Genomic DNA, 52,738 nt, shown 5'->3' with positions numbered 1-52,738 from the left:
TGGAAGGATGGCTGACCACCGGTACCGGTGGTGTAGTCCAAGTCGCTCTAGGTGGTTTGTAAATATTATGCAAACACAGTCCATCTACTTCCACGGAAATTCGGTTCACCCCATTGCTGTCCGTTACGCTCTCAATGACCCTTAGCTTCGATGGCTCTTTAGCGTAAACGCTAACCCCTCCTTTGAGCCTCGAAGTGTCCTCGCGTTGGACCATCGTATAGCCTGGGATCTGGAATCGGGAAGATTGCGCGCCTGAATAAAGGTGGGTCTCCTGTAACAGGAGGATATCTACGCAGTGGGCGGCCAATAGCTTTGATAAAAGCTCATTTTTTGCCATACTCTGGCTCTCGACGTTCAGGGACAGTATGTGCGTCAGTTCGCCATCCCTGTCGTCGCATTTTCCGATTGGCAGGCCGCGAATCAATTGATGCATGGGACGTTTGCTTTTTTCTCGGACGTGCCGACGACCCTGGCGACACGAACGCGGTATTATTTGGCTAGGCGGCAGACCGCTTCGCCATTGACGGGACTGATTGGGACTCGACATGTGAACAATAGTGTGGCGCCCGGGATAGGGCTGCTATTCGGGCACCGGGTTGGATCAAATTTAGTCACACACCGGGGCGAGCAGCTCATGTGGCTCGTTGGCTCGATACCCGGGATGGTCTCGTGACGGTCGACGGGGATTTACACCTTTGCCCTCCCGTGTGCCTCAAGCCCCCTCACCACTGCAAGGTAAAGATCCACGAGGGGGGGTCGCGTGACGAATGACTGCTGGCTACATTCTATAGTGTGTGTGTGTGTGTGTGTGTGTGTGTGTGTGTGCGTGTGTGTGTGTGACTGTGTAGCGCATGTAGTGTAATTGTTGTCGTTATTGTTGTTATCGTGATTGCATGTTAATCATTATTTAGCAATGACTATCCCGCACAAATCTTTGGGCCTCTTTTTCGCTCACGAAGTGCCCGAATTCGCGTCAAAATATGGGACGAAGCCGTTTCGTATATGCTATTTTTAAAAATTAATTACGACGCTGTTTATCGATGAATATGACTGAAAGTTGGCACACAGTTAGAAAAAAGGTCATTTTAGATTATGTCAAGCGACAAAACTCGTGCGATCACCAGAAGACCGTTAAAAATAGATTTTTACTCTTTGGAGTAAAATATTTCTAAAACTACCGGACGTGGGGGTTTTGTCGCTGACAAGGTAATACATGAACATTTCTTCTTTTTGGTTGTAAAATTTCATATGAATATGACGAGTACTTTTCCCGTATTTTACAAAACACCATCCTAATTTGCTCTTCAAGTTTCAATCTTTTAATCCACTTATTACGCAAGATACAACCAAAGGTCGAACAAAAATGCCGAAAAAGCGTCCCATATTTTCGCGTTTTTTTTCCTCTTTGCGGGTCATCCAAATAAATGACACCTTTGAAACTGCATAACTTGTTTATTTATGAATGGATTTTCAAAATTCAAAAACATTTTTACTCAGTGGAGATAGGGTTTTGATTTTAGACAAAAAAAAATTCTCAAAAAGAGAAAAAATACATTTTTTATAGTCATTGCTACATTATTTGATAAAAATTGACTTTTGCCCTTTTTGGGAACCGGGACGTGGCTTGATCGAATACCCCTAGACTGATAGAGGCCACGTTTACATAGTACCTTCAACCACCACTACTCCTGCTGTTCTCTCGAATTTTCCGCTTCCAAAACTTTATAACATCTTATTTCTTCAATCGATGTTGCGCCATCCCTCGCAAACATATATCGACAAATTTTATACTACTACATAATATAGTTAATGTGTGCGACTGTTGTATGGGTCTTTTAATACGGTATGAGTGTTTATGGTTTGGATATTGTAAAGCCCTTTTACATTTCGGCATAAAGCGCTAAAGAGGGATACTTTATTTTATAGGGGAGAAGTGGGTGACATGGGAAAATAATCCATTTGTAAATTTGTAAACCTCGCAAAACTTTATTTCAAAAGCAAATATTTTCATTTTTTTCACATTAAGTGCATTGAATCCCAAATTTATAAAAGCTAAGTAATTTAAAACTACTTTGATGTTTTGATCAATAAAATTGTTTTTATTCGGAGCCTAAAATGGGAGACTTGGGACACCCTGAGGAGACGTGGTTCAGTCAAATTAAAATAAAGCGAGTGATTATTAAAAGTCTTAAGCTGGGCGACAACATAAAGAGAAAACGCAATACTCATATTTATTTTTTTAGTTTCAAATATATATATTTTAGTTCAAAGTTTTTGAAAGGTAAAAAAAAAAGTGTTAGGTTATTAGACCAATGATATCAAGAGTCTAATTCTACTGTAAGTTGAACTTTTCAAAGTTCTTTTTAGGCATTCTAATATCATTTATTTTTTATTTTTTTTTTGGGGGGGGGGGGGGGGGGAGCCTGTTATACTTGGAGTTATTGAGGATTAATCAAATACCTATTATAGGAAAACTGGTTTTCTAATCTGGGATTTTTTAAATGGGTATTTTAATATTATAGACACTATCCCAAGTCTGTCAAAGCATGTTTCTCAATTTGAAATGTGACAATTGTTTTTGATTGTGAATATTACAATAAATAGTTTCATTTTTTTTTCTTCTGCTTTTTTAATTTTTATTTATTTATTAAGAGAGGCCTTACGAAAGCTCCTCGTGCTAAGGGAAGTAACCCAAATATTCCCTGAACTAATCCTAAGTAAAAATACAACCTAGTACCTTTAACTAACCTACTAGGAAAAACAAACACCCTATCATCTTTACTAAGACTTATAACTAACCCTAATAGAAAAAAATCCTCCGACCTCGAGCTAACCCTAATAAAAACAAAACCTAGGACTGCTTCGCACTGCCTTTCAATACTTCACAAATCAAAATGGCGTTCGAGAATCAAAACAATGGTCAAATTAGGAATTTTTATACTTTCACAAATCTATCAAGGCTTGTTCCAGAGGGTTTTTTTAATGAGTTTATTAAATAAAAATGCTTCTAATGATGACAATGTCGTGAACAGATTTCCCAATCTCGTTCACGATGTAAAAAATAAGGAAAAAGTTTAGAAAAAGTCTCCACCGAAGTGGGCGTTCTCCATATATGTAAAGGACATATATGGGCGGTTAAAAACTGCTCTAGAGCACTTCGGGAATCGTCCCGGTCTAGCCTGATTTTTATAACATACCAAAAGTATGGCGGATCGGATCTTAGTAGCAGATACAACGATGGGCGAAGATAGTTGATATGTCTGTTTCAAATAAGGCTGTAGATAGTCGAGAGAAAGAATGAAGGGTGTCGCGAGCTTCCACAGAATAGACACGACGACGTCACGCCCACGCGGGAGACAGCGAACAAACACAACACGAAGACCACTCACAACAGCCCGACCAAGACACGACAGTCACACCACAGCAAAACACCCACAACAACAACAACACAAACCCATCACAACAATCAGTGACATAAAATCTTCCCACATTCCTCCCCCTCCTAAAATGCTTTCCCTCCTGAGGTTATACCCGATATAGATTAAAAGTGGGAAGATATCATGTTTGCATAAGTTTGTCGGGTCCCAAAACATTACTTAAAATATCTATATCAGAACATAGTACTTATGAAAGTTGGACCAAAATTTATAAAAGATAACTTGTTAGGAAGGATGCAACATTTTAAATTTCATTGGGGATATAAGCAATCAAAATTGTAAGGCAAGATCAGTGGTTGCTTGCTGCACTTGTAAATGGCTGGATATATATATATCCCCTTTTTTTTTTTTTTTTTTTTTTCTAAAACAATGCAGCTGAAAATAGAGCTTATTTAGTATTTACATTATTGCTAGCAGGCCAGGGAATCTCTTTAGTAATTAATTGACAAGATGACAATGACCAGGGATAATGTCAGAAATAAAACAAGCATAGTTGGAACCATGTCAGTTACCAATTCATGTTAATGTCTATAATACAGGTCCTGTCACAAGGTGGTATCCATCATCATTTTGAAGCTTATGCTTCTGACTCACCTGATTGAGGTAGTAAAATACCTGCTGATGTATAGCCATAATTCCCTCCCTCTCCTGCTTGAGGTGATCACCCATGTGTTCATGTTATCAGTTCATAGGGGTACCACTACCATGATTTCCTGGCCCACATGGTCGTCGTGGTACCTCATGGGCTCTTTCTCACATCTTGGCTTATTCTGGTTCCATCAGGTTGGGTCGGGTTCTAGAGCCATTATCAGATGGGCCTCTGGGTAGCTCTCTCCCTTCCTCGCCTGTGATTCCGAGGGGTACCATCCCTGGTATCATCAGGTCTCTGGGTTCAGGGGGGGCTTACACCAGGTATCATCAAGCCTGTGGTTCCGAGGGGTTCCAACCCTGGTATCATCAGGTCTTGGTTTCAGGGCACTTTTTTAGCTGTCATCAAACCTGTGATTGCTTGGGGTATCATCAGGCTCCCTGTGCATGGTGTCTGCTCCTGGTGTCTAGTAGTCCCTTGTGCCCTTGAGTCATCATGATGTGAGAAGTTTCTTAGTGGGGAGGTGAAACCTCTACCCTTTGATGGGGAGGTGAAAGTGTCACCTCTACCCCTTCTCCTTCAGCCTTTGGTTCCAGTCTAGTATCATCAGGCTGAGCTTCTCTGGCATTTTCTTTGGAATTGAACCCCTTCATCACTGCCATGTTGACAGTGGTGGCATCGACTCGTTGCTATTCTGCTCAGTTGATACAGACCGTGATGTTGCTCCAGACAGTCATACATACTTTGTTGTTTCTTTCCATGGTCTGGGATTTGTCTTTTTGTACATAGCAACAGATATGAGTCATGACAGAGTTGGAGGCTTCTTGATTGACCTTTCTTCTTAAAGTTTGTGTCTGTTTTTTACACATAACACTGCACCGAAGACGAAATCTGCAATGATGCTGGCAGGACTGATCAGGATTGCATTCAGTTATAATTTTGTTTTTTGTTTGTTTGTTTTTTTTGTTTTTTTTTTCTGTCTTCGAAGTGCACTTTGTTGCCTCTTCTAATTCCATAGTCGAATTTCATCTATTCAACTCTGTCTTCAATGGTTTCCTAGCAGTCTTGTGAGCTTGCTTTAAACATAATTTTTAACATTTCGCCAATAATTACCCCTCTTCCTTTATGGGTTTAGGCATAAGCTCACATCCTTTGTTGTAAAATCTATCTATCATTGACTGCACTACAGATGATGGAAGCAATTAGTAATACATATTCTTCCTAGGTATGTAGCTTCATAATGTCACCATTTTTTTTTTTTCTTTCGCTCTTCTTGACCATTTTTCACTAGTCAGAGAGCGGTGGTTCAGGTCTTGTGCCTTTAAGGGGGCTACCCATGCCATGTCTAGTTTATTCCTTGATTTGAAATTATTATCAAGGAAATAATTGACCTGAATAAGAATTCTTAACTGCTGCTCATGTCATTACTTACACTGTGGTGGTGATTGAAGTGATCTGATTTGTGAGAGTTATTTGCATCTTTGTTGAGGGTCATAGAATGCTATTCTCAACTTATGTCGTGGGTATCCCAAATGGATTAGAGTTGTTAGGTCCAGGCCTCTCATATTTACTTTTATATTTTAACCACAGTAAGCAGCCTTAAGTAACACATTGACATCACTGGAGGGTGGCAAGAAGATATATATGACTTGTGATCTCACTCTTTGCTATTTCATGCTTCTTGATGTCATGTAGCCTACTGGATATGCTTACACACAATTTTCAAAATCTCTTGAAGTGGCAATTTCAGCAGGTTTATTCTCCATCACTTCATTCGTCCAAAGTTGTCATTGGGAAGTAAGAAGAGATTCTGGCTTATTATATAATATATTATTGTGCAGCGTCCACCAGTCTTGTCTGTTGGGCATGGAGCTGAGATGTTTTAAGTTTGAAAGACGATCGTCAAAATATTTTCCAAGGACAAGGGTATCATCGAGGAAGGCTAGTACCCTTTTCTGGTTTAACCCTCTCAGCACTTGATTATTCTAGAATATGTCCTAGGGTTATTGAACAGTTCAACAGCTCAAAAAGTCCTTGGCGTGTACGGAATGCTGTTTTGTGTTTGGAGTCCTCATGGACTGGGATCTGCCAATAAGCCGAATTGGAATCCAGCTTTGAATACCATATGTTACCTTCTAATGCGTCGATGCATTCAGACATGAAAGGTAGGGGGAAAACATCTTTCTTGGTAACATTATTAAGTGCCCTGTAGTCGATGCACCAGCGAACAGATCCATCTTTTTTCCGTACCAGTAGAGGCGCCGCAGCCCAGCTTGAAGCCGAGGGTTGTATTACCCCTGCTTTTAGCATCTTGTCTAACATTTCATCTTCTTCTTTGGTAAAGTGAACGGGGGTGCGTCGCAAGCCTAGTTTAATTGGCTTTGCATCTCCTGTATCAATGTGGTGTTGCATTGCTTGGAAGTCACCAAGGTCAAATTCACTGGCTGCAAATATGTCTCGATATTCCCACAGCAATTGTTCAACTTTACCTAGTCTCTCATCTCCCAGAGTGGACGTAACTCGCTGCCAGAGATCTATAAGTTTGTCTGGTAGTTGGATCGGCTGGCAGGAAGTGCTTGATATGGCGCATTCCCCCTCCGCTTCTGTCATGGGGTTGCTGAGTTCATCCACTTCTGTTAAATTCAGCCAGTCATCTTCGTCACCCTCAAATATATCTCTTGCTTCCAGGGGAAGCAACTGTCCTATTTCCGTCCCTTTTTTGAGGAAGCATTCATCACCTGTGTTGATCAAGCACACTGTAACAACTGGTTTGGTTACGTGCAGGGTATGGCCCACAGAAATTGGCAGATTTCTATATGGTTCCAGGTACATAAATGGTGAATTGGGCAGATAGTCTAACTCAACATTAGTGATTACTTCTGACTGGGCTGGTATGATCAATTTGTGGGGAATGGCAATCTTTATAGCTATGCGGTTTCCATCATCCACTGGTAAACCTGTTTGTGCCATGTCACACTTGGGACTTACATTTTCAGTTGAATTTGTTGCAAGAGGAATAATTTGATTTTGACAAAATAATTGTTGTTTTTCCACATCAATCTTTGCCCTTAATTTCCTCAGCAGGTCTATTCCTAATAGCATTGGGTCGAAAATGGGAGCAACATAGATATGAGTTAGCAGATGAATCTCTCCCAATCGCAAGTGTAGTGGCCCCACTAATTTTGCAGAGAAGCTTTGATCTTTTCCTGCTGCAAACATCTTCATGGACTTCGTACAAGTGGGGGTGGGTAGGATTTTGTTATGGGTTTTTTCAGAGATGATGGTAACATCTGCTGCAGTATCCACCACTGCTTGTACAGGGACGTTTTCAATTGTACATTGTACTTTAAGGGCAGATTCTGACTGTAACCTTGCAATACAGATACATTCCTCATCCAAATAAGGTTTCACAATCTGTTCTGGATCTTGGCTAGACCGATATACATTGTGGCTTCCGTTGTTGGTCTGCTGGGCAAGCTTTTCCTTAGTTTCTTCATGTTTCATAAAATTCGTACAGTCAGAAGAATAGGGGCACAAATTGCTCATAGTCTTATATCTGTGTTGTGCCTCAAAAACTGGGTCCTCTTTAATTGCCCTTGCTTGAACTGGGATCAATTCCGGGCTCAAACTGATCCCTGCCCGTTTGGCGCCTTGTCTTCCATTGGGCGACCTTTCATGGAGCAGTCTCTAGCATAGTGGTCTTGACCTCCACATGAAAAACTGGCACTTGATGATGGGGAATTGGAGCGGGATCTTGGCTGAGTACGTCGAGCGCCTCTTTGCATAACTTCCAAGACTTGACTTTGGAGTGTAATGAGAGTGTCTAATTTACTTTGGGTTTGTTCATGCATTGATAACATCTTTTTGAACATTGCCTCAACACTTATCTCAGTCTTCTGCTGTACACCAGCTGTCTTAATGCTCGTGTTGCGAGTCACTGCTCTAATTTGGCTATAGTCTTCCAATTCCTCAGATTCTGACCCAGATTCTTCATCGTACACATTCACCGCTTGGATAGAGGGCTCTCTGAACCGCACGGTGTTGCTGGTACTTGGTCTATCCTTTCGTGTACGCCAACCAACTTGCTGAGAATTTTTAAAAAGCTTATATGTTCTCAGGGCTTGGTCCATCGTGGTGCACTCCTGACATGCAATATATTGGGCTGCCTTCACGTCATATAGTCCTGTTATAAAATGGGCTACCACTTGAGACTCTAAATTGCGGGGGGACTGTCCAGGAAATGCCTGCAGTGCCAACTCCCATAGCTTGTCAACATAGTCTAAGACATCTTCTTTTTCAGCCTGCGTAGTGCTGTTGAATTGTATCAGAGTTGCATGTTGTAGCTGCTGACCACCAAATCGATTTCTCAGGGTGTCATATGCATCTCGTATGTCTGTAAAGACTATCGACTGATGGATCCGTGAGAGATAATCCGCTGCTTTTCCTTCCAGGGCTAGGCCCAGGAAAAATAGTTGGTCACGGAGATGTTGAATATTATGATAATTCAGAAAGTTCTGAAAATTATATTCAAACGTATCCCATCTTTTTGTCCCATTGAAAGAGATAGATTTAGGCAGCTGTACCTTGGACGGGGGTGGCATAAGTGGGCCTCCACTGCTCATATCTCCATAATGATCCGTGGAATTGCGATCCGCAGGTGGGGCCTCGTAGGAATGCATGTAACTAGTCTCATCCCTCCATCCTCGTCTTTCCCTGTGCATGCTTGCCTCAATTAGAGCATCCTCCTGTTCTAAGGTTCTTCTCATAGATGGTTTTCTTCGTGGTAGCCGGCGGGTTTGCCTTATTTTGTCTCTTGCATATCCACAATCCTCTCTTTGCGGGCCCATTGATGTGAGACCCTTGTTTGAGAAATCTTGAGAGGGTGGGTCCAATGTGTGAGTTATAGATTCAGGACATTCAGAGTAAGGCACCTTGTCCATGTAATTTTGACAAAATTTAGCTTCATGAACGAAAGGAACCCGCTCGCGGTCGGATGCCAAAGAGGATGTTGGGTAATGGTCTTCGGTAGGCTGATCGTGCCACGCATTACGAATGGTGCGTTTAACATTGTTACAAAATGTCGGGTTCGCAACACTACTAGCACCTTCTTGAGGATTGCTAGTAGCGTCATGTTCAGGATACGAACCTGCAGCTTTAGTTGGGGTCTGCTGCGCAGACAGTTCCCTTCGTCTGTCTCCAGCACCAGACGCATTATCATTCGAATCCATTTTATTTGGGGAACTGTCGCGAGAGGTACCAGGGGCATGTTCACCTGGTTTCTCAAAAATGCACGATTCGGGAACCGAAAAATCAAAAAGTTCTAACATATCACCATTACTGATCTTGTCTATCACATCCTCCTTAGTGAGTAAACCGTTACTTGCTCGAATGTCAAGCAGGGTTCTAGCCAAAGGCTTGCTTATACGAGATGACCTTAAAAGGTCCTTAGCAGTAATGACATTAATCATTATCTTTGCATCCATTTTGGATTAAATTGAAATATGATAATTATTTATTTCAGTTAAAATGACAGACCAGTTGATGCAAATCAATTAAAGCAATGATAAAGTCTGTAAACTTGGAATACTCTCAGATCCCTTCTCACTTGTATACAACACCTACACCACAGCTGATAAATTTCACTATTTTCACTGTTTAATCACTGGGTTAGGGTTACAGGTGGTTCTTATCCTATTTAGACACTGACCAGGTGTCTAAGGCAAGTGGATATGTTTACAGAGTCTGGGTGTAAAGAGTTCAGAGAAACATCCATTATATAGGGGGTTTAGGAGCGTGTAAAGCTGGAAAATAGTTTCTGTGTTTGGTGAGTAGAAACACTTTTACATGGCTGCCTAAGCTTTGACTTTGATCATCTCAATAAAGGCAGATGATACTGTTACTGTTACCTTTTGTTTAGAAAAGCACAGTGAGATTGTTAAGCAACAATCTTGGCGCCAATTATTTGTATATTATTCACAGAAATAGTGTTGATGTCAAATATTGGAAAGTATTTAAATAGACGTGCAAATAATTTAGCTCACATGCAGGTTGAATTCCAATCTTAGTTAAGACATCAGTATGAGTATGGGAGTGAAAACCATGACCCCAATAATGGTTCACCAGGCTAATTCTTTGAAGTGAATTGATTAAGCCCTCATGCACTTTCAAGTAAAATTATTGAATTGTACTCACCAATTTTGCTCCATTTTGTTGAATAGAAATCACAATTGCACAATATTATTGGCAAAAATAAACGAAAGTTGAGCTCGAAGTCTCGATGAAAAAATTGAGCTGAGCTGAGATCGTAATTTCGCCAGTTCAAAAATAATTGCCGACCCCTATAAACGGCTTTCCTCTCTGGTTTAAGCAATGAAAAAACACAACTAAACCAGGGGAACTCAATTCAAGGCGCTATACTTACACCACAATCAGATGAAACAAGTTTTTAGATTCATAATTCTGATTTGTTTACAAGAACTCTTTACCTTGAAGAAGTCAATTCCCGTGCACTGAGTGCTACCATACACTTTAAAAATGGCAGGGTTCGGAAATTAGTCGCAGCGCCAGTTGTCGTGAACAGATTTCCCAATCTCGTTCACGATGTAAAAAATAAGGAAAAAGTTTAGAAAAAGTCTCCACCGAAGTGGGCGTTCTCCATATATGTAAAGGACATACATGGGCGGTTAAAAACTGCTCTAGAGCACTTCGGGAATCGTCCCGGTCTAGCCTGATTTTTATAACATACCAAAAGTATGGCGGATCGGATCTTAGTAGCAGATACAACGATGGGCGAAGATAGTTGATATGTCTGTTTCAAATAAGGCTGTAGATAGTCGAGAGAAAGAATGAAGGGTGTCGAGAGCTTTTATAGAATAGATACGATGACGTCACGTTTACGCGGGAGACAGTGAACAAACACAACATGAAGATTACTCACAACAGCCTGATCAAGACACGACAGTCATACCATAACAAAACACTTACAACAACAACAACACAAACCTATCACAATAATCAGTGACATAAAATCTTCCCCACAACAAATTAAATTGAATAAATAAATGAAAAAATGCCTGACAAAAGGTCCACTGTGAAAATACAAATTGAAAGAAATGCTAGAACACGGAGCTTTCGGAAGGCCTCCCTTTATTCATTTATTTATTTATTATTTTTAATAGGGGTTTCATTCTGTCAGTCGCTGCCACTATTTCAGTCAGTCATTTCAGTTACCATGTTTATTGTTTATTGATTGGGACTTTTTCAACTTGTGCTTAACAGAAGAGTGCCTGTACCACTTTGACCCTTTAAGAGCTCATTTACTTCCGGTATGCCATCAATTTGTTTACATTCACTTTGGATACCCTACTTGAACTACTTGTACTTTCCATAATTATAACATGCCACACAATAAGTCAAGCACTGCCCAAGACTTTCTATATCCTTCTAAATATTCAATGTCCTAATTGCCGAATTAATTTAAGAGATGGTGCATACAAGAATATATCGTTTTTGACTTATTTCAGTCCACAAACATTCAACGTAAAACGTTTTGATTTTGAGTTTAGTGAGTGAGTTCAGGTATTTTATTTTTATTCATTTTTTTCTTAGACTAAGTCTAAAGTTAGAAATAGACAGCCGCGAACAAGAATAGGAAGTTTGAAGGTGGTGAGAAGTAAAAGCAGACTTAAACCTGAGATCTCTTAACTTTCCAAATAAATTGAGAGTTGAGGTGCTCACCGACAAGAGACAGGTTGCCTCCACTCATTAAAATTAAACGATTTTTTTAAAAACAATTACGCCCAACTGAAAAAGGAACACAAAGAGAGAGAGTAGAAGAGCGTATCATAATTATGTTAAAGAACTTGTGAGTGAAGATTCAAACAAAAATATTTTGAAATTCATAAAAGGGAGGCCTTCCATAAGCTCCTCAAAGCCAAGGGAAACAACCCAAGTATTCCTTTAACGAACCCTAAGATAGAAAGAAAACCTTATTCCTTTAAGTAGACTCTAATAGGAAAAACAAACATCCTAGGACCTTTATTAAGACCTATAACTAACCCTAGTATTTAAAAAATCCTTCGACCTTGAGCCCATCCTACTTGAAAAAAAACAAACAAACAAACAAGCAGGACAGCTTTTGGAAACACGATCTAGTCCAACCCAAGAAAGGTGATAGAAGCTCAAAACTACCATTTCATTTCATTAATTTGTATCAGCTTCAAACTATTAGAGCATATTGTGTGATCCTCCATAACTGACTATCTCAAAACTAATATGTAATATTTTTTATGATAAACAGCATGGATTTAGAAAACACCACTCATGTCAAACACAACTCATATCATTAACAAATTATCTGTCAGCCACTATCGACAAAGGAGTTAAATTTAAGTTTAGTGCTACTGGATCTTGCCAAAGCTTTTGACAAGGTTCCTCACCACCGGCTAACCCAGAAATTGCAGGATCAAAACCTTACAATGGATTGCAGTATTTCTGGACGGAAAAGGCTATTCGGACCCGAGTCTGAATTGCTTCCCGTGGCAATTCGGACCCGAGTCTGAATTGCTTCCCGTGGCAATTCGGACCCGAGTCTGAATTGCTTCCTGTGGCAATTCGGACTCGAGTCTAAACTGAATAGAACTCCGTGGCTAACCAGGGTCGAGTCTGAATAACTCCATGGCTCTTCGATTCGGAATACTGCAATGCAATGCTCCCGAATGATGAACGTATCATTAGTATCATTAGTGAAACTCTCAGTTACTATTCCGTTTGCAGCTATAGAAACCGTATTGGTCTTCCTGGCTGAACACACACACACACTCATGAGTATCTCTAATTCATTAAAAACAGAATAATCACACACACACACACACACACCCACACTCCCCCCCAACAATCATTTCCACAACCCAAGAGCCGGCGGCTTTTTTTCTTTGATCTCGTATCACCATGTTCTCCCCTGCGTCCAGTGCCTTGGTCGTTTGTTACCCCCCCACCCCCACCAATCCCATTACCAGTTGATCATTTTCTTTCCGTATTCAACCAGTGTTTATTTTATTTAGGTACCTAGTCCAGTATTATCTAATAATATTAGTATTAGACAGTACTCTGCCCCTACCCCAGTGGCAGGGCTCTATTGCATGGCTTGCTGCCAAGAATCGCCTCTATTTTTATATTTAGAAATAAAACAGCATATTTTTTTCATTAAAAAAGAATTAAGACACTGCCTTTTGTCAAAGCCCGACCTATACTGCCTTTTAAATAAAACGCCCAATGCCCAAAGTCATATTGCACTTTTTCGCGGCCGCCAATGGCAAATTATATAATGTAGAGATATGTCATTCATGTATCTCTTGCAACACGCTCATGGCAAATCAAATAAATCTTCCAATCATTACACAAAGACACTCCTTTTTCTATGCGAGGGCAAATTGATTGTTAACGTTAACAATTGCGACTACAATTGTAATCTCCCAAAGACCACGATTATTTAGATCTATGTTTTGTTTTTTAATGAGCTTGCAACACATTTAGGTCATATCAGCGCAGTAAAAATGGAGAAATTGGATAGCAAAAAGTTCTAGAATTACAATTAAAAAGTACTCAAGAAAAAGTAAGACAAAGGGGAATAATAGATCACCGCTTTTGAAGGCAGTCACCTTCGGGAGTTCTAAAACGTGACTTGCTCGCTCACTCGCCCTCCTACCGACTGACAACTGACACTGACAACTGAGAACGAGCAGCTTCTCCCCCCACCCTACCACACTTCACTTTCACCTCTGTTTCCACTTCCGACACTTCCTGTGATTGCGCAGGCGCATTGTGGCAGGATTCCGAATTGCCACGGGAAGCAATTCAGACTCAGGTCCGAATTGCCACTTCATTTCTGGACAGTCACATCCAGCAAGTTCTTGTCAACAGCGAGACTTCCAATATTGGGTAGTGACACCAGGTGTACCTCAGGGCTCAATCTTTGGACCCACCTTATTTCAAGTATACATAGATGATCTCCCGTGAGGTATAAGGTCAAAAGTGTGTCTCTTAGCTAACGACACAGTATTGTATAAGCAGATAAGGACAACAGCTGACTGCAAATCATGAATGACAATCTAGGTGAACTACAAGAATGGGAAACTAAAAATGAAATGGAATTTAACGTATCAAAGTGCAATGTGCTAACTATCACAAATAAGAAAGCATCAATTACATTTGAATACCAGCTTCATGGTCAAAAACTGGAATATGTAAAGACAGCAGAATATCATGGCATTGAGTTTGTGAAAAATCTAAAATGGAATGACCACATTTGTCGCCTGGCTTCAAAGGCAAATCAAACAAGCGCATACATCACCCGCAGTTTAAAAAGATGCCCAATGACATCTCAAACTCTTGCTTTTAAAACTATTGTTAGGCTCGTTTTGGAGTAAGGCAGTTCAATTTGGAACCCATATACAAAGAAAAACATCAACACTTTAGAAAACATCCAAAGAAACATAGCAAGACACATCACATTCGGTCCTTTCTAAAGCGCATCTGGAAAAGAGAAGAAAAATAGATTAAATTAATATGTTCCACAAGAGCTACTACAAAAAGCTGTGCCATAAACCTCCAATAACATCAAAGATATCGGCATAAGAACAACGAAGCACATGTGGTAAGATTAACCATCCCAACATAAAAAACAGATGCCCCATATATTCGTTTTTCCCTTCCACTGGTCGACTGTGGAATAGCCAGCTGATATGGCTGAAAACGATTACCAGAATGACTTCATGTGGTTGCTAGAATGCACATCGTGACTTTTTAATCTACATATTATTATTAGTTTCATGCACATAACCATCTGTCTTGACCATTAGAAGAGTAACTCGCCAACCCATTCAAAACTTATCACTGCTTTTTATTAAAATAATCACAGCAAATTTATCCCTCACTCTTGTCTCCCGTTTCCCTTAATGGCCATATCAAGTTGCAAGATTACTGTCATTTTAAAAAAATGATTTCTTTAACTTGTTTCAGAAGTCAGATGACTGAATGACTAAAATAGTCACCTAGATTCGGCGCATCAAGATCAGTTCTATTTGGATTACTAGATTTCAACAAATATTTGGCCAACCCTCATTTGTCATGCCACTGTTTATAGAAAGTGCTCCCTGCTCTAAAATAATGAAAGTGGATGAATTTGTACATTCATTCCCCCAGTTCAAGGTAATGATATCTCACAAATTCATTGAAATTTTTTGTTGTAAGCATTTTTCTTTTGTTTTTTTAAATTTTGTTTTCTTTGGGGTTTTTTATGGTGGGGGGGGTGTTAGTTTTGTTGGGTTTGTTTGTTTGTTTTGTTTTTTGGGGTTTTTTTTTTTTGGGGGGGGGGGGGGGCGGGGTTGTGTTGTTTTGGGTTTTTTTTATTGAGAAGGAGAGGGCGGTGTATGTTCTCTTTATTTTTATGATATATAATATTTAAAATGTACAATCTGTCAAAATGCTGCCCAACAGTCTCACATAAAATCTGTCAATTGTGGTTGACAACAAATTAGATATCTCAATAATCTTTTTTTATCCAATGAATATTTCATTGTTCACTTATTGACATCAGATATATATACAAACAAATAAGCATTATTGTTCATTATAAGATAGTCACTCCCTTACGAATTCGTTGTTTATGGACATTGACCACAAGCATTGGTATGTCAGTATTTCATGTTAACTATGACGTTTACTGTTCCTACCATTGAACAGCAAAGCTGATAGGTCACAGGGTCACATCACGCACATCAGGTAGATATTTGTTTCATCTACAATGACATCAACTGCTGCAACTAACCCTCCATGTAAATATTAAATCATCTTGAGTGTGAGTTACTCGATGAAAAGACCCTCTGGTGGTCTTGAAAGTGATGATAAAGATTAACTAGATTAAATATAAGGTGAACGATCTAGCTGCCACACTACATCTTTAGCAATTGAATGATGACAATCATCCCAATTTAGAACCCATACACTGTTTCTTGTTTTTCATTTGTATTTGTGGGAATCCCTGACATATTAATATATTCTTTACAAGTGTCAACAAAATTATAATAAACTGCCTTTTATTTGTGTGGTGCTTTTTTGTTTGGGTTTTCTTGTTTGTTTTGTTTTGTTATGCACTTTGGAATTCAACAATATTATGATGTTTCAGAAATCCTCAGATGTATTTTTGAAGCAGGAAATTACGTCCGTTGGCCCCAAAAAGTTGCTGTATGTTGGCCAAAGAGAAGTAGCATGCACTACCCCTGATGATGGTAAGGTACCTATTTTATAACTTTTAATAATAATAATAATAATAATAATAATAATAATAATAATAATAATAATAATAATAATAATAATAATAATAATAATAATAGAGCTTTATTGTTCTTAAAGGCAATTTACTATTTGGTTACAGCAGCTTAGATGCATAGTCTCTCTCTCTCTCTCTGTGTGTGTGTGTGTCTCTCTCTCTCTCTCTCTCTGTCTCTCTCTCTTTCTCTCTCTCTCTCTTTCTCTCTCTCTCTCTCTCTCTCTCTCTCTCTCTCTGTGTGTGTGTGTGTGTGTCTCTCTCTCTTTCTCTCTCTCTCTCTCTCTCTCTCTCTCTCTCTGTCTCTCTCTCTCTCTCTCTCTCTCTCTCTCTCTCTCTCTCTCTCTCTCTCTCTCTCTCTCTCTCTCTCATTTTGTGGGGGATTTGTCTCTGCTGTTTAATAGTCTGTTTAGTATATTGTCAAGTGTTTGATAATCGTTTGTAGCATTATCTGTAATGTTGATCAAAATTTGTTACATTTTCTTAATAGAGACAATCACATACTTGGGATCAGAAGATGCAACAACATGTCACATTGCAGTTTTGCGTCATTCAGGTAATTGCAATAATTATAATTTATTTTAACAATAAACTCAATATTTGCACCACGTTCATCCTGAGAAAGATAAAGAATTTTAGTTTGTTGTAAAAATGGGTGATTTCGTTATTCTGTGACAGTTATTAAATTTATTTTTTTTTCAATTTCTTCACAACTTTTCGTGGGTGACAAATATCCTAAATGCTTTCTTGTAACAGATTCAGGAGCCACTGGACTAATTCATTTTGATGGATGTCAGATAGAAGAAGGTCTAAATTCTATGGCGGACTTGGTTACAGAATTGAGCCAAGGCTCGACTTCAGGCAGGTACAATTAGATTTTTTAAAATTTCAGATAGTTTATCATTATTTGTTGTTATTATTATTATTATTATTATTATTATTATTATTATTATTATTATTATTATTATTATTATTATTATTATTATTATTATTATTATTACTATTGTTATTATTATTATTATTATTATTATTATTATTATTATTATTATTATTATTGTTATTATTATTTTTATTTATTTTTTTTCATCACCATCATCATCACCCTCATCATTGTCATTAACCTAGTGTCAATATTGAATATTATTTCATTTGTGATTCATCGCTTAAAACATTATTATGCCGGACATTTTGGTTGAGGAAAATTGAATTTATTTATTAAAGACTTAAGACTTAAGTCAATATTTTTTGTTTTATAAAAAATAAAGAATTTTGATTTTTAAACATCTACATAATAATATGACATCATGTCTGTAATTGTTTCAACATTAAATGTTTTTTTTCTGCGGGGCTATGTGTTCTTGTGGTATGACACTCACCTTTGGATTGGAAGGTTCCGGATTTGAGTCCTTGGAAAAGGCTCTTTTCTCACATTCTCTCACCATACTCAGGTGTAAAATAAAATTTAATAACATTAACAGCGTTGTCTCTTGTTTTTTTTAGATTATAATATCGTCTAACAGACATCATGTTATATGCTACATGTTATGAGTTGCTGTTGGCTAGGGACCTCTTGTTAAGTGATTTGAGCACATATAGTGGATATTGTATTATATTATAGCTCAACTTTGTTTGGGTATTTTTTTATTTATTAATTTTTTATTTTTTTTTTTTTTTTTTTTGGGGGGTGGGGGGGGGGGGGTCATCATCTGGTTCATTGAAATAACTGGTCACATTTACCTCTATTCTCAACTTTTAATCATTGGCCTGATATTACAGATATAGCTGTATCCTCTTGTTGTTTTATTAGGTGGTTTTATTTATGAACTATTTTGCCACTTTATATAAGGCTAGATGATTTTAAATAATAATTTAAAAAAAACAAAAAAACATTCCCTTTATTCATCCCCAAGGGGAAATTTGTCTTTAGGGTCTATTCCAAGAGAAGACTGGAATAACCCAGGCGTCAGCCGCAGTGCAGCGCTGCAAAGTGAGCTAGGGCAAGTTGACGTGCCTCGTGGCCACACAAGGAGGCGGGTAGTCAAACTCGGTACCTTTTCGGTATGAAGTAAAGACCGTACCGCTGAGCCATGATGATTTTCATTGCTTTTTTATACAAACTTTTTTTTAAAGTGACTTAAGAGTATCACTTTTTTAAAATATATTTTCATAACTGATAAATGGGAAGCTCAAATATTTTTGTCCACAGAAAACAAAAATCAACAGCAATCACAGGGTACTAATGTTGCTAATGTGTTGTATTTGTATATCCCGTCCCTAACACTCCATATATTCCTTTTACCGTCAATTTAGATTGGAGCTCAACATGTTTGGAGGATTTTTGGATAACAAGAACAACTCTGAGGAAGTATCAAATTCAATTTTAGGTGAGTGTAACAGGTTTGGAATAAATTTGACAGACTGATTTAATTTCTAAGCCATATGTGACCTATTTACTCAAAACAGTATTATGTCACAACGATTAAGATGAAGAAAATTCTGGGAGGGGTTCCTAACCTCCCATAGTGGGCAGGGAGGTACATACTGCATCTTCTATCCCTTATATCTGTTTTCCAACATGCTTTCTGCCTTTGTCTTGGAATGAGCTTACTTGGTTTTGTCCTGGCCCTGGCCGGAGTCCTAGCTGGGAGGGAAACAGTCAAATGCATAGTTATTGTTTTGGGAGATGATATTTTTTTCCTTGTAAATCATCTCTCTGTTATGTATTATTATATTTGTTATTTTTAATGTATAATGTAGGCATTTGAGTGTGCTCCTCTTTGTTGGATTTTGTGCTTGTGTCCGGATGAGACATAGGTGATCTCAAACTAAGTACATTGATGGTATGCTCTTGGAATCTACATCTGATCCCTATTTGTACCCAGTTCCCCTATGTCTTACTTTTTCTTGGGTGCTTTAATTGTAATTCTAGAACTTTTTACTTTCCCATTTTCTTCCTTTTTACTGGCGCTGATATAACCTAAATGTGTTGCAAGCGCCGTAAAAACAAAAAACAAACGTGAAAAAAATTGAATATATAATCAAAATGATTAGAATTTAAACTATTTTAAGTTGAGGAATGGAACTCATTCTCATTCTTTTCAATTGAGACTTTTTTAAAAGTCAAATTCTATAAGTTAAGCTCTGAATTCGATTTTAAGCATTATGTTGACCTCGGCATAAAACCTTTTTGACACTACTGGTCACATATTGAAGTCAAATATTAAATAACAGCCAGCAATCATTTGTTTATATATTCTTTATGGTATGAATTAGTATTTTCCTTTTTTATGTCCAAGTGCAGGAGAGTCTTTGTATAAAATATAAAATATGATAATGGTACATTGCAACCTCTTGATAAAGACACCTCTGAATGACAACACCTGAATAGTGACTCTGGTCCCAATTGTTTTGCTTTATTTTATTAGTAATAAAAACCTCAAAGTAGTAACATACATTTGAGTAAAACTCCTGTTTAGCAATATAAATATAGCAATAATCAGCAGTTGATACCGCCACTTGATACAAAAAACCTAACCAAATAGAAAACATTGTTTCCGACCAGCATCATCTTGTACTCTTAGACAATAAAAAGCCTACTCATAGCCAATGAGATCACTTTGCTACCAACCAATGTTTACCTACCTATCACTGTAGCCACCATTTACATAGCAAAACAGCACTCTCCAGGGCTGCCAGATGACCACAGGCCAAAATTGTCTTCACAGAGAATTGTGTTTCAATTATTAGTTTTAACTTTTTTATAAAAAAAAACATTATTTTTTTTTTTCATCAACAAATTTTTCTCTAGTCTAGTTGATTTTTTTGTTTATCAAAAACTTATGAGTTTTTTTTCTCAGGGGTCAAAATGTTTAGTAGTGTTTGGCCAAGTGCGGTTCTATTTTAGCCACTTTTAAAGTCTAGATTGGCCACGTAACTCTGGCCATCTGGCAGCTTTGGTGCTATTGACAGTATTATTACCGATCGCTGATAAATCAAAAGGGAAGCAAGAATGAAGATATGTTCCGTTATATTATTAAATGCCATTTACTTAAATAAATACCAGTCCCAAGCCCAGATAAATGACAGAGGGAAAATGGCATTCGAGCAATGTTCACGATCAAAACAATGAAAATATACACATCGGAGAGTAAAAGAATATCTGGTAAACCTTTTGACAACATGAAAAATACACATTATGTCATTTTAGAGATATGACGTATCACATGCACTGGTTTGCACATTGCATCGTTTGTATTACAGGTCTCATCACACACCCTTTTTCCACCATCTTGAAAACCCTGGAATAATGACACTGCTGGATAAAGATATAATTTTCCAGTCCTGGGCGATGTCGTTATCCAGGGGTAGCACTGTACATTTTTACAAAGACTAATTCCAAAGGATCTGAACAGAGTAGCACTTCATGCACAGCATTCAGTTTTTGGTCATGTTCTTTCTTTTTTCCTTAGTTTTTTTAAGTAAATGAAAATTAATGTCTCTCATCATATTTGGCAGTTATCTATTAGAAAAGGGGCCTTTAGTAGTCACTCAAAACCATTAGACCCATGGGGCCAGAGTTTATCCCACTTTCTATAGCATAAAATGGGCAATAGCAATTGCACGCTACCCATTGGATAGGATGCTAGTCTATTGCAAAGTAATTTCCACCAGATCTAACAGACCCCGCTATCCAATCACTACTTGTTTAACAGGAGGGGATCATAAAAATGCTTCAACTTTACCCCGGATCAATCTCGGCCTCTTTTTGTGTGAAGCGAGTGCTCAATCAAGTGAGCTATTGGATCCCCAGGGTGTTCACTATTTAGCACAGCTATCTTCAAAAAAAAAGAAAAAAAAAAGAAATTCCCTTATTCACTCCAGGTTGGATTTTCAATTAAAGTCTAATTTTTTTTTTAAACACTGAGATAAGATAGGCATCGGTTACACTGCAGTGCTGCAAAGTTTGTGATATATTCTAAAAAAAAAAATAAAAAAAGCAAGACAGGGCTTCAACCTTGGTCCTCTGTATGTTGCTGCAATGCCTTATCCATTCAGCTATCTCCCCCTTATCTTGTAGGAATAATACAGAATCTGAACCATTAAAAAAGGAATTGGAAATTGTCTTCAGATTGTTAATGAAATAATTGAAGTACAAAATATGATGTTAATTCATGAACTATTGGCCCAGACCAAAGGCTTTACATGTCTGCTTCAAGATACACAAAAAAGGACATACGTCCACGGTCTTGAAAACTTTAAAAGGAGAATGCAAACTTGTTTTTGTTTTGTTTTGTTTGTTTTTGTTTTGTTTTGTTGTTTTGTTTTGTTTGGGGGGGGGGTTGTCTGTTTTCCAGAGATGTTGTTTGTTTTTTTTTTTGTTTTTTTTTGGTACTTTTTTCTTGTTTGTATGTTTGATGTTTTGTTATCATTATATTGACTTGCATCAAAATCTACTGAAGTGTTACCCACTTTTTAAAAACCCTGAATCTTTCAGATATCGGAGTTTCAAACAAACAGGATTAGATATTTGGCTTTTATTGGAGTACAATGGTTTCCTTTTTTCTCTTCTTGTTTATTTGTTTTGGTTTTGGGTTTTGTTTTTGTTTTTTGTTTTTTTGATTGTTTTTTTTTTTTTTAGTTTAAAAGAGGATTCATTAATAAGTTTCATTAATTTTAACCAGCAGAAATGGAAGTAAAACCTTATAATACTCAAATGGATATGGTTTTTTACACTACATTGCTTTGAGTTATAAGTATTATAAAAACAATCTTATAATTATAAATGTTTATTTCTTTCAAAGCAATTGAACATGAAGCTTGAAATGTTTGTATGTTTAGGTGAAACAAATTGATAACAGATAATTCCTTGTTTCTCTACAGCTGCACTTCACAAGACCAACCATGACATCCACTTAATCACAGCATGCATCACACGTAAGGATGTTTTTGATTTAGTGTCAATACGATCATTATCATTATGATTTGTTTCATTTTGGGGTGTTTTTTCTGTTCGTTTGGGGGTTTTTTTGTGTGTGTATGTGTGGGTGTATGTGTGTATGTGGGTTTGAGTCTCTTTTTTTCTGTTTTTTGTTTGTTTATTTGTATTTTTTTGTTTTTTTGGGGGGGTTTTTTCTACTTTTTTGAGGTATTTTTTTTTTTTTTTGCTTTAGAAGGAAGCGGGCATACTAAAGATTTTTTACTCCTTAATTTTCATAATTTACAAACAGGCTTGCATGTTTCCTCTTCTTGTCAGCCAATGTAATCATGTTGATGAGAAACACTGCTCTCTGCTGTACACACAAATCATCAAATGTTTGTTAGCTGCAATCTTTAATTCAGAAAAGTGAGTGGAGCAGGCACTTATGTTGGTAACAACAAGATATGAAGTGAATAGAAAAGTGCCAGAAGACAATAGAGAATAAAAAATTTTTCGCGGCGGTGGTGGGGTTTGAACCTGCGACCTTATTGGTACGACAACTCCGCCTGGCAGGTGATAGCGTGGCTCTACCGTGTGAGCTATCCACGAACACAAAAATATTCGTTTCAAACCCAAAGTCATAACTAGATCCCTCTCTCACCCACTTCTTGAGACCGCCGATTCGTTCGTACACCACCATCGCGAATAATTTTGACCAGCAGTTAAGCTTAATAGCCAATATTCTCAACACAAACATATAACATAGAAACGATTGAGACATTGAGTATGCTCCGGTGTATGGGGTGAATTTTTAATTCAGAAAAGTGAGTGGAGCAGGCACTTATGTTGGTAACAACAAGATATGAAGTGAATAGAAAAGTGCCAGAAGACAATAGAGAATAAAAAATTTTTCGCGGCGGTGGTGGGGTTTGAACCTGCGACCTTATTGGTACGACAACTCCGCCTGGCAGGTGAGAGCGTGGCTCTACCGTGTGAGCTATCCACGAACACAAAAATATTCGTTTCAAACCCAAAGTCATAACTAGATCCCTCTCTCACCCACTTCTTGAGACCGCCGATTCGTTCGTACACCACCATCGCGAATAATTTTGACCAGCAGTTAAGCTTAATAGCCAATATTCTCAACACAAACATATAACATAGAAACGATTGAGACATTGAGTATGCTCCGGTGTATGGGGTGAATTTTTAATTCAGAAAAGTGAGTGGAGCAGGCACTTATGTTGGTAACAACAAGATATGAAGTGAATAGAAAAGTGCCAGAAGACAATAGAGAATAAAAATTTTTTCGCGGCGGTGGTGGGGTTTGAACCTGCGACCTTATTGGTACGACAACTCCGCCTGGCAGGTGAGAGCGTGGCTCTACCGTGTGAGCTATCCACGAACACAAAAATATTCGTTTCAAACCCAAAGTCATAACTAGATCCCTCTCTCACCCACTTCTTGAGACCGCCGATTCGTTCGTACACCACCATCGCGAATAATTTTGACCAGCAGTTAAGCTTAATAGCCAATATTCTCAACACAAACATATAACATAGAAACGATTGAGACATTGAGTATGCTCCGGTGTATGGGGTGAATTTTTAATTCAGAAAAGTGAGTGGAGCAGGCACTTATGTTGGTAACAACAAGATATGAAGTGAATAGAAAAGTGCCAGAAGACAATAGAGAATAAAAATTTTTTCGCGGCGGTGGTGGGGTTTGAACCTGCGACCTTATTGGTACGACAACAAAAAAATTTTTATTCTCTATTGTCTTCTGGCACTTTTCTATTCACTTCATATCTTGTTGTTACCAACATAAGTGCCTGCTCCACTCACTTTTCTGAATTAAAAATTCACCCCATACACCGGAGCATACTCAATGTCTCAATCGTTTCTATGTTATATGTTTGTGTTGTGAATATTGGCTATTAAGCTTAACTGCTGGTCAAAATTATTCGCGATGGTGGTGTACGAACGAATCGGCGGTCTCAAGAAGTGGGTGAGAGGGGATCTAGTTATGACTTTGGGTTTGAAACGAATATTTTTGTGTTCGTGGATAGCTCACACGGTAGAGCCACGCTCTCACCTGCCAGGCGGAGTTGTCATACCAATAAGGTCGCAGGTTCAAACCCCACCACCGCAGCGAAAAAATTTTTATTCTCTATTGTCTTCTGGCACTTTTCTATTCACTTCATATCTTGTTGTTAGCTGCAATCTGTGATTTTGTGCCATTGAAGAGTTTTGTTTATCCACAATTGATAAAAGGCTGCTGACATTCGTACATGCCTTATTCTCGTGGGTCGATGATTTAGCCCGAGCACGTGTCTCATGTTTAATGTCTATTGTATTTGATTGTCATCCAATGTACCTTTTTGCAATATGTTTATCCTTGATAGAATGCATAAGACTATTGCATGCTAACAATTTAAATACCGAGTTCTGATTATTTACAAATTTTCTTTTTTTTGTATGTTTGACTCTTTATTTTATTTTTTATTTTTTTTTATCATTTAGATTCAAATCAGTGACATTTATTTATAGAATCTTTTTTCTTTTCTTTTCATTGTATTTATTTTTTACAATTTAAATTTCATAATATCAGTCTTTTTACGCTCAGTTGCAAATTGACATTCTTTTACTCTCATATTGAATTATCTGCCCAACATAATTTTATTAATTAGGCCATAAATAGATTCAGTAGATTTTAAGCGAGGGAATTTATTTAATTTCGGGTTTAAACTTGATGAAAAGTTTAAGGAATTAAAATAAGATGGTCAAATTCTAAGTTGAAAACCTTTTTTAATTAATCAGATGAATATTCTGCATGAAATATTGAGGTTATACAATAAGGAAGATCTTTTTTTCTAATCCTTTATAATGTATATTGTTTATATTTAATCAGATTTTGTTTTTGAGAAGGAATACTGGAAATCGAATAATGAATTGGGTTGAAGCCGGTTATTGGATTGTCACTTTATAAGAGCAGCTGCTTTATTGGAATGATCTGTCTATGACATATACAGTACAGTACGCATTCCTTGTCCTCTTATTCCTCGTTTTAATGGATTCTTTGTACTTATCTAAATATGTGGAATTTACAAAACTCTTTCCTTTTTTTTGGTAAAATTTCATATATTTCATATTTTCCCAGTTTCACAGATTCCTCATCTTAAATATTTTGTCTGAGCAAGGACAAGGAATACGTGTTGCACTGTAATTTCTACTGGTTAATCGGAACACTGGTTAATTGAGACGATTATCAGTGCGTCATTAAGCTTTCGTTGTCCTTTTTAAGAATTTACCCATTTAAAAGCAAAAGTAATAGTATTATGATAGGTTTACAATCAGCAGCATTATTGATTAACAATCAATTCCATTTTATATTGTTTCATTGATGTCACAAATTGAGCTTCTTGAGGAGGAGCGAATATTTAATATTATTTCAGATATTTTTGCAAATAGTTGTTTGCTTTTGATGGATGTTGGATGAAATATGTGTAATCTGTAGTGGAAAAAGTTTCATGTCCTTTATTTACATTGGATGTCCAGCGTGTTGAATGTAATGATTTTTCCATTTAGGTGTGATCATAAACTCGTTCTCTTTTAATCTGTCACCCAGGGAGCTCACTTGTAATATTGAATATTATGAAAAACAGAGGGTAACGTTTTGATGCAACTAAAAATGAAATCACTCTTGTAATTTATGAAATTTACTGCAACTACTACATTACTACAACTGTTACTATAGTTACTACACGTGTGTAGTATTGAGATGTTATTCCAATCTTGAAGGCCATACGGGTAATCAGTTTATTAGAACACTGCTTAATTATAACCATGTCCATGGAACAGCACTGAACCAATTAAACAGCATCAACTGTATAAATTTTCATGACATTGATATAGATTTTTTAATGGATTATTATCAGATTCATGAAGTTTGTTTATTTTGTAATCGCTTTGAGATGTTTGGTTCATGGAAAGCGCTCAGCAAGTGTCATTTACTATTATTATCTTTATTATTATTATTAATCATTTATTTATTTTTTTCAGATCACAATACAGTTTATAAAAACTCTATCCCCTTTCCTGTGATATATGGAATCGGTACGTTTTGATTTTCTCATCTTTAATAAAAAAAATGTTGTAATCTCAATTGTCTTTCAAAGCCATAAGGTCCAGGGAGCCAGAGTTTAGTTTATCCCATTGTGTTTAACATTATAGTGACAGTAACAATTGCTTGTTACCCTTTGGATAAGATTTGAGTCTATTTAATGTACTCTCAGTGGGTGGGGTTCCTGACCTCCCATAGTGGGCAGGGAGTTACTTACTGTGCCTTCTATCCCCCTATATCTGATTTCCAACTTGCTTTCTGTCTTTGTCTTGGAATGAGATTACTTGGTTTTGTCCTGGCCCTGGCCGGATACCCTGGCTGAGAGGGAAACAGTCAAATGTATAGTTTTGGGAGATGATAATTTTTTTTCCTTGTAAATTATCTCTGTCATGCACTGTATTATGTTTTGTTTACACGTTATATATGATTTATAAACATTTGAGTGTGTTCCTGTTAGTGGGGACCTGTGCTTAACGTCAGGATGAGACAAGTGATCTCAAACTAAGTACTTTGATGGTGTGCTCTTGGAATCTACATCTGTTTCCTAATTGAACCAATTCCCATTTTTCTTACCTTTTCTTGGGTGCTTTAATTGTAATTCTAGAACTTTTTGCTATCCCATTTTCTTCCTTTTTACTGGTGCTGATATGACCTTAAAGCGTTTCAAACGCCGCAAAACCCTTAAAAACAAACAAAAACAAATGTACTCTCTTCCAGATTTATCTTGCAAAACTTAGCTACCCAGTCATTCCTGGTTTGGTGGAGGAGTTAGAAAAATCTCAACTGCACCTCAGACAAATATGCAGTGGTCCCTTTACCTGTGAGCAGAGTGTTCTATCACTGAGCTATCATCGATCAGTCACTTATACATTTTAATTATTACTTAATCCATCACTGTACAGACACGTATCCCTAATATGATATTCTGTAATCAGGAAATCCCTTTCATGTCTCAAAAAGTCTCAGGCCTGACATTTTTAAAAAGCGTCAGGTTTGAGATTTTTTCAAAAGTTAAGGATCATTTTAATTGATCAACATTTGTAGGAAAGGATTTGTAGCCAAAATGAGAAAAAATGTGGATTTTTTTTTTTTTTTTTGATATTACCGCAGCACTGTCTAACAGTGACTGTCGCTGGTTTACTAGTAAAAGACCATTACATGTGGATAGACCAGGGTCAGTGGGTACCCTGTCAACACATGCATTCACTGTCCAGTGGTTGTATAATCTCTCTTCTCCCAAACTCAAACAATGACCTCGTCAACTGAGGAAAATAAAAGATAGAAGACTTGCCCATTATCCATTCTAACAATTAAGAGTTGAGCTGTAATAAAATCAATGACAACATTACGAAAGAGAAAATGAGGAAGAAGATAGTGAAATTTTTTTAAGTTCTCGTAATTATCAAAGTTATTCTATATTTCAAATTTTTATTATTGAAGCAATGAAGAGATGAAATAAGGTTTTCTGACGTAATTAAATGTGATATCCCACTGTAGAGATTATTGTTTATAGCCCAAGGTTTGTGTTCTTGTTTTCAGCTGTAAATGTAAAAACTGGAGAGATGTTTCAAGCCACATTTCCTGATAAAGGCCCAGATTTATCTTTACGCAGCGCCAGGAACTTTACAGGTGGAACCGAGGTGGGTGGGTGTACCTAATTGTGTGTGTGAGTGTGTGTGTATGTGTGTGTATATGTGTGTGTGTGTGTGTATGTATGTGTCATATTTTGTGTAAAAAAAAAAAATGATAATAATTTCAAACATTTCTTTTTCAATTGTAAACCATTCAAGCAAAGCAATAAAGTGGTGAACGAAAAGTATATATATATATATATATAATCTTATCTTAAAATCTTTTTCATGTTATGTACGTCTTATGCATGTTTTGTGTATGATCTGTAATTGTAGCATTGGAAAGGGCACCTAGAGCTGTTTGTATTTATGGAATAGGCGCGTATAAGATTTACATTATTATTATTATTATTATTATTATTATTATTATTATTATTATTATTATTATTATTATTATTATTATTATTATATAGTATTATTATTATAATAAGAACTGCAATTGTTCTTTACCATTACATTTACCCCCCCCCCCCCCCCCCCCCCTATGTACTTTGTACTTTGATCTAGTTTAGGAACAACCTTAACAAGATTACCAGAGGTAACAATAGCTCATTGGTATAGCATTTACTATTTCACACGCAAAGGGACCTGGAACGATAAATTCGAGATTTTTCTCTGACCTCCTGTCCACCTGTCAGTGATTTAATGGGAAATACTTTGCAATAGACTAGTGTGCTTTCCAAAGGGTGGCAAGCATTTGCTATTGTCCAGTCAAGCTATAGCCTCAGCGCTCTGAAGGACCATGTTTCTTTTATTTTTTATTTTTTTTGTTGTTAACAAAATTACTGGTGTGATACATTCGCTCTGTGTTGTTCTGGTTATCACTTGCTTATTTATTTTGTCAAATTGATATTCTTTTTGAACACAGAATTTGAACATCTACGATCATGTCAAAAAGGAACATGTAATACCCCCCTTCCATTATGGCCCACTTGAGCAGGTGGACATATTTTTATCACTTCCCGATCATCTTATAAGACAGGTAAATTTTCTTTCCTATCAAATGACTTTGGCAGTCAAAATTACTTTCAGGAGTTATTGAAGAATCAAAAGCAAATCTTTATTACTTTAACATGTGAAGGGATATTAGAAAATGGATTTATATCACACAAAATAAAATTTAAAAATTTAAAAAAACAAAAAACTTTTGAGGTCTATCTATCAATGAATTCTCTTGGTCTTAAGCATTTATTTACTGAAATAATGCCACAATTATTGATGTGATTACCCGCCGATTTTATTATCTGGTTAATACTAATCTCGACCTGTGACCAAGAAACTCAGGCACTCGCAGGTACCAGTAAGGGGAAGAATTGTGTACAAAAAAAGACCCTTTTTCAGCCCCAAATGGAATCGAACTGTAGCTCAACAAAAGTGAAACAAATGCTCACGTTGGTATTGTATCGTTATGTTGATTTGTGTTTAATCAATACAACAGTTCTACTGCAGTTTATTTGTTATCCTTTATTGGGAAAAATATGACTTTTTCCTAATTGAAATAAATATTTTTTAATGTCATTTTAGTAAATTAAGAAAACTGTGGGTACGCTTACTCCAACCCTTTTCCCATCACTAGCTACCATACTTTATAGCTTTCCTGTAGGATTCGGGGTAATGTAAGAAAAAAAAAATGAATATAACAGCTTCAAAAATACATAATATTTCAAGTTTAAAACCAACTTCTTCAGTTATTTCATCACATTATTCATTAAATTCAGATCGACACCAGTAAATACTTGGCACGTCTAGTCATAAAATACAATGGTGAAAGTAAACAAACAAATGTGACGTTTGGTTGCTATAAAAAGCACTTGTGTGTGGTTTTTTTTTCTGTTTTTGGGGTGGGGGTGTGGGGGGTGATTACCTTTTTTTTGTGACTTTATCTCGTCCTTCATCAAATATTTGACATAGATAAATTGATGCCACAAGTTTATTAAGAATCCATCAAGAATATCATTAAAATTTCCAATATGATAGGGTTTGGACATTATGCTTGAAATGTCTGCAATGAAACGTTCAAATAAATGAACATGTATATAGTGCATTTCCACAGTTTCCACCTTGCTCAATGTGCTTTACAATTCTTTATTTATTCCCCCAGTAGGAAACAGGGAAACACGGACCATAAGTCAACTGTTAGCCATCCTTTTTGTAATAGTACTCATGCCATATGGGGCTCCTGATACTGATAGCTCAGTTGGTAGAGCACTCACTTCACATGCAAGGGACCAAGATCGAGGTTGAGATTTTTTCTGACCCTCCTGTCCACCCAGCAGTGAATGGGTAGCCAAGTCTGTTAGATTTGGTGGAAAGTACTTTGCGATAGACCAGCGTCCTATCCAAAGGGTAGCAAGCAATTGCTATTGTCCGTTTCACGCTATAGAAATCAGGATAAACTCCGGCTCCATGGGCCCATTGGCTCTGAAGGACTACTTTTGCAATATACATCAATACCTGTAGCCAGATACACATTTTGTTGGGCCTATTTTAAAACCAAATCTCATTTCCAACACAAATCAATTTGCCAGGCTGGTTGTGTAGATGCTGTTTGTTTGTTTTTGTTTTTAAGGGTTTTATGGCGCTTGCAACACATGTAGGTCATATCGGCGCCAGTAAAAAGGAAGAAAATGGGACAGTAAAAAGTGCTACAATAACAATTAAAGCACCCATGAAAAAGGGAGACAAAGGGGAATTAGTTCAAATAGGAAACATGTAGATTCCAAGAGAACGCTATCAGTGTTCATAGTTTGAGATCACATAAATGCCTCATCCTGACACAAGCACAGGTCCCCACCAAGAGGAATACACTCAAATAGTTACAAATCGTATAATATATGTAAAACAAAAATAATACAGTGCATAAGAGAGAGAGATGATTTAAAATACAAAAAATATCATCTCCCAAAACTTTTAACTATACATTTGACTGTTTCCCTCCCAGCCAGGGTCAGGACAAAACCTAGTAATCTCATTCCAAGAGAAAGACAGAAAGCATGCTGGAAAACATATAGGGGGATAGAATAAAACACAGTAAGTGCCTCTCCCTGCCCACTAAGGGAGGTCAGGAACCCCAGCCAGGTGTAGGATGCCATTGAACACAAGACACATTTGTATGATAACGATTAATGTGAATAAATGTTTTATTTTATCAAGTTCTTGATACTCATTCCTGCAATATGTTTAAATAACGTCTGAAGTATGTTTGAACATGTTTGCATCTTTTTTCATCCGATAAGATTTGTATATTTGTCATGTGACTGAGTGCTAGAAAGACTAGCATCCTGTCCAAAGGGTAGCATACACTGCTATTATCTTTTTAATGATGCAGACACCAGGGTCACTCTTGCTCCATGAGCCTTATGACTCTGAAAAACTCCTTTTTATTTAAATTACCACCTTTCCTAATTTTTACCACAATATCCTTCTACCAGTACATGTCAACGTCACCCAAACAAGAGAAAGAAGAGTTTGTGAACAATACAAGGGCTGTGCTAAAACAGTTAAAAGACTTTCCTGATCCGCTGAAGACTGTTTTTACCAATGGCTTACCAAGGAGGTACAGAAAAGATAGCGCAAATGGAAGCTGGATCAAGATTGAGAAATGAGATATAAGTAATACTGTAATATCCTTATTAAACACACTGTGCGCTTAGAAAATGGAGTCAAAAGGATATGCTTATATATGTTAAAGTGGTACTAAGCTGCTAGAAGCTGTAAAAAGTAATAAACAAAAATGAATTTAACAGCTTCAAAAAGGAACAAATACCATACATGAACGTTTCGGGCTCAAACCCCTTCTTCAGCCAACAACAACAAAAAATAAATAAAAAGAAAAACATTTTTTTTAAAAACCCTAAAAAACACTTTTAAAAAACAGATTGTTGACAGAGAAATATTCTGTACGTCCTTTTTTCAGAAAATCTTGGTGTAAACAAAAAGTTCTTTTTGTTTACATTCCAAGATTTTTCTACAGAGAGGACGTACAGAATATTTCTCTTTCATCAATCTGGTTTTTAGTTATGTATTTATGTTTTTATTGTTTTTTTGTTGTTTGGCTAATGAAGGGTTTTGAGCTCGAAACATTCCGTGTTTGATATTTTGTTCCTTTTGAAGCTGTTATATTAATTTTTGTTTATTGTTTATATGTTACAGACACAATGAAGAAAAAAATTAGTATGAATTGAAACCAGCCTGTATGATTTTAATCCTATTAAGTTATAAGGAAGGGAATGATTCACATTTGGAATCTCAGGTGTGCACTAAATGGCATGAGTGGATGCACACATAAAACTTTTAAAATGACGGGGTCACAAACATCACACTCTACAATGAGTGTTAGCAGACAATATTTATGCTGTGTCATCAAGTACGTTGTGGTGTGTTGTAACACTTGGAAGGGTTTTTACACGGTGGGTGCGCTTAATGCGGATAATATGACATTCAAACTGCTTGTGACATTGAATTGCTCCATATAATTTTTTTTAAGTCATATTTTTTTCATTTGTTGATTACATTTTTAATATTCTCTAGCCAACAACTCATAAATATTAAAACTTTTTTCCTCCAACTTTAGAACTTATGTAACTGGGACTTTCTAAATGGCTTGATATCATTCCCGACTCAGGAGTCAATAGGTTCTGTCCCTTTACAAATTACAAATGGGCTTTGTAAATGTGGGTTGTGGGTGTCTTATACTAAAAACAAATATGGGCAAGCTAAAATTTATAACTGTTGAAGTGATGCAGGTTATCTAGATATACGTACATATAAAATTTTGTTTGCTTGAATACATACAACTTAGCAGCTTGATTAATCTGCAATAACATTTTTTAGAGGTATACTATGTATTTATTTTGTATAACGATCTCAATGATGATATGTATGTAAATATTGTATTAACATTTAGACAATTGCTTAATGTTTTCTATAAGCTTGTTTTGAATTTATGTAAGTCCAGTGAAACAGTTATTACGAGAACAACTATACCAAAAATATTGCTAAAATGAAAACAATTCAAAACGACATGTGATTCTTTTTGTTTTTATCTGTGGTTATGTCACGAGGTCATTTTCATGTTTTGACACCAAAATAACATCAAAATTATTTTGAAAAACTATGGAAGCATTTAGTTTTCATCAGTTTCTATAGATTCAATAATGCAAAATAATCCAAAAACAAGAGAGGCTTAACCAAAATAGGTGGAATCGCTTACCAAAGTGTCTGGGTGGGGATCCTGACCTCCCATAGCGGGCAGGGAGGTACATACTGTGTCTTCTATCCCCTTATATCTGTTTTCCAACATGCTTTCTGTCTTTGTCTTGGAATGAGATTACTTGGTTTTGTCCTGGGCTGGCCGGAGTCCTAGCTGGGAGGGAAACAGTCGAATGCATAGTTATTGTTTTGGGAGATGATATTTTTTTCCTTGTAAATCATCTCTCTGTTATGTATTATTATTTTTATTTTGAATGTATAAAGTAAGCATTTGAGTGTGTTCCTCTTTGTTGGATTTTGTGCTTGTGTCTGGATGAGACTTGTAGGTGATTTCAAACTAAGTACATTGGTGGTATGATCTTGGAATCTACATCTGATCCCTATTTGTTCTCAGTTCCCCTTTGTCTTACTTTTTCTTGGGTGCTTTAATTGTAATTCTAGAACTTTTTACTATCCCATTTTCTTCCTTTTTACTGGCGCTGATATAACCTAAATGTGTTGCAAGCGCCGTAAAACCCTTAAAAACAAACAAACATTACCAAAGTGTCAAACAAGGGGTGACAAAGTATCATGCTTGTCCATACTTTTTAGCATCTTTGAAAAGCTATTTCTGCTTTGTGTTAGTCTCTCACTTTTTGGGGGTGTTTTTGGTCATTTGTCATTAATCAACCAAGAAAAAGTGATGAAAACAAAATCATTTCTGTAATTTTTAAAATAAAAATAATATTTATGCCTTTTTGTGTCGAAACAGTAAAAAATATTACCTTTATCCCAACCACATTTTCAAACACATGAAATTCCATCAGTGATAAACTAAAAAAAAAATGGCATCTAATTATCATTTTTCAAGGTCAAAATTTAAAACTATTTGACAACGACCAAGTATAATCCAATGTAAAAGTGTTATCTTTTCACTTTCAGACGTGTAGGTAGCCAAATCATCAGAATAAGGCAACTCATGTAACTTTTTCTCAGTTTTAGTCCATCATCCTTTAACTTAAAACCAAAATAAAGTCCACTCCAGATAATCACAACTCGGTTAATCACAACTTTCAGTTAATCGCAACATTTCGTAAGAAACTTAATTAATTCTATTTAAAAGTCACTGGTTAATTGCAACAAACTTTGGTTAATCGTAACAAATTTTCATCCACAAAAAGTGGCAAGTTCAAGAAATCAATCAAACAAAATCTCATGATTAAATTTTCATAGGTGAAATCATGACAGGTTGAAGAATTGAGAGTCGGTGGGGTTTAATGCTGCAGTAATGTGTCACCACTCAGACACAAAAGAGGGTGGGGCATTACAATATTGATTTGTGCGGTCATCTTTGACCATTAGATAAAAGAGAGGGGCATAGTCTAGACATCAGGTAAACAATGACAGTTGTTGGTAGAGACTGAGCAATAACCTTTGTTTTCAGATTGACAACTGTACATTGTGACAGTGGGTTTGGTAAGAGCTTATTGTCTCTCATCACACTAATCTCTTTGACTCTTACAAATGTTGAGAAGAAAAGAGTGAAAGTGAATCCAATCTGAATAAAATGTCAGCTTGCATCGAAGCTGCTTTGCTTTTTAAAATCTATACAGCCACATGGTTTTTGTTTCAATCAAAATGCTCAGTCTGCGTTGGACTAAGAACAATGTTTACTACTGGTTTAAGTTTACCATATATGGTATGAAGCTGATCAGTGGTCAAATGAAAAATGCTATAAAAACCTATAAGCAGTAGTGCCCCATCATTTTATCTGAATTCAACCAAAGATACCGCAGCCATGGACAGACCCTAGCCCATGTAAACTCAGAGGGAAAATGGTGCAATAGTGGACAGGAAGCTCAAGTTCGGTTAAACGCAGCTTCAGTCAATCGCAACATTTTCACTGATCTCAATGTGTTGCGATTATCCAGAATGGACTGTATTATGTTAATAAAAATTGACAGCTTGTTTCCGTGAATTTTGGTTCAAATGTTTGGGGGGGTTTTTTTTACTGTATATCAATATTTCATATTATATCAATTTAAAAATAAAAGGAAAGTCTTAAAAGAAATTAGTTTTTCAGTTTATTGAATAATATCGCCTGGTTTGGAGAAATGTCAGGTGAAAACAGAATAAAAATATGTTGTCTGAGAGCAAAACTCAGGATCCAATTAAAACAGCACCTCCGCTTGGTTGAGAGAATCAGCGAGCAGTCAGACTAACCACATAAAATTATGGCTTTCAAACTCAATCCCTATTGTGTAGACTCTCTACTCCATAGCTGCCTACCGTTACGGAATTTCCGGAATTGTTACGGAAATTTGAAAAAATGCAGCGCTGTTCCGGAAAATACGGATGTTAATTTTTTTGTTCCGGAAGTAAAATGCGAATTTTATTTTCTCCGATTGCGATGCTTTAATAAACATTATTTCGAAATACGACTTTGACGACGTATTGCCAGATTGGACTTTTTGGCACCAATCAATCAGAGCCAAGTTTCTTGCCTCAAACTTTGAATAAAATATCAACTTAGCTCTTTTGGTGTAAAAAAATGAAATAATTTAGTTATTTTTGTTTTGTTATCGACGTTCATTACTATTTTCCGGTCACTTCCCATTTTCATTTCGTCTTTGTGATTCACGTTGGTCGCGGCTTCAACATTTAAATACAACTATCCCGTTCGTCTTATATCTCTAATTTTTAAAAGTAAACTTGATCAACAAGAATGTCTACCATTGGAAAAAGGAAAATTACTTCCACTGAAGAATCTTCTTCAAAAAGACGATTTCAATGTTACCGCGAGGAATACACGGAGAAATATAATTTTATTAAACCAGTGAGCAGTGACGATTCTCGCGTATTTTGTGAAGTTTGTAATTCTGCATTCGGAATTAAACACGGTGGAGTTGATGATGTGAGGAGACATGTTGAAGGCGCACGCCATATTAAAAATTGTGATTTGAAGAAAAAAGTAAAGTCAAACACTTTGATTTCTGGATTTTTCAATAAAGCACCAAGTGGAAATGTGACCGACTTTGACATGCAAGTGATAAGTGCAGAGGCAAAAATGGTGGATATTGTAATTGATTTAAATCTTCCCATGGCATCACTTGATAAGCTAAGTAAAGGGGTAAAATCAATGTTCCCTGACTCCAAGATTGCAAAATCCTTTCAGTGTGGTCGTAGTAAAGGCACTGCTATAGCTAAAGAAATGTCAGCGCTCACTGTGGACAGTTTGGTTGAACGATTGAAAACACAATGTTTTACCATCTCAACGGACGGCAGTAACGATAGAGGTGGTGAAAAACTTTTTCCACTGGTAGTTAGAACTTTCAACCCTGACATAATGGAAGTACGATCGGATGCACTGTCAGTTCCTGCTATCGATGGATCTGCTACAGGTGAGTCTAATTTAAAAAAATAATATTTTCAAAATATAAATTAATAATAAAATTCCTATTTCTATTGGTTTTATTCATATCCTATACTATAAATATTATAAATAGTATTGTGGGATGTGTTTAAAATATGTCTGACTTATTATTATTGTTATTATTATCATTATTATTATTATTATTATTATTATTATTATTATTATTTTCATTATTATTATTATTATCATTATTATTATTATTATTATTATTATTATTATTATTATTATATTCATTTTTATTTTTATTAATTAAATTGTAAATTGGAGGCTTTTGGAAATATGTTACAGGTAGATAATGAGGCTATTGATGCTGTTATGAATTGTTCTATTTTTTTACCTACAAAGGAGTGCTCTCTTAATAGGTGTAGACATCCCGTAATTGTTATAGTTATATAACGTTTTATATCAAGGTCACTCATTTTTATTTGTTTGATTTAACAATTTCAGGTGCTAGAATCTTTGGCTTGATTGAGGCTGAGTTTGGTGTTCATTCAATTCCTTGGGAGAACTGTCTGGCTCTTGGGAGTGACAATGCCAACGTCATGGTGGGCAAGGAATCTGGGCTGTATGGCTGCATGCTGAAAAAGCATCAGGAATTGTATTTGTCTGGATGTGTGTGCCATTTAATTCACATTGCTGCTGAAAAAGGTGAGTATTTTGTGACAGTTTGATATCCAATAATTTAGGTCCACTTCGAATGGTTTATAAGGCTTTACTCTGCTCCTTTTAATTTTATCTCTCTCTCTCTCTCTCTCTCTCTCTCTCTCTCTCTCTCTCTCTTCTCTCTCTCTCTCTTATATATATATATATATATATATATATATATATATATATATAATTTTTTAAAGACCAAACTGATTAATTCTACTTATACCACGAAGTTGTCTTTGATTTTTAAAAAATTCAAATTTCAAAACTTGGATTTATTGCCTCAAATGCATTGTACTTTCCAATGTTGTGAGTATGAGTGGGGAAGGGATCATGGTTGCAGACAGATTAGCAACACAATTATTTATATTAATGTTATGGGCAACATACAAAACTTTATTTTTCATTTAGTTGTCTATAAGTTTTTTGTTTTACCTTACAGATTTTAATTGTACTGCTACCCATTCAGATGATTATGACCCCTCTTAATCTGTTTTGTCTATTAGGTGCTGCTTCCTTGCCCTTCAGTCCCAGCCAGCTTCTTATTGATGTTTTCTACTACTTGGATAAGAGCAGCAAGAGGCAGTCTGATCTGAAATGCTGTCAACTGTTCCATCATATTCAGGAAACAAAGATACTGAAGCATGTGGCTACCAGATGGCTGAGCATTGGAATGTGCCTTCCTAGGCTCATCAGTAGTTGGGATGCCCTCTATGCTTTTTTTAGGGAGGAGGAGAAAGGCATGAAGGAGGGATGTAACACGAAAAAGAAGGTCAGGGATCTAAAAAACATCTTCAGTTCCACCACAAACAAGCTTTACTGTATGTTTGTTTCTTTCTCATGCTGTGAAGCAGTTTGAATCAATCAACACTGAACTCCAATGTGACAAACCCATGATTCAGGAATTGCAGGCAAAGTTAAGGAAATTGTATAAAGACACCTTGATCAATTTTGTCAAGCCATCTGCCATCAAGGAGGTTGACATTTTGGACGTTGATTTTCTCTCACCTCATAACACCAAGCAGTCTTCTGATGTTATCATTGGTGACGAAGCTCTCCAGCTGGTCTTTGAAGGAACTCTCAAACCAGAGAGGGTAGAAACGTTTTACAAAGATGTCATCAAGTTTTATCAGGCTGCATGCTCCTACATGAAAAAAAACTGCCCCTCACTGATCCACTTCTCAAACACATCAGTATCGCGGATCCTGCTCAGCAGAACAACACCACATTTACAGACATGCTCTTCTTCCTCAAAAAATTCCCTCAACTGATTAGCAATGCAACATTTACAGACATACAGAAAGAATTTTCAACATACCAATGCACAGACACATCACACATACAAACAGACAGAGCAGACACTTACTGGCACCAAGTCGGCCTTCTCAAGGAAGATAGTAAATTCATTTTTAACCACCTGCCTAGGATAATGCTTTCTCTCCTCACCATTCCTCATTCTTCTGCTCATTGTGAGAGAATTTTCTCTGTTGTTAGAAAAAACAAGACAGACTTCAGAGGCAGCATGTCTCAACAAACACTTGAGGCTCTGGTTGTGGCCAAGTCTAGACCTGGGGATGCACTAGGGAGGAGCTACTCCAAAAAGGATTTGAAGAGTTTGAAGAGTGCCTATTACAGGTCTCTTCAGGCTTAAATCCTCCACCCTCTTTCTAAGTTTATGTATATATGTAAATATACGGTAGCTGTAAATATTTTGGTGAGTAAATTTTTATCTTTAAAAAGTGTCAATATTGTTAGTAAACCAATCTGTTTACCAAGCTTTGCATGAGTTGGTGCTTGCATTCCTCGCGTGGAAAAAAATTTCCGCGTAAAGTGTTCCTGAAGTTTGAAATCTGGGGTAGGCAGCCCTGCTCTACTCTCAACTTCTGAGGGGATCACGAGGCTGGCTAACAAACCCCGCAAACTTTCAATGAAAGAGCAAATTAAGTCACTAAGTTTAAAAGCTATATATTTGCATGGCTGGATGGCTCAGTGGCTAGTCTCTCTCTCTCTTAGCCAGGTGGTGGAGGGTGCCGTGTCAAGTAGATCCCGAGTTTGGCTCTCTGACACTGTAATATTTTTTATTCTGTTTTCATCTGGCACTTCTCCATCCCCTGTATTTCTTATCAACATTGATATAAGTGCCCAGTCCTCAATTTTTCTAAAAAGGACAGTTAGACAGTTTTAGGGTACTGGGTGGTCAAGACTTTTGGATCTTAGACACTTTAAAAGGGAAATAGTTCACTTAAGGAACTCCTGGAAGCTATCTTTTATATATATTTTTTATATCTACCCATGTTCTTGACCTATGACCACTATAAGTTTAAAACAGAAGCAGTGTAAGATCTCTCCCAAGAAGGAAAGACTCAGATTTCTACCATGAATGAAACAGCCATAGTACAAACTCAAGCTGATCTTGAAAAAAAGAAAAACTGAGCATTTCAGTAATTGGTGCGACATGAATGATGAAAAAGAACCTGCAATCTGCATACAGAACATCCCTAGAAAGCTAATGATGGGTTATAAAAAAGTTAACTTTTATATAGAGAAATAACCACCAAATATGCCCAAAGCAAAAATACTTAACAAGTAAGATGGGACATGACGCCTCTAAGCTGCTTAATTTTTTCTCAACAGAAACAATGCTGTTACCTGGGAGGTATTCATTTTATTCTACTTTCACACTCTAAGAATTTCCAGAAAACAAATTGTGAATTTCGATGCAAGAATTTTTTTATTTTCAGAAAAAATAATTTACGTAAATATCCTGTGCAATGTTTTGCAAGTATCAGATAGGGACCAATTACTTTTAAGGTATATAAAACCTACAAATTGTGACAATGTGTTGCGACAAACTAACAAACATAGATGTAGATTAGGTTAGTCAACAGGACTCTTGTGCAGATTCTGTGGCATTGTTAGCAGACGGATCACACAGCCTAGACTTACACAGATGTCAGAATTTTAAATCCGAACTTAAACTGGAATTCTCGTTATTGTTTACTTAGCATAGCATATACATATGGGTCAGTCCATCAGTACCGTTTACTTTTTACATGCTATTTTTTAAGTCCAATTAAGTACACAAAAATCGTGTTTTCCTAAGAAACCTACTTTTAAGTCCTGGGTCTGAGATGTTAGGATAAAAAAGCAGGTACTCTCACGGAATAGTCTCTCAGATGTCAGGATAAAAAAAGCAGGTACTCTCACGGAATAGTCTCTCAGGTAGTCACAGAATTGAAAAATGCTTACGACAAAGAGATGACTGAATGACGACCACGAAACAATTAATGTAAATAATGGACAAGAAGACGGTGAAGTGTCAGAAACACAACCATCTTCATCAATTTCTTATTTTAAAGATGTATTAGTTACAAAGAAAGTTGAAGGGCCCATAATTAATGATGACCTAGCAAGCAGAATGGGGTTGATTCACGAAGGATGGCAACGGAAAGCGACATCACGTGACTTCCGTCAGCAACATAATCAAAAATGACTGCCAGCTCTAAAACAATGCGTGTCGACCCAAAGTGTGGTTTCTTTTGTCTAAAATCTACACCTTGTTTCATTCGTGATTTTGAATTTTCAAGTGTTTTAAGATATTGTGATCTTCTTGATCAAGTCCACAAAGCAAACAATAATTATCGGCACGAACTGTCAAAAGGAGAATCTCTGTTTTCTCAGAGGTTCGTGGCATCCATTCATTTCAAGCCGGACAAAGACAGTGAAGGGTTCGAATTTCGTGCTAGAGTGAAGGCTGAAATGAAAAAACGAGAATCCTATCTCGTCAAATGTTGGATTTCTAAAGATAAAACGGTGAGTTCCCATTATTTTGACATAAGATTTTTTAATTTTTTTTTTGTTAGTAATTTAGTTCAAATCCATGGAGGGATTACGACCCATTGTTGGGCTATGTTCACCTTGGGCCTTGACAATGACGAAAAAAAATAAAAAAACAAAAAATAAGATATAAGCGGCTCACTAAAGAGAGTGCAGACTTGGTTTCGTTTTAATATATCTATATCATTGTGGCAAGGGTGCCTAATTAGAGCTTAGCAATCAAGTTAATGAGACCAGGAATATCATAATTTGCGAAGCTGATCGGCCGCATTGCTTCTGCCTTAGTGCCTTAGCCTTAACCTTAAAGTTAAAGATTTTTATCATAAATTATACATTGTTATTGTTATCAATCAATCAAGTGGGCAAGGTACAACTGTACTGTATGTATATAAAATGGGAATAATCTGATAATAAATAATTTCATTAAAAGTTAAAAGTAATTAATGTACGTTTAGAAAAATGGATATGATTGATTGAATACATTTTCAATTTATTAACCCTGATTGACTGAAACATGCAAATTCTATAGAATAGAATACTAAGCCAGGATGCTAGAAGCTGAGACTACAAAAAAAAAAGTAAAAAAAGTAATTAGGGGAGTCACTATTCTTTGATGTTGGTTGTGATAAGTATTATTATAATTATTATTTCTATCATTATTAATGAAGAAATTCCATATGTGAATGTTACCTACAAACACTAAATATAGGCAGTTACTCGCCTTGAATTAAAGTTTTCTTTATCCAAAGTAAGAAACTGGACTGGCAGGATTATAATATTAAAAAATAAACAGATAAATGTTGCGTCTACACCTGGTGTCTTTTGTTAGGTTTGGACAGGGGGTCAGTAAGAAAAAAGAAATTCAACCTCATCCCGAAGAGATTTAGGTCCCCTTACATGTAAAGCAATTGTATTGCCTAATTTGAAGGAGAACTGGGGATGTTAGAATATTGTCACATATAATTTTAATTACCCCATCCAAGCTACTCTTAATCATTTTATGATTAGCAGTTCTGTTTGTTGTTGCTTCTATGATGGCAGTTCAGGATTCTCTGAGCCACTGTATTATATTGTCTGAGATTAGCTTAATCAGTTTAATCATTCCCAAATCCAAACATCAGGTGCATAACTTTGGAATTGTTTTAAAATTTTATAATGATTCGTTGTGATCTTAACTTACTTTCTTATTTCATTTTCCAGGTGCTCAGTGGTAAATGTGAGTGTGCAGGAGGAAAACAGCCAGCCTGCTGCAAACATGTGTTTGGCTTGATGTTTGCCATTAACAACTATAGCCGCAAAGAACTGTTTTTAGCCGTGATAGAGAAACTGCAAACTTGGCATATCAAGGACTTTTCTAGTGGCACCATCAGAGGATAAAACTCTTTTTGGTAAGGAGTCGAGTGCCAAAAATTATCAAACTGTGAATTTTGATGCCCTGAAAGGTTTATCCCTGGTTACTCCAATTTTTTTCAGTTGTGAGTCACAATGGCAAAGACATTCACGAAATGACAAGTTTTAAAAATTCTTTGGAGTTTCCCAGAAAGAAAACATTTGTGTAAATTTTAATTTCCAGTCGGATGACGATAAAGATTTTTATTTTAAAAATGTGGCAGTGACAATTGTGGAGGCTCAGGAAATAGAGCTGAGGACTATTAAGCAGTCATCATGTGATGAGTGGTTTAGGTACAGAAATTTACGTCTGACTGCTTCCAATATTTCAACAATATTGAATTCGATTGAGAAAAAAAATTGTGGTGAGGTCGTCGATAGTTTAATGAATCCAAAAGATATATCGCACCTGAGACCGATTCAAATGGGCAAACTTCGTGAGCCTATGATTCGGAATATTGTTAGGAGTGATTACAAACAATATAATTTACGCAACACAGGATTGTGTACCTATCAATCCGCATTATGCATTCATTGCTGCTTCGCCGGATGGCCTGTTAACTTCGAACAATGATAGCATGATTCTTGAAATCAAATCAGTGTTTTTAATGAACAAGAAATTAACATTAAAAGACCTTGCAAGGGAAAGGAAGAGAAAAAAAAGGGTGGCTTCACTGAGCCCATGTGCAAAACCTTCAAAGTTTTATGGGATTATCAAGGGGATAAATTGATAATTGCCAAGCTACACAGCTTTGTTTTTATTTGTAAAAAATTAAGGCCTTTCCTATTGAAATTCCAGCGTGATGAACCCCTTGTTCCCTTCCTTGCAAAGGAAATAAGTGCTGCTGTTAAACAGTTGTAAAGTTTGATTTTGAAAGATGTGGAAGATATGGACGACATGGTGACTCTTGCAAATGTCGACACTCAATTGTTCAAACCATATTGAAAAATTGAAATAGGCTGTCATACTGAGAAGATTTTGACAGCTGAGAAAAAGAAAATATCAGAATTACAGCTAAAGGATTTCAGGCTGTCGTTCCAAAAATTAGTTAAAGCATGTGTAAAAAAAAATTCTTGAAAAGAGTCCTCTAATCTTCCGTTTCACTAAGAATGTAGCATGTTTTGATCCAGCTCTCATCGTCATCAACAGTGCAAAGGCTAAGGATCTTCTGAAGGCAACTGCCAATCATCTTCAGCTCTATGGTTGGATTATACCCGGAGAAGTTGAACAATCACTTCTTCAATTTTCAACCTTTAAAGAGGCAATTTGCAAGCATCCATTTCCATTCTCAGCAAGTGACCGCCTAGACATTTATTTCCCTCTGCATGGAAGTCTGGAAAGTATACCAGCTCTAGGGAAGATATTGAAGCTGATGTTAGTGTTAAGTCATGGCAATGCGGAGGTAGAACAAGGCTTCTCTGTTAAGTCTGATAGTGCATCTGCGCTAAGATTACTGCATCAGGAATCCTGCGACTTCGGTGGCAATGCCTTAGATTTAGCGCACACGAAGTTACTAACAGCTTCCGCGACGGCACCTATATTTAGTGCCGTAACATTGCATTGACACCACCTTGACATAAATGGAATTTTCCATTTTCCTAATAAGGAAATGAAGAAAAGGGTCACAGATTTTGATTGGTCGAAAGTTTGACTTTTTCCATCATGCGATGGGGATTTACAAGGTTATTATGACCTTTACAATTTTACCTTGTGAACGGAAGCATCGCATGGGTAAACATAAACAAAACCCTCCGGTTTCTGCGTCATTCCAACACTCGATCCTCTCTACTGTGCTGACGTGTTTACAATATTATTTCTACCTATTTCAATTATTATTTTCAACTTTCAATCGAAGATGGAATCAAGCCTTATTCTTGACTCGAGTGACTCTGAAGTCTTACGTGGCTTGACTGATAACTCTAATTTTATCAGTGAGGTCTTGGCTGATTCTGACTCGGAGCTCGACTCTGTGATTGATTCGGAACCTCAAGAATACAGATGATGACGATGAAAGTGATAATGACGTCGATGTGAGAATGGCAGATTGGAAGTACTGAACTTTCATCTCTACCGTTCACCAGTACCAGTGGTCTTCTTGTGGATATGGATGGGAGTACTCCATTGGAATTCTTTCATCTCATGTTTCGAACGAGATGTGTAACCACATCGTAACAGACGAACAGGTGAGTAACAGCATTCATTTTATTTTTTATTTCTATCCATGTCCTTCATTCAATCACATTGTGCCATATTCATGATATTACTAATACAATTCTTTATTTTGGTCTGCATCACGACCATAATTTCTTCCACCACCGAAGCTAAAATAACTCCCCATTCTCATTCATACAAGACACAACGTACCACTACCACCGACATATTGATAAAGTCTGTCACATCTTCACCTAACACCACTGTTCCATTACTATTTATCAAAATTTCATTACCATCCACCAACACTACTAATGTCACTGTGAACCTGTTCTTGTACCACCACCACTAAAATTGTCATCCTCATCATCTACAACAACCAGCACATTACCATTGTCATCCCCTTCATCTACCACCACCATTATCATTGCCATCCTCATCACCTACCACCACTATTACCATGATTCTCATTATTTACCATCACCATTACTTTCACAATATTCATCACTTATCACTGTTTTTACTTAATTATTTTTTTATTATGTGTACATAGAATGCCTTGATCTCAATTACCACCACCATAAATATAACCCTCATTGCCAGGACCATAATTTTTACCACCTTCATACTTGTCATTACTAATCAGATTTGACACTCTAGTTTTTCTTCTCAGATATGCCAATGATATGTTGCGTGGGAGGTAACTTGCGCCACGGTCGAGGTTCCGCAAGTGGGTGGCTGTCACTTTGGGAGAGATGTGGGCCTTCTTCGGGATCATTATCGCCATGGGCCTTATACAGCTGGAGGATCTTGATGAATACTGGAGCACACATTTTGTGTTCGAACACAAGATGTTTTCAGCGGTAACGAAATGGGATCGATTTGTGCTCATCATATCATTCCTTCACATCTGTAACAACACCAACCAGTATGATCCCCTTTTCAAGATTCGGCCCTTTATCTCTGCCCTGAGAGAGAATTTCATGTCGACGTTTGTTCCAGGCCTCAACATTGCAATCGACGAGGCGATGATTGCATGGCGGGGTACCCTGTCCTTCAAGGTTTACACAATCCTGATAAACCTGACAAGTTTGGGATTAAGGTTTTCGAACTTTGTGACAGTGCCACCGGTTACTGTCACAATTTTGAAATCTGTTCAAGAAAGAAGAACAGCACCTGACATGGAGCAACATTCGAAGTGGTGGACAGGCTCATCTTCACGTACACTGGATGTGGGAGGAGGCTGTACACTGACAACTACTAGCCCTGATCTCTTCTCCCATCTCAAGGAGCTGGACGTTCTGGCCTGTGGAACCATGCGTTTCAATAGGAAGTATGGCCCGCCCAAGAGCATGATTCTCAAGCTCACCAAAAAGAACCCCCGAGACGAAAGTATTGACAAATGGTTCGCTCAATCTTCTTCGTTTTCATGACAAGAGGGAGGTGAATGTGTTGACGACCATCCACAATGACTCACTGGTTCCAACAGGAAAGGTCAACTGTGTGACGAAGGTGCCAATTCTGAAGCTGAAGGCCATCCATGAGTATAACAAGTTCATGGGCGCAGTAGACAGGAGCGATCAGATGGTGGGGAACAACGCCTTCAAGAGACGGACCGTCAAGTGGTGGAAAAAAAGCATTTTTCCGCATGTTCATGCTTGGCGTCCTAAATTCCTACCTCATTCAGAAAGCTACATCTACTGGAAAGAAGCTTTGTCACCGTATCTTCAGACGGGAATTAATCGTGCAGCTGGTGGAGTGGACCCCCATCCCTAGATGCCACCCAGATTGATGTCAGTGACTCGGCTATCTTTCGTCTCACAGCTGGTCACTTCGATCATCCCTAAGCGCGGCCAGAAAAATAAATTTCCCCAGAGGGATTGCGTAGTGTGCACTGAGCCAGGCAAGAGACTTTCATCCTCATCATCTACAACAACCAGCACATTACCATTGTCATCCCCTTCATCTACCACCACCATTATCATTGCCATCCTCATCACCTACCACCACTATTACCATGATTCTCATTATTTACCATCACCATTACTTTCACAATATTCATCACTTATCACTGTTTTTACTTAATTATTTTTTTATTATGTGTACATAGAATGCCTTGATCTCAATTACCACCACCATAAATATCACCCTCATTGCCAGGACCATAATTTTTACCACCTTCATACTTGTCATTACTAATCAGATTTGACACTCTAGTTTTTCTTCTCAGATATGCCAATGATATGTTGCGTGGGAGGTAACTTGCGCCACGGTCGAGGTTCCGCAAGTGGGTGGCTGTCACTTTGGGAGGGATGTGGGCCTTCTTCGGGATCATTATCGCCATGGGCCTTATACAGCTGGAGGATCTTGATGAATACTGGAGCACACATTTTGTGTTCGAACACAAGATTTTTCAGCGGTAACGAAATGGGATCGATTTGTGCTCATCATATCATTCCTTCACATCTGTAACAACACCAACCAGTATGATCCCCTTTTCAAGATTCGGCCCTTTATCTCTGCCCTGAGAGAGAATTTCATGTCGACGTTTGCTCAAGGCCTCAACATTGCAATCGACGAGGCGATGATTGCATGGCGGGGTGCCCTGTCCTTCAAGGTTTACACAATCCTGATAAACCTTACAAATTTGGGATTAAGGTTTTCGAACTTTGTGACAGTGCCACCGGTTACTGTCACAATTTTGAAATCTATTCAAGAAAGAAGAACAGCACCTCACATGGAGCAACGTTCGAAGTGGTGGACAGGCTCATCTTCCCGTACACTGGATGTGGGAGGAGGCTGTACACTGACAACTACTAGCCCTGATCTCTTCTCCCATCTCAAGGTGCTGGACGTTCTGGCCTGTGGAACCATGCGTTTCAATAGAAAGTATGGCCCGCCCAAGAGCATGATTCTCAAGCTCACCAAAAAGAACCCCCGAGACGAAAGTATTGACAAATGGTTCGCTCAATCTTCTTCGTTTTCATGACAAGAGGGAGGTGAATGTGTTGACGACCATCCACATTGACTCACTGGTTCCAACAGGAGAGGTCAACTGTGTGACGAAGGTGCCAATTGTGAAGCTGAAGGCCATCCATGAGTATAACAAGTTCATGGGCGCAGTAGACAGGAGCGATCAGATGGTGGGGAACAACGCCTTCAAGAGACGGACCGTCAAGTGGTGGAAAAAAAGCATTTTTCCGCATGTTCATGCTTGGCGTCCTAAATTCCTACCTCATTCAGAAAGCTACGTCTACTGGAAAGAAGCTTTGTCACCGTATCTTCAGACGGGAATTAGTTGTGCAGCTGGTGGAGTGGACCCCCATCCCTAGATGCCACCCAGATTGATGTCAGTGACTCGGCTATCTTTCGTCTCACAGCTGGTCACTTTCCTTCTTCGATCATCCCTAAGCGCGGCCAGAAAAATAAATTTCCCCAGAGGGATTGCGTAGTGTGCACTGAACCAGGCAAGAGACTTTCATCCTCACCATCTACAACCAGCACATTACCATTGTCATCCCCTTCATCTACCACCACCATTATCATTGCCATCCTCATCACCTACCACCACTATTACCATGATTCTCATTATTTACCATCACCATTACTTTCACAATATTCATCACTTATCACTGTTTTTACTTAATTATTTTTTTATTATGTGTAAATAGAATGCCTTGATCTCAATTACCACCACCATAAATATCACCCTCATTGCCAGGACCATAATTTTTACCACCTTCATACTTGTCATTACTAATCAGATTTGACACTCTAGTTTTTCTTCTCAGATATGCCAATGATATGTTGTGTGGGAGGTAACTTGCGCCACGGTCGAGGTTCCGCAAGTGGGTGGCTGTCACTTTGGGAGGGATGTGGGCCTTCTTCGGGATCATTATCGCCATGGGCCTTATACAGCTGGAGGATCTTGATGAATACTGGAGCACACGTTTTGTGTTCGAACACAAGATGTTTTCAGCGGTAACTAAACGGGATCGATTTGTGCTCATCATATCATTCCTTCACATCTGTAACAACACCAACCAGTATGATCCCCTTTTCAAGATTCGACCCTTTATCTCTGCCCTGAGAGAGAATTTCATGTCGACGTTTGCTCCAGGCCTCAACATTGCAATCGACGAGGCGATGATTGCATGGCGGGGTGCCCTGTCCTTCAACGTTTACAATCCTGATAAACCTGACAAGTTTGGGATTAAGGTTTTCGAACTTCGTGACAGTGTCACCGGTTACTGTCACAATTTTGAAATATATTAAAGAAAGAAGGACAGCACCTCACATGGAGCAACGTTAGAAGTGGTGGACAGGCTCATCTCCCAGTACACTGGATGTGGGAGGAGGCTGTACACTGACAACTACTAGCCCTGATCTCTTCTCCCATCTCAAGGAGCTGGACGTTCTGGCCTGTGGAACCATGCGTTTCAATAGGAAGTATGGCCCGCCCAAGAGCATGATTCTCAAGCTCACCAAAAGAACCCCCGAGACGAAAGTATTGACAAATGGTTCGCTCAATCTTCTTCGTTTTCATGACAAGAGGGAGGTGAATGTGTTGACAACCATCCACAATGACTCACTGGTTCCAACAGGAAAGGTCAACTGTGTGACGAAGGTGCCAATTCTGAAGCTGAAGGCCATCCATGAGTATAACAAGTTCATGGGCGCAGTAGACAGGAGCGATCAGATGGTGGGGAACAACGCCTTCAAGAGACGGACCGTCAAGTGGTGGAAAAAAAGCATTTTTCCGCATGTTCATGCTTGGCGTCCTAAATTCCTACCTCATTCAGAAAGCTACATCTACTGGAAAGAAGCTTTGTCACCGTATCTTCAGACGGGAATTAATCGTGCAGCTGGTGGAGTGGACCCCCATCCCTAGATGCCACCCAGATTGATGTCAGTGACTCGGCTATCTTTCGTCTCACAGCTGGTCACTTCGATCATCCCTAAGCGCGGCCAGAAAAATAAATTTCCCCAGAGGGATTGCGTAGTGTGCACTGAGCCAGGCAAGAGACTTTCATCCTCATCATCTACAACAACCAGCACATTACCATTGTCATCCCCTTCATCTACCACCACCATTATCATTGCCATCCTCATCACCTACCACCACTATTACCATGATTCTCATTATTTACCATCACCATTACTTTCACAATATTCATCACTTATCACTGTTTTTACTTAATTATTTTTTTATTATGTGTACATAGAATGCCTTGATCTCAATTACCACCACCATAAATATCACCCTCATTGCCAGGACCATAATTTTTACCACCTTCATACTTGTCATTACTAATCAGATTTGACACTCTAGTTTTTCTTCTCAGATATGCCAATGATATGTTGTGTGGGAGGTAACTTGCGCCACGGTCGAGGTTCCGCAAGTGGTTGGCTGTCACTTTGGGAGGGATGTGGGCCTTCTTCGGGATCATTATCGCCATGGGCCTTATACAGCTGGAGGATCTTGATGAATACTGGAGCACACATTTTGTGTTCGAACACAAGATGTTTTCAGCGGTAACGAAATGGGATCGATTTATGCTCATCATATTATTCCTTCACATCTGTAACAACACCAACCAGTATGATCCCCTTTTCAAGATTCGGCCCTTTATCTCTGCCCTGAGAGAGAATTTCATGTCGACGTTTGCTCAAGGCCTCAACATTGCAATCGACGAGGCGATGATTGCATGGCGGGGTGCCCTGTCCTTCAAGGTTTACACAATCCTGATAAACCTGACAAGTTTGGGATTAAGGTTTTCGAACTTTGTGACAGTGCCACCGGTTACTGTCACAATTTTGAAATCTATTCAAGAAAGAAGAACAGCACCTCACATGGAGCAACATTCGAAGTGGTGGACAAGCTCATCTTCCCGTACACTGGATGTGGGAGGAGGCTGTACACTGACAACTACTAGCCCTGATCTCTTCTCCCATCTCAAGGAGCTGGACGTTCTGGCCTGTGGAATCATGCGTTTCAATAGGAAGTATGGCCCGCCCAAGAGCATGATTCTCAAGCTCACCAAAAAGAACCCCCGAGACGAAAGTATTGACAAATGGTTCGCTCAATCTTCTTCGTTTTCATGACAAGAGGGAGGTGAATGTGTTGACGACCATCCACAATGACTCACTGGTTCCAACAGGAAAGGTCAACTGTGTGACGAAGGTGCCAATTCTGAAGCTGAAGGCCATCCATGAGTATAACAAGTTCATGGGCGCAGTAGACAGGAGCGATCAGATGGTGGGGAACAACGCCTTCAAGAGACGGACCGTCAAGTGGTGGAAAAAAAGCATTTTTCCGCATGTTCATGCTTGGCGTCCTAAATTCCTACCTCATTCAGAAAGCTACGTCTACTGGAAAGAAGCTTTGTCACCGTATCTTCAGACGGGAATTAATCGTGCAGCTGGTGGAGTGGACCCCCATCCCTAGATGCCACCCAGATTGATGTCAGTGACTCGGCTATCTTTCGTCTCACAGCTGGTCACTTCGATCATCCCTAAGCGCGGCCAGAAAAATAAATTTCCCCAGAGGGATTGCGTAGTGTGCACTGAGCCAGGCAAGAGACTTTCATCACGATATGAATGTCGGTTCTGCAATGTGGAACTTCACGTTGACCCCTGCTTTGAGATCTACCACAATGTGAAGGACAACAAGCGCAGCTTCAAGTGACTGAAAGAGGGTAACTGTCATGAGAATGGAGATCAGGGCTAGTGTATCAGCCCTTGAAACAGTACTTTCATTAAAATGAGACTTTAGTTTTAATTACCAGCTACAACTTTGACACATCTCTTTTATATTGTAGAAAGTCTGATGCTTCGATGTAGTTTCATTCATGAGATATGGTTCAGTTTTGTATTGGTTCTTTCTAAACAAATAGTGTAATTTAATATGCAACTATGCTTTTCTAAAAAATTCTTTTTTAAACAAACGGCCCAATCAATTATAGTATAATTTACATATTTAAAACAAGGAAGTGTTATACTCTTCATTTTTGAATGAATTATATCTTTTAACATTTTTGTGTGATGTGTAGCTCTTAGAACTGATAATTGTGTTATCTTTATTCCTACAGTGTGATGGATCATACATTTGAATCCCATAAAACATTATTATACAGTATTTGTGCCGCCTCTGTGGCACGATAAATATTTCAAAGAAACAATCAAAACGTTACCATAAGCCATACCAATGTACATTTTTTTCTGGGGATATTTTGCTCATATATGGGCTGGGCATTAACACTGATGTAGAGGACAAGCATTCGTAATTTATTTGTCTGAAATGTTCAGCTACAATTAGATCAATTAAACACAGAAAGAGCCCTGGACCTCTCAAATCGGCAAAAGAAACATTTTTAAAGGCACAGGAAATTTGGTGTCACTATGATAAATCAGTGAAATCAAACGAGTGTTCGTTGTGTACACAAACTCAGTTTAAGTGGTGGATGTATAAAACAATTATACAAAGTGAAATACCAGAAGATCTACTAGATGACATTTCACACAATGCACTCCCCAACAGTTCCACAAAATGACATTGAGACCATTCCATCATTGAATATTACAGATAGTCCTACACCTGTAGCCTCATCAACACCTAAAAAATCACAAAAACCATAAACTGTTGATAGCTCAACATCACCAATTGCAGCTATCACAAAACTTGATTCCTCCTTTAGTTGTTCACTGTTGTTCACTTAGTAAAGCATATGGCCAACCACTCACACAGAGAGAAGAAAATCTCCACACACAGTTAACCAAAAGAAAACTAGAGACAAGTGCAAAGAAAACGATATTGAAATGCAAGACAAAAGGCCAGCCATTAACTTTTCAAAAAATAGTGGTACCTTGAAAAGATTCGTCATTAGTAAAAACACCAACAAAGAGAAGACGCAGTGCTCGTAAGCAAGCGGTTTACAAGCTTATTGCCACTTTACCAGAAGATCCTGCTGCTCACAGAGAGAAAAATAAACGATTTTATTTGTCGCTATGCCCCCAAAACCGATTTCAAGTTACAGCTCAGCAGCTTCTGAGTTCATGCTCAAGGAGA

The 52,738-nt window shown here is 37.7% G+C and overlaps 2 protein-coding genes across 6 annotated transcripts; both read left to right on the top strand.

Moving 5' to 3' along the window:
* Positions 1-11,344: 11,344 nt before the first annotated feature.
* On the top strand, positions 11,345-35,282 carry LOC144973057 (protein N-terminal asparagine amidohydrolase-like). Of its 5 annotated transcripts, none has more exons than XM_078915028.1 (11): positions 11,345-11,590; positions 15,046-15,234; positions 16,211-16,313; positions 16,842-16,907; positions 17,108-17,216; positions 18,662-18,735; positions 22,232-22,285; positions 26,330-26,383; positions 27,930-28,030; positions 28,890-29,003; positions 31,453-35,282. In XM_078915028.1, the coding sequence occupies exons 2-11, from the start codon at positions 15,154-15,156 to the stop codon at positions 31,624-31,626; spliced, it is 930 nt and encodes a 309-aa protein (XP_078771154.1). In that variant the 5' UTR covers positions 11,345-11,590; positions 15,046-15,153; the 3' UTR covers positions 31,627-35,282. The 5 variants fall into 5 exon arrangements, with proteins under 5 accessions (XP_078771154.1, XP_078771153.1, XP_078771155.1 ...); XM_078915027.1 differs by having other exon boundaries at positions 11,345-11,594; XM_078915029.1 differs by having other exon boundaries at positions 11,345-11,604.
* Positions 35,283-35,788: 506 nt separating this feature from the next.
* Positions 35,789-38,158, top strand: LOC144973056 (uncharacterized). The gene is made up of 3 exons (XM_078915024.1): positions 35,789-36,612; positions 37,092-37,292; positions 37,799-38,158. Exons 1-3 carry the CDS (start codon positions 35,937-35,939, stop codon positions 38,149-38,151), a joined length of 1,230 nt encoding a protein of 409 aa, XP_078771150.1. The 5' UTR covers positions 35,789-35,936; the 3' UTR covers positions 38,152-38,158.
* The last annotated feature ends 14,580 nt before the right edge of the window (positions 38,159-52,738 follow it).

Source organism: Berghia stephanieae, chromosome 5, assembly GCF_034508935.2.
Source record: "Berghia stephanieae isolate SIO BIC M18660-M18661 chromosome 5, UCSD_Bste_1.3, whole genome shotgun sequence".
Lineage (NCBI taxonomy): Eukaryota > Metazoa > Mollusca > Gastropoda > Nudibranchia > Aeolidiidae > Berghia > Berghia stephanieae.
Note: the sequence above shows the minus strand (reverse complement) of the source record. Positions and strands in the feature narration are given on the sequence as shown.

Bases quoted from the DNA above. Each gene is read 5' to 3' on its own strand.
- LOC144973057 (XM_078915028.1), top strand. From the start codon at position 15,154: ATGCCACTGTTTATAGAAAGTGCTCCCTGCTCTAAAATAATGAAAGTG. The intron at 15,235-16,210 runs GTAATGATATCT...ATGATGTTTCAG, and splicing joins ATTCATTCCCCCAGTTCAAG to AAATCCTCAGATGTATTTTT. The intron at 17,217-18,661 runs GTACAATTAGAT...CCGTCAATTTAG, and splicing joins CAAGGCTCGACTTCAGGCAG to ATTGGAGCTCAACATGTTTG.
- LOC144973056 (XM_078915024.1), top strand. From the start codon at position 35,937: ATGTCTACCATTGGAAAAAGGAAAATTACTTCCACTGAAGAATCTTCT. The intron at 36,613-37,091 runs GTGAGTCTAATT...TAACAATTTCAG, and splicing joins TATCGATGGATCTGCTACAG to GTGCTAGAATCTTTGGCTTG. The intron at 37,293-37,798 runs GTGAGTATTTTG...TTTGTCTATTAG, and splicing joins TCACATTGCTGCTGAAAAAG to GTGCTGCTTCCTTGCCCTTC.